At 42.9% G+C, this 72,089-nt stretch overlaps 2 protein-coding genes across 4 annotated transcripts in view; both read right to left on the bottom strand.

The window, feature by feature from the left end:
* Positions 1–287, bottom strand: part of LOC147461562 (DUF2996 family protein) — a 2,357-nt gene extending 2,070 nt beyond the window's left edge. Inside the window, exon 1 of the mRNA XM_086509069.1 lies at positions 1–287. This exon is cut by the window's left edge and continues 86 nt beyond it. Coding sequence (XP_086365195.1) covers positions 1–140 — 140 coding nt within the window. The 5' untranslated portion in view covers positions 141–287.
* Positions 288–17,596: 17,309 nt separating this feature from the next.
* CSK (chloroplast sensor kinase) lies at positions 17,597–57,219 on the bottom strand. Of its 3 annotated transcripts, XM_086509072.1 has the most exons (11): positions 57,032–57,218; positions 37,173–37,265; positions 36,982–37,064; positions 36,692–36,862; positions 36,334–36,615; positions 24,533–24,598; positions 20,747–20,815; positions 20,549–20,641; positions 19,020–19,261; positions 18,649–18,928; positions 17,597–18,345 (listed from the first exon to the last, which is right to left on the bottom strand). In XM_086509072.1, exons 1-11 carry the CDS (start codon positions 57,159–57,161, stop codon positions 18,103–18,105), a joined length of 1,752 nt encoding a protein of 583 aa, XP_086365198.1. In that variant the 5' UTR covers positions 57,162–57,218; the 3' UTR covers positions 17,597–18,102. The 3 variants fall into 3 exon arrangements, with proteins under 3 accessions (XP_086365198.1, XP_086365197.1, XP_086365196.1); XM_086509071.1 differs by having other exon boundaries at positions 19,020–19,258; positions 36,982–37,265; positions 57,032–57,219; XM_086509070.1 differs by having other exon boundaries at positions 36,982–37,265.
* Between the last annotated feature and the right edge of the window lie 14,870 nt (positions 57,220–72,089).

A 72,089-nucleotide genomic window follows, 5' to 3' on the forward strand; every position in this document is an offset into this window, starting at 1 on the left:
TTGAAGTGAGCAAAAGCTTGAAGCTTTCTTTCAAAAGGGGCCCGGAAGGGTCCAACACAAACGGGCTCCAGCTGCAATTGCGACGCTGAAACCGCCTGCAATCTGGCTATGGCCTGATGAATGCAACCGAAGCTGGCCATGGAGAGACGCTGCAGCTCCTCAGAGGTCCTTCACCTTACAAACGTACGCACAGAGCTTCCTTGGGAATCGCCCACACTGCCATTTGTCACCTTGTCCATATGATGCCACCTGAGCCCTGAGGGCGAGCGAGAGAGTGTGCTTTGTTTTTGGGTTTGTGGCTCTCCAGCCTCTTTTATCCAATCCACACCTTTTTCTCGGCACGGGCACCCAATGAAACTCGCTACCAATTAAATCTCCACTATTTGGGAAAAATACAAATCCTTTCAAAACATCTCAAATCCATACTATTATAAAGGTGGAGGGATTCCGGCTCCCTCTACATACGTGAGTCAATGCCTCCTTAATCCGGCCAGCTCCGGCAATGTGCCCGGCACTTAGCGCGCTCAGCGAGAGAGAAAAAACATGTGCGAAGAGAGAGAGAGAGAGAGAGATTGTTTTGGGGGGGGGGGGGGGGGGGGGGGGGGGGGGGGGGGGGGGGGGGGGGGGGGGGGGGGGGGGGGGGGGGGGGGGGGGGGGGGGGGGGGGGGCGTCGGCATTACTACTGCATAATACGGCTAGGTTCAGAAGGCGCGGTGGAAGCTAAAGTTGAAAAAAGCTTACATTGCTTGCTTTGTTCACACAAGGCGCAGGCAAAAGAGAACTCTACTTGTGGTGATAGACTCACACAATCATTGATTGGTTCGAAGAGGGGGCGCGCTGGCTTACATGAGCTGCAATGCTTTCTTTTGGGGGGGGGGGGGTATTTTTATAGGAATGGTAGCCCCGAAAATGTTGAGCTTTGCCCTAGTCCAATAGCCTGGTGGAGGAGCAAACCTCTGGCATTGTCATGTCTGAAGCCAGCCTAAGGGAAGGGTGATTCTAGGAAGAAAGAAAAACCTCATAAAATTGGTTAGTTGCATGTCTAGATAAAGAGGGCATGTACTCTTCTTTTTCTTTACCTTTTCTTTAGCATTGTCTTCTCTTTAGAGTTTCCTTGCACTCCCCTTGCACTATGTTTGTACCAAGTTTTTCTTCCTTTCGCAGCCATTAGAAAATATAGATATGTTATCACCATTAATGTTCTACATTATCACTCAAACGAGAGAGCGAGAGAGAGAGAGAGAGAGAGAGAGAGAGAGAAGAGCGAGAGAGCCAAGGTATAGCTATCCTTCATTCGTACAGCCTCCGCCACAGGCAAACTCAAAACAAACGCAAACCCATTGCATGAGAGAGAGAGAGAGAGAGAGAGAGAGAGAGAGAAGAGAGAGAGATGGATGCAATGGGCATCTCTAAGCACTCCTCCTGACTGGATAGTGAATCGCAAGAGCTATCTGCAATGGTGACAAACACTTTTTGACATTGTCACTTCTAATCAAATACCTCTACACGTCTTCCAAGTGTTCCTATGTTCATCTTGGTGAGCTCTTCACAATTGGCATCACTTTCTTCACAAACTTGACAATAAGGAGCTTCATGTGCCCAAGCTTCTACACTTTGAGCTAGAACAAGTGTCATCTCTTTCATCCTCATCATCTAAAGCTTTGTTTGTCTCTGATATGTTCTATGAACAACTTGTTGGCCAAGTTTTGAGTAAACTAGCCCTCCATTTCTAGGTTTGGCTTTTCAGATAGTTACCAAATTTTCCATCTCAGCTTTGTGAATCTGACGTCTCCATCACCATCTATGATGTCAACCCAAGTAGGATAGATGCTTTTATGCCTTCTTGAATCACCTCTCCTATCTCTGTCTTTGTTACCTTCAATTTTTTCTTCTTCAAGCATTTTCTTTTAACATCAAAATCCTTGGCTTGTTGTGCAAAGTCCTCATCTTTTCTTTCAATCTTGACAATCAATTTTATAATCCATGAGCTCATTATTATGCCTCATCAATCTTTAAATTTGTTCTTCATCATGTTCTTGAATCTCCATCTTAAACTGTTTAAATGGATGCACAACCATATCCTTTTCTTTGCATGCAATGATGACTTTCATTTTGTGCTTGCAGTTGCATCTTGATGGCTTGTTACACTAACATTCTTAAATACTTGATAAGGAATTTATAAGTCAAACGTGCTTCACTAATTTCTCCCTTCAATAGAAATCAACCATGTGGTTGTAGTAGAATTATTGATTAGAACTATTCTTGATGAAACCTTGGCATTGAAATCAAATCTTTACATTGATGACAATCAATGTAGCTAGGTGCACAACTAGTCAGCAAATCATAAGTTGAGCCGGTTTCTTGCCTTGATCAGCTACTTGGATCTTACCATTGGCATGTTCCTCGTCCATGTGAAGCTTGTCTATCAACATCAACGCTCCAACTAGTGCAGCAACACCTTTATCTTGTTGATCACAAAGTGCTCTTTCATTAACTTCTTAGCCTTCATGGGAGATAGACCTTCAGTCTCCACCTTATTATTATGTTATCTTTTTACACTGGCTAGATCCTATAGTCTGTTCTTCATACATGCTCTAGTAAACAAACTTCTGGATAAATCTTACCTTGAACATGCTATGTTTGCATTGGGCTATTTTATCTGTCTTAAAAACCACATGTTCATTCATTGGAATTTCCAAATCTAATGGCACAATTGGATCTTGGGAATTAGTCAAAATATTGGAAAAAAATTCAGTCACACACTGTATTGTTCTTGAGAATTTAGAAGCAAACTTCTAAGTTGTTTTATTGTTAAGCTAGTTGTGTGTGACTCCTTATCTCATTGTCAAGAATGACCGTGCTCAAGGGGAGACACGGTAGGCTTCTAGCCTCTATGTGTGAGAGGAGTAAAGCTAGCTTAAAAAAGAGTGTGAAGATGGTGCTTTATGGTAATAAAATACTAAGTAGAGATGCTGAGAGAGACTTAGAGAAGATTAGAGAGGTAGAGAAGATTTGACAGCCAAGATACATAGGTTAACTTGATTGCAAGAATTTGATAATCCAATCACACCACAACAACCATGTGCATGAAATCATGTCGACATACACCTTGATGGCTCAATCCAAATCCATAAACCAAGTTCAATCCTCCTGTATAGCCCCAATCCATCTTGAAAGCCTCCACCACAAAATCACAAATCTACGTAAGCTTTTGTTTCAATCCCAGAGAATAGAGACATGTAGGAGGATTGAACTAATTGCCTGACTGCCGATTGAGAGAGAGAGAGAGAGAGAGAGAGAGAGAGAGAGAGAGAGAGAGAGAGAGAGAGAGAGAGAGAGAGAGAGAACTCCGTTCGCATTTTTCTTCCTGCTCCTCCTCCTCTTTTTCCCTCAAAAAGCTGCCAAAAAATGATTGATACCCAACAAAACTCGTTCTCCCTTGCAGCTCACCATTTTTTTGAAAATAGCTTAGATTTTTTTTTTCATTTTTAGCATGAAAGCTATGGCCCTAATGGCATTGTGAGTACCTTGCAAGTCCGGACGAAGTTCCCCTACAATGAATTGGTCGTCCCATGAAACCTGAAGCAACAAATTCCAATAATGTCTACCAATGTGGCCGATGGCTACTGTCATCAATTGATAACACAACACCGCCCACAAATAGCCGCATGTATGCACCCATGATGGGGATGATGACCACGCATGCCTAGCTGAAGGAGCACAAGCTCCCCAAGGGAGAGTTTCTCCCAATGAGATACGCTTTTTGTGTTCCCTTTTTTTATTATATACCCCACACGCTCTCCTGCACACATCATATATGGGGTAAATGAGTGCCAAGTGGTGCCCCCCCCCCCCCCCCCCCCCCCCCCCCCCCCCCCCTCCGACACATACACACACACCCCTTCGACCTGCAAATCCACCCCAAAATACACATAAATTGGACCCAAAAAACCATTGGCTCAATCCTAGACTAGAAATTTACCCACTTGGCATCAATTTTGCGATATATTTCTATCAATCCACCACTTATGGCCGTCTTTAATGTACATATCTACCAATGTGCTTCCATTCTCAACATTTTAACAATTCCTAAATTTGCACCACAAAATGAACCTAATAAGTGAATTGTTCCGCAAACCCGATCAATACCACATCTAGCACAATATTTGACAAACATTGCGAGAAAAACGTTGATTGACTTTGATATTCAATACCCAACCATAATCCAAGAAAAAATCAAAACAGTGAATGTACACCAAATTTCAATCCGTTCACACAATGGCAAGACCTTGTTTTCTTCCTCTTTTGTGTCTTCTCAACACACTCACCCAAATACTAGTACTCATAGCACTAGCAATGCATTTGTTGGGTGTTTAAGGACATTGACTTCTGTGAATATGGAAATCCAAACATTTTCTTTAATACTTCTACTAGCATGTTCACTTCTTTGTCGTTGATGAGAGCTACTTAGCAATTTGTTGTGCTGTTGTTTGCAAGTATCTTGGACGTCATAGAATTTCCCCAAATTCTAGACTTTAACAAATCTATGTCCTCTACTTTGAAAAGATATTTATCAAGGCATCGGAGGGATCTATTATTGTTGTTGCTTTGTTTGCATCAACCACATTTGCGAGTCTTGATCTTATTGTTGATATTCCTAAGGGGCCTTGGCTTTCTCTATTGCTTTGCCTTTGGTCTTTCCGAAGCTTGTTGTGACCATATGCATGTGGTAGTGATGTGTGTGGACACACTTAGGAACGTCGGGGTATTTTTTCCCTCATTAGGAGGTTTTTTCCCCCATGCAATGTATATACATCCATCACTCTAGGGCTATCTTATCTTTCCATTGCACACTAAGCAATACTACTCTCTGTTGTGTTCCTTGAGTTTCCTTCACCTTCTCCAAGTTGTTGTTGAAGATGATGAAACAGGAAACAGAAGGAAGACAGCAACTCAGAGTAGGAAGAAGATGGAGAAGGAGAAGACACAGAGCTTGTGTACGAGATCTCTGTAGTCTCTCTCTCTGTATTAGAATAATAATTGTATGTATACAAACTCAGAGCTACAAAGCTTATATGAAACCCTAAGAGATAAGGTGTCCTTTCACACCAGATGTCCAGGGGGAAAAACCCAGTGGGAGAAAAGTACCCCTGGTGAAGCGCGTATACACACTAACACTACTACATGTCTACAAATCCCCCCTGTAGTGATAGTGTGAATCCGTACAAGGTAGCAGATCATCATGTGTATGAGAGTAAGCCCAAAGCTTTTCGGAAAGCTTCAAACTTTTCTCGTGATAACGCCTTCGTAAATAGATCTGCAATGTTATCCTGTGTAGGACAGTAAGTTAGTGTGATCTCCCCTGCATGTAGCCTTTCCCTGACATAGTGGTAGTGAACCTCTATGTGCTTTGTTCTTGCATGAAATACTGGATTCCTTGCAACTGCCATAGCACTCTGACTGTCAGTGAAAATGGTAGTGGGTGCCTGTTGACACTCACAAAGATCTGCCAATAACCTGCGTATCCATACACAATCAACTGTTGCCGTGAAAGCTGCCCTGTACTCAGCTTCACAAGTTGATGTAGCCACTGTGGGTTGCTTCTTGCTTAGCCAAGATATACATGCATTTCCCAAGAAAAAACAATTGCCACTTGTGGAATGTCGTGTGTCAAAATCACCAGCCCAATCTGAATCGCTGTAACCAAGAAGCTGCATAGAACTGTGCTTTCCATACATATCCCCCCTTGGAAAGAACATGGCAAGATTAGGGGTACCTGAAAGGTAACGAAGTATGCGCTTCACAGCCTGCCAATGATGCATACCTGGGCTGTGCATAAATCTGCTTGCTTGTGAAACCCCAAATTGAATGTCTGGACGAGTGTTGCCTGCCAAATATATCAAGCAACCAACCGCTGCTGCATAAGTATGTACATCAAAAGGTTCTCCAGCATCGTGCATGCTCAACTTTGATCCAGTTTCTACGGGTGTAGAGATTGGCTTACAATTTTGCATACCAAACTTGTCCAAAATTTTATGCAAATATTTTGCCTGCAACATGTATATGCCATCTTCTGATTGCACAAACTGAATACCCAAGTAATAATGTAGCAAACCAAGATCAGACATCTCAAAGGTTTTTCTCAAAGCATCTTTAAACGCTTCAATTTCATCTGCACTATTGCCTGTAAGAAGCATATCATCCACATAAAGTGTTAGCATAATGAGAACTCCATCTCTCTTTTTGACATACAAAGTACTTTCTGTTGGACTATTCTGAAATCCTTGGCCAATCAAATAAGTATGTATCTTCTCATACCATGCTCTTGGAGCCTGTTTGAGACCATACAAAGCTTTACGCAATCTACATACCTTTTGCTCTTGACCTTTTACAACAAAACCACTTGGTTGACTTACATAAACTTCTTCCTGCAAATCACCATTCAAAAAAGCAGTTTTGATATCCAACTGATGCACTTTCCAACCATGATGAGCAGCAATTGCAACTAGTGATCTAACTGTGGACGCACGAGAAGTAGGAGCAAAGGTTTCATCATAATCTATGCCTTTCTGTTGCGCATAGCCTCAATTTGTAGACATGTAGTAGTGTTAGTGTGTATACGCGCTTCACCAGGGGCACTTTTCTCCCACTGGGTTTTTCCCCCTGGACATCTGGTGTGAAAGGACACCTTATCTCTTAGGGTTTCATATAAGCTTTGTAGCTCTGAGTTTGTATACATACAATTATTATTCTAATACAGAGAGAGAGACTACAGAGATCTCGTACACAAGCTCTGTGTCTTCTCCTTCTCCATCTTCTTCCTACTCTGAGTTGCTGTCTTCCTTCTGTTTCCTGTTTCATCATCTTCAACAATTGGTATCAGAGCGAGGTGATTTCCAGAGCCTCTACTTGCGTTTTCGCGTCCGCGCGCGCAATCGCAGTTTTCAGGCAGTTTTCGGAAAATTTGTTCGTGGGAGCATCCTCGACGTTCCGGGAGTATTCTGATCAGGCGACCTGGGGTTTTACCCCCCTTTCGAAGCCGTTCGAGCCCTCAGAATTTCGTTCTGAGCAACGTAGCAGAAGTTACTTTTCCGAGGCGTTTAGATCAAGAGGGTGTGCTTTTTGACAGATTTTCTTCAGGTAAACAGTTCTTTTGGGAAGCAGCTTGTCTTAGCTTTGTGCTGAGATTTTGTGTAGAGTTTTGCTTGGATTGGAGAGGAGATTTGTGAATCTCTTGGAGGTTCTTTTGCTCTCTTGTGTGCATCTACAGTATGGCTCAATCTACGGAGAAAGAGATTTTTGGTGCGTTTACATCCGAAGACAAATTGGATGGTACCAACTATTCTCTTTGGTCTTTTATGGCCAAAAATGTTTTGGTTGGTAAAGGATTGTGGGATTATGTATCTGGAGATGAAGTTCGTCCAGGTAGCATTGCACCTGCCACGCCTGGTCGTGGTGCAGCTGTTGGTGCAGGACCCTCACAAGTCACTCCAGAGCAAAAGAGATGGGATACTAAAGATGCACAGGCTATGGCTGTGATTGCCTTAACCATAAAGAGGACAATCACACCACATATCAGATCTTGCAGAACTTCTGAGGATGCTTGGAACACTCTGCAAGCTATGTTTGGAGGAAGAAACGCTGCCAGAATAGAGTTTTTGAAGAAACAACTTGACAAAATACAGATGGACGAAGGTGACGATATTGTCGAGCATCTTACAAAAATCAGGGATCTTAAAGAGCAATTGCTTAGCATTGATGAAGTGATTCCAGAGAAGGACTTGGTTTCCAAAACACTCAATTCACTACCACCATCTTATTTGACTTTTCAGACTTCTTTGACTCTGTCTTTGCGAGCTAATCCTGACCCTCTTCATTTTGAAGAGTTAGTGGCTTTGCTATTGCAGGAGGATCAATCACGTAAGAACAAGTCTTTACAGGTGGATGGTATGGATCATGCTCTTGTTGTACAGAACAAAAACAAGGGTAAAGAGAGTGCTCATCACTCCAAGTCTGGTGCAGGACAGTCTTCAGAGAAGTCTAAAGGTGATTCCGACAAGTCCAAGAAAAAAGGTAAATGTCACTACTGCAAGAAACCTGGCTCTGATACCAATTGTTGAAGATGATGAAACAGGAAACAGAAGGAAGACAGCAACTCAGAGTAGGAAGAAGATGGAGAGAGAGAGAGACTACAGAGATCTCGTACACAAGCTCTGTGTCTTCTCCTTCTCCATCTTCTTCCTACTCTGAGTTGCTGTCTTCCTTCTGTTTCCTGTTTCATCATCTTCAACAGTTGTGTGTGTTTCCCTACAACCCTATTTCCAACAATTGCTAAACAAGCTTGGGATATTTGGTTGGTCTTTATGCAAGTCGCAATGAGGCTAAAATTGCATTGTTGCGTAAAGAGCTGGAATCGAAGATTACGCATGAGGAAGATGACATAGACATTTTCTTTTTTGGTATCGAAGATTTTAATGAGCAAATCATTTCTACAGGCGAAGTCATTTCTGACAGTTCCCTTGTCCACACTGTTCTTGATGCTTTGTCAGATTCTTACCAGACTTTTGCTAGTACTTGGAGATTTATAACCCAAGGAAATCCTGAAGTTGTCAAGTTTGATGTATTATGCACTTTGTTGTTACAAGAGTCGCTTTTGAGAAATAAAAATGCTAAACAACATGCAGTTGAATAGACTTTTGTGGCTACTAAACGAAAAGGTGGTAACAACAATGTAACCATTTCTCATGGTTCTTCTGCAAGTGGTAAATCACATGTTTCCAATGCTTTTGTTGGCAACACCTCGTTTGGGAAATCTGGAGAAAAGGCCAAAAAGAAGATGCGTTGTCATTATTGTAAAGCTAATGATCACTTGATCAAGCAATGTCCTAAGTTGAAGGCAAAAGAGGCTAAGAAGAAAATATAAGGCCACGCAGCTAGGGAGGGTTCCATCCAGGAGAAGAAGCCATGGTGTGCAGGTGCAGAGCAAGAAGGAGGTAATGAGATTGATAAAAAATATTTGATACACAGAACAAAGACACACTATTCTCTATATTGATTTTTTTTAAGGCTACATCTATAGAAGAGTAGTTTCCATGCAAAACTCAATCTTTAACTGATCTTTCCTTGCATGACATAGAGTGTGTACCCACGGGGCACGACTATACCAGACCTACCTTGGGTTTGGAACCCAACAAACCCCCTCTCAAGCCCAAACCAATGACAATGGACTTGATACAGACCATGTTACAGTTCAATTACATGAAACTACGAGTAGAAGCCCCCCCCTTGACAACAACATAGGTGTGTGTGTGTGTGTGTGTGTGTGTGCACTTCCCTCAAACAACTATCAGAGTGAGACAATAAGAACTCAACCAAACAGAAAAATGGGAGGTCTTACCACTTTATTTTCATGGCAGTGTCTATAACCCATACAAATTTTTGACTACATGTCAATATTTGAAAAACAAGGCTTTGGACAAAAAACTTTATGGTTGTGTTGATAGGAGACAAACATAACAAATTTATGACACTTAATAGGGAAAAATAGTTTTTGTACATTGGGTTGTTGATGTACCAAGTGATCGAAGCAAATCTTCATGTTCTGCATTAGTTTCCTTATTGCCAATCGTATTTGATTAAGAATAAAGGCCACTAAACTGATATACATACTCAAAGAGAGAGATGCTACATTTAAATTTACATGCAAAGAACCCATGTAATCTAAAGCGTCTTGGTTCTTTAAGATATCACATGTAGTCGGTCGAAAAAGCCTCGGATCAATCGCATATTAGGGTGCACAAAATCCAAACCATTATAATCGATGAATTGGTTCTTTCCAGTTGTATCAAACGCTTTCTTTGATGTTGTAGGACTTCTTTGAAGTGCTGCAAGAGCTTGTGAATTTTTGATCATTGGATGCCATTAAACTTAGCCAAAATCTGCCAATATTAGCCTTTTGAAATGCACTGCAAAACATTTGTCAGTTACCTTGCTTGCTTGCCCTATTTATAGGCGCTTTGAGATGCTTTTGTGGTGATACTCCTGAAGACAGTGTTTTGGACGCCTTGCAAAACAGCTCACAGGAAGTATAGCATTTCAAGATTCTTGTACAAATAGGAACTAACTACTTCAATGTCGTTTTAAAACGCAGGTCTGCTTGCCACCTTTGACTTCATGTAGAGAAAGAACCACGCAGCAAAACTGCCAATTCCAGTAGCGTTTTGGAATGCTTGCATAGAATTGTTTGTTGTTGTGGATGGGCCACCCCACACTACTGCACCACCTTTTGAGATGTTAAGCAACCTAAGCTTGCCAACGACCAGCGATTTGTGCTCTAAGGCAGTGTTTTAGAACGTCATTGAGATGCCGCCTGGATTTGTGTAGGAGGAGGATGACAGCCATGACCTGCTGCAACGAGCGCCTTTCAAGATGCCTAGGATTTGACAGAACCTAAGTCTCTGATACCACTTGTAAGGCCACGAAGCTAGGGAGTGTGCCACCGAGGAGAAGAAGCCATGGCGTGCATGTGCAAATCAAGAAGAAGGTAACGAGAGAGAGAGAAAAGAGATTCAATACACATAACAAAGACACACTATTCTCTATATTGATTTTTTGTTTTAAGGCTACATATAAGAGTAGTTTCCATGCAAAACTCAATCTTTAATTGAGATTTTCTTGCATGCCATAGAGTGTGTACCCATGGGATACGACTTTACCAGACCTACCTTGGGCTTGGAACCCAACAAAAAGAGGCTAGTTCCACTACAAGTGCAGCTATTGTAGGTTCTTCTATGAAAGGAGATTGTGATGTTGATGTAGATGCAAAAGGAGCTTTTAGTGCAGAGTGCGCTTATGGTCCTTCTCACCATGATTCATGTATGTCAATTGCTGCAAATTCTCATGTATAGTCCTTTGACAGTGGTGCTACAAAGCACATCACCTCTCATCGTGACTTCTTCACCTCTCTCGAGGTTTTCTCTCATGGGAATACAATCACTTGTATTAACAATGCCTCTTATTAGGTCAAGAGAGTTAGAAAGATTGTGTTGACTGCTATGAATGGTAGTTATTTCACAGTTGTTGATGTAGTTCATGTACTTGGGATGAAGAAGAAGCTTTTGTTTGTATCTGCACTTGCTAGACTTGGTCGTGTTGTCAAATTTGTGGATGACAGATGTACAATTCATTATCTCAGTTTTGGTGACGAAATTGTTGCATCCGACATTTAATGTGGTGGGCTGTGCAAGCTCACTTTGTATGACGAGTGTGGGCAAAATTTTTCAAATGCATTTGTGGATTCAAAAATGTTTCAGATGCAAAACTTTGGCATGCACGTTTTGGGCATCTGAATTTTTCTAGTTTGCTACATTTGTAGAAATCTTATACGGTTGCTTCTTTGTCGCCTCTTGAAGAACCTGTGAAACATGTTTGTGAAGGCTATATTTTGGGTAAGCTGCAGCGGTCAAAGTTTCCAAAGGATGGTTCAATACAGGCTCCATCCAGGTTGCAGCTTGTGCATAGTGATGTTTGTGGGCCCATGCAAACTCCGTCCAGCCATGCATGGGTGTATCCACTTAAAGCTAAGTCTAAAGTGTTTATGTGCTTTAAGCAATTTCTGGCTATGGGTGAAAATGTCTCTAAATATGGTATGGGAACCCTCCGTTCAGATCGAGGGGGGAGGAGGGGGGAGTATATGTCTCATGAGTTTAATGCATTTCTGGCTAGTCGTGGGATAAAACACCAATGTACAGTGCCATATACACCTTATCAAAATGGTGTTGTTGAAAGGAAAAAAAGTCACTTACAGAGATGGCATGATGTATGATCAAGAGTCAAGCTTTGCCACATTTGTTTTGGCTTGAGGCCATCATGTGTGCTACTTATGTACTTAACAGGTGTCCTACAAAAGCTTTGCAGTCTATGAATCCTTATAAAGCATGGCACGATACAAAGCCAACTATTGATCACATGTGTGTTTTTTGTTGTTTGGCTTATGCTTTGGTGCCACAAATGCAGCGCAAAAAATTGGATGATAAGGCTGCTAAATGCATTTTTGGTAGTTACAGTACTGAAAGCAAAGGTTACAGGTTATACCATCCACAAACTAGCTTATGTGATGTTGAGGAATCTCTGTCTTTTGATGAAGCACAAAATTCTGAAAATGGGTTGGCTACCATGCAATCAGAATATGATACACTTATAGAAAATGACACATGGACTTTATGTAATTTGCCTCTTGGCAAAAAGGCCATTGGTACAAAGTGGGTTTACAATTTGAAATGTAAGCCAGATGGTGTGATTGATCACTATAAGGCTCGACCTGTTGTAAAAGGTTATGCACAACAAAAAGACATAGATTATGAGGATATTTTTTCTCCCGCTTATCCTATGACTACTGTGAATTTTCTATGTGCGTTGGCAGCTCATTTTGGATGGGATGTACATCAATCAGATATTGTTACTCTTTTCTTGAATGGTTATATATTTGAGAAAGTTTATATAACACAGCCTCACGGTTTTGTCATTAAAGGGCAGGAAGGTAAATGTGCAAATATAAGAAAGCTTTGTATGGGTAGAAGCAGTCTCTTCGTGCTTGGTATGAGAAAGCTAACACTCATTTGGGTAAACGAGGCTTTTGTAACATTCCCAACAGAAAGGACTTTGTATGTAAAGCGTGAGGGTGATGTATTTCTCATTGTTTTCCTATATGTGGATGATTAGCTGATTGTTGGTCCGAATTATATTGCTGAATTTAAGGTTAATTTGAATGCTACTTTCAAGATGAAATATTTGGGGTTGTTACATCATTACTTGGGCATACAATTTAGCAATGTGATGGTGGTATTACCTTGTGTCAAACACGTTACATAGAGACATTGCTATGTAAGTTTGGACTTGAGGACTACAAACCTATTGCCATTGTCATGAAAACAGGTTTGGAGTTGATTCTTCATGATGTTGGTGATCATGTCGATGTCTCTCTTCACCAAATTGTTGTAGTTTGTGTATGCAATACGAGGCCCGATGTTCATGCAGTCTCACAGGTCAGCAAATTTATGCATAGCCCAGTGTCTAAGCATTGGCACGCTATCAAGAGGATTTTTTGCTCCTTGAGTGGCACTTTGCATCTTAGCTTGTTTTATCTTAAGAGAGGATCATTGCCGCCAGATTTACATGCTTTTTTCGGACTCGGATTGGGATAGTTTTTATGACACGTGAGTGTCCACAAGTGGTTTTTATTTCATGCTCGACAGCTCATGCATATCATGGTTGAGCAAGAAGCAATCTATTGTGGCCCCACTTCGAGTTGTGAGGCTGAGTACATGGCAGTCTTCACAGCTACGGTTGAGTGTGTATGGCTCAGACGCCTTATGATTTATTTGGGTGTTGGACAAGACATTGCCAACATCATCTACACTGACAGTCAGAGTGCATTGACAATTGCGAGGAACCCAGTTTTTCATGCTCGCACAAAGCACATTGAGGTGCATTACCACTATGTCAAAGAGAGATACTCTCAACAAGAGAGATCAGCTTGGCTAATGTGCCAAGTTAGGACAAGCTTGTAGATCTTTTCACAAAGGCATTGTCTCGTGAGAAGTTCAAAACTTTTTGCAAAGCTTTGGGCTTACTCCCCTTTGTGGACTGATGATGTCCTCAGGGCATGGCACTTCGCTATATTCTATGTGTCAGCTCTTGTTCACCGCATCACTCTCAAGGGGGATTTGTTACCATATACATGTGGTAGTGATGTGGGTGAACACACTTAAGATCACCAGGGCATTTTTTCCCACACTAGGAGGTTTTTTCCCCGTGCATTGGATATACAGCCATCACTCTAGGGCTATCTTATCTTTCCATTTCACACTAAGCAATATTACTCTTTGTTGTGTGCCTTGAGATTCCTTCATCTTCTCCAACCTCTGTGTGTTTCCCTGCAACCCTATTTTCAACAATTTCTAGTTTGCTAGTTAGTGGGAGAGGATGAATGCATATAGGAAGAGCTTATGGTAGAGGAAGTAGATTTAGAGGTTTTTGAAGGCAAAGTGCCAAGGAGCTTGTGCAAATGAGGGAAAGGCTTTGAATGAATCAATTGAGAGGCATGTAGCCAAAATTGGGAAGAGTTAATGCTTTGCATGTTCTTCAAGAAGCAGTGGAATGTTTGCACATTTGAGTCAACCACTAATAATTAGTTCTTTCTTTTCACGTTTTTCACAAATTGTTTTAAATTATGACTCATATTAATCTAGGACACACTAGTTTATCATCTAAAATATCCTCTTATATTTTAGTATGAATCGGTTCATTCGTTTGGTTGGACTAGCAATGATCCCTACTCTCACTGATCAGGTCTTCTAAATTGGTATGAGACGCTTTAATGCTCATCGTAGTATGAGCCTAATCTATCGTAGTGTCAGGTCTAGAACCCCTCTTTTTTTTTCTTTTTTTTTCGACACATCAGAGGGCCCACAGGGGGAGGTGCTTATCCCTTCCAAATATTAGCCATGTTACATGGTCGAGCAAGAGCCGCATACCGTCAGACAAGAGCCACGTGTAGGCATCACCATGGCCACCTAATTGATGCACCACATGCTGGGAACGATGGAGAGAACTTGTAGCAACCAGCTAGGAACCTCTTCCTCATGTGACCCACTCCAAGAGGAGGATGCACTAGAGTGTCCAAAGGCAAGAGAACTAGCAACGTGAACACCAAGTGAGCACAAGATGTCCCTCTAGAGTGTGACCCAACGGGGGATTTGAACCCACAACCCGTAGGTTGAGAAGCCAAAGCCTTACTATTTTACATGCACTTCCTCCTCACTCCTAGAAGAGTCTTCAATTAGAGTCCTTGGTTCTACTTTATCCCCTTGTTGGTCTTCCTTCAACAATCATTTTGTATTGTAAAGCTTGATTTTTTCTCCTTAACACACACCAAGAAGCATCATCCAGATAAGTCCTTCAGCCTACCTGCCCCATCCAAGAATTTCAAATCAACCTCATAATATCTCGACCAAGCTATCTTTAGGCTAGACTTATTTAGACCAAGTCTAGACTAGGCTTGATCACCCTTCTTGAACTCTTTGCACTTTAGCTTCGTTGTCATGCAATTTCTTTCTCTATTATTGAACAAGCTCTTTCTCCTAAGTAGCCTTTTGTATGCTCTTGACTAGGGCTAAGTAGTCATCAAAGCTTCTCTTCATATTAACATATGTTCTAAAGCCATTCTCAAACTAGAAACCATGAACTCAAGTGGGACGATAGCTTTAGTCCCATAGGCCATTGTCAAAGGTGTCATGCCTATTATCACAAGTGGAATGCAACAATAACAATGTAGCTTACATCATCAAAAAAAAATTGAAAGTTCTCATTCGAGTCATTTGCACACAAAATTACATGTCTTTAGCACCACTAGTGCATTCAAAACGCCCAAAAACCTTGAAAAGGAATGTCTATACATGTCAATCTAACACTTGAAAAGGATTAAATGGACAAAAGCCTCTCAAAGAAAAAGATCCAAATTACACACATAAGGTATTCAATGGTTATTGGAATGCCCCTCTACTCACTGCTTGACAAAACTTCAATTTATGCTTGTTTCATTGTATCTCTAAGTGTCAAGGATATTACTTATCAAATTTTGTGAAGACATTAAACTCCAAGTGGGAGTTGTGCCAAATGACACACTCCAACAGCTTGTATTTAAGATTATTTAGGAGAGTTTTTTTCCTTTGAATGATTATTTGGGTGTAAGAATAATCCTTACAAATTAAAAATATAGAAATTTTGAAACATTAAAAGTATTTTTAATGACATCGTCATTTTTCAAAATTTGAAATGTAGAAAGCCACGATGTCCGATTTACATTTAAAACTTTGAACAATCTTTAATGACATCATCATTTTTCAAAATTTGAAATGTAGAAAGACACGATGTCAGATTTACATTTAAAACTGCCGTAGTACTACATACTACTCGTGGGTTCCTATTATATTTGCGCAGAATCTTCTGAGATCCGTTTCGTTCATCATCTCTGCACACAGGCGCGTGCAACAAAAGTTCTCCAAACGGTATCGCACTCGACCCTGCACGAGTCAGGGCAACTGAGCTAACCAACATATCATGTTGGCTTCGGTAACTGCATGGGACTTCTATTTATTAAAAAAAACTCCCACAGCTTGCTCTTGTCGACGCCGCCCTCTTGCTGTCAGTTGCCATCCAATTCCCCTTGCTTCGCGCGATTGTAACTGCTGCCATCCAATTCGCCTTGCTTCGCGCGACTGCTCTGACACTTTCAATCATCGCATCCAAAGTGATTCGGCTCCTACTTTCTTTTTTAAAAACTGTAGGCACATACTACTTTTGCACTTTTGCAATAAGAGATGGTGTGTTTTAATCGTGCGTGAGTGTTTGTTTCTTCGCCGCTCCACCAATAAAATAGAGTAAATTTCAACTCTTATGCTCACCTATTAAAGCATGGGCAACACACTTACATGGATCAACTCTTCCAACTTCAGCATAAACCTATTACCTATAACCGTTAGAACATAGTTTTATTAAGATTTGAAAGCTTTGGGTTCGATACTTTGCTCATTTAATGGCTTGGTTGCCTAACTCTAACTATGCCAAAGGCTTCTCTTTTGAACCATGGTGACTTTACTTAGATTGTGAGATGACTTGTGAATAACTGACTGCACACTCTATTAAGCTACCTATTAAGTGCTTGTATCTCTTTCAAACCACCCAAGGGCTATGATAAGGTGCCAATAAACTCCTCAAACTTTGACAATTTCTCACCCAAGTGCTCGTGCATTATGTATCCAAGCAAGTCTGGAGATCCCTCAGAAAGTGCAAATGGTGCCAATTTTGAGCAAAATTCAGGACAGAGCTCCGAAGAAAATATTTGTAAAGAACTGGTCCAACCAAGCCACATGGGCATAAACTCAACAAATTGTAGGGACTGGAAAAAGATCCAAGATATAGCTCCGGAAGAGAGTAAAAAGTGCCCTTGGCCACCTAAGGAAGAGAGAGGATGACAATTGCCTATGAAAGATAGGCACGGCCCAACAAAAATATATCCAAGACCCCATAGTTCCACAATGAACACAAGGCCAACCAACAATATCATCCATAGCAACCAGGGAACCAAGGTACCTATTAGTCTATGCCAAGAATTCTGCCGAAGGACGTCAAAAGGTCGAACCATCCAGGCTGTCGAGCGGAATGCATTTAAGTTAGGGAACAGGGTCGGTGCAAAAACAGCCGGTTAACACATTATCTTGAAATCTTTAAACTTTACATAACCACATGATAAGACTTGGGAGGTTATTGCTCAAAGGGAGCTTGAGCTTGAGAACTCGTGAATGAAGACAATGGGGGGAGGGAACTCCCTTTTATAGCAAGTGGGCGATGGCCACAAGTGGCTCCTTCACAGGCAATGCACTTAGAGGACTACCAGCTCCAATACCTATCTAGAAACTCAGTTGTGAGAGAGAGAGAGAGAGAGAGAGAGAGAGAGAGAGAGAGGCCAAAGTCGGCCTATGAGACAAATCAAATATACATGTGTGTGTCCTCCATCTCGGGGGGGGGAGAGGGAGGGGGGGGCAACACGCAAACCGTTTATTACAATAGTGTTGTACAGATAGATCCAAAGTGGTTCCTGACCATAGATTTGTATCGATTACAAAAACCCAGAAATAGTTCAGGGTATTTTGGGATTTACAACCTCCGTACAAATAATAGCAAGCTTGAAGTCAAGTCAGTATGCAAGGCTATGGAATAGTGTGATCCAAAAATAACCTGGATACACACCCAATTGCAAACAATACAGCTTCCACCTTCAGCTTCAGGTCATGAAGAATACCTCAACTTCCACCGTGTTGCTTTGTAGGACCATATTTACAGCAGGAAGAACTGCACCCAAATCCGCACACTCCACGTAATTGAGTCAGCTGTACATTCTTCTCATTGATTTACTGCACAACGAAAGTTAAGGCACAGATGGCCTCAGAACATTCATGACTTCCTCATTCTATACCAGAGAGCAATACCAGCTTTGTATTCACAAAGGAAACAAAAATCATTCCACATGCTGCAGCCCGATTATTATGAGAGCTCATCCTTCGAAGGAGGCAAAGGCAGCCATATTTCCAAGCGTGTGCCACCCATACCATTGAGCGATTTGGGTAGAAACGGTGATGTTATTCGTAAAACACCGCCAAACTGTTCTAAGATATCTTGAGCTATGCTAAGTTCTGCACCAACACTTAGAACAAAAGGTGTCTCAATTCTTTCTTGGCCACCAACCTGTAGACCTGAGCCCAATGGGGCAAGTGCTTGGGCTTGGGACTGCATCACAACAATGGACAGACTTCATTAGTTTGAAGACCTGCGTCAACGCAGAAATGTAAGATGTTTGGGTGCAATAGTGAAAATTGTGCATGTAGAAAGTGCATGCAAGTGTGCAATGCATGTCTAGATGTCCACATACGAGTGTTCTTCCACTATGGTAGGTCAAGGTGCATCGCTGCTTGCATGCCTGAAACAGGCATGCATCTGTGGATATGGAAACAAGACAGAAATTTCTCTCTTGCGCATGCGTGCATGTGCACCTTCTGAGTATAAGCTACAAAAGAGACTTCAGCTACTTGCCAATAAGCTAAAGTCGGGTCCATTGTCATCGATTGTAACAAGAACCCCTCCTCCTGGTGCTCGCATCACTTCTACTTTCACCCACCCACCTGGTAAAATGTGCTGCAAAGAGCTGTCTAAGAGGTTACTAAATGCTTGGCGTAATGAAGATTCATCAATTGCAGCAAAATATGGCCCATCAGCTGGATTCTGTTTGAGCTCTACTGCCTGTCCTTTCCTTCGGGCAAGAAGCGCACCACTATTTACCAAATCGATCAAAACGACTGAAACGTCACACGATCTGCAGAAAAAACAGAAGGACATGCTTATAGCTCTGACAGTAGCCTTCAAAAAAAAAAAGTCCAGACAAGATCAATGAGCCAAAAACTTACTCAATCTCTGTATGCATGAGTGGTGCAAGAGCAACAGGAGGCATGGGAGCCTCTCTGTCTCTTTCACTTGAATGGCCCACAGAGATCATTGAATTCAGATGAAATCGCTCATGTTTGAAAGAAAAAGCATCATCGTGCACCGCAAGACTTCTATTTTCAACTGCTCTTGTTGATAGATCACCACACTGTGAATTTGAGTCATCATTTCTACTCCCCTGATTATTAAGCATATTTGATGGCTTCTATACAAAAAAGGCCACATTTAGATCTTTCAGCTCCGCAAACCTCACACAGTGACTGTACAGAAACATTTTGCACCCCTACACATCTTTTCCTTTTGAGCTCATTGATCCCCCCCCCCCCCCAAAAAAAAAAAGGACAAAAAAAGATCACTTTGCATATTGCCTCACTCTGCCACTCCCAATCCTTCCTGCTTTGTTACCATATCCCCTTCACTTCGGCTATATTGAGAGAATAATAATTCTCATTTCAGTACGAGTTAACGCTAATAATTTCCCACGTTATTCCCTTGCATGTGCTGGACATAGTGCCCCAACACACACCCCCCCCAACCCCCCACGCCCCTATCCCCCTTCCACAAAAAAAAAAAGCAGGCAGGAGAGACCTGAAAAAATAATCAGGATTTCTCAAGTCGGTTAAGCATCAAGCCAACAAGCACTTCAAACACCAGAGAGTTTCCATGTAGCCTATTTCCTAAAATTAGGGAAAAATTTAGTACTGTCGATGCACCCATACAACAAATTTTTTCTTTTACATTCAGAAGTCACCAACCCTTCATCAGCATATGCTTCTGCATCCGTTGGTTACGAGTCTTCTTTTCAGTAATTGAATCTAACAGTATCTTCTCAATGGGAAATTACATATAGTAGCTTTATATTTCACCATGCCATCATGTCATGATAATTTTGTTGGTGCAATCCTGCCAGAAGCTACTCATGGACAATTACATACCATGATTAATTTTATCCTCGCTACAGTGTCACATTCGTTCAGATTAAGCAGAAACTTTTCTCTGAGGATAGTATGCAGACTTGATCAGCTATATGTGCTTCTGCTGTATGAAATCGTAAGTATCAGAGCACAATCTTAGAATTTCTTAGACTTAAGGGAAAGAATGTTATCTTTTGGAAGCAGCTTTAAAGGAACGACCACCATGCAATCACTATTCTTCTTCCAAAACATACTACAGGCCTCTTGGGTCTGCACTCATAAATTATTGAGGTGATGATAACCAAGGAGAAAAGTAACAACAAAAACTTCCAAGGACACATGGAGCCTAGCAAAACCAAATGCAATGATAGCAAAACCTGCAGATAAATCAAAACTTCCTAGTCTACCCCTCCACAACATCGATGGCCCTATTTTCACTTGAGAAACTAAGGAAAATGATGATATCAATCTTTCACATACATGTATAACAGTCCACCGCTGTAAGCAGAGAGCTAAAGCATACATGAATCATACACACCAACAAAAGAATCTAGAGAAGGAGAAGGTTGGGTACCTGCCTCATTAAGGTAAATAACTTCTTGAAACTGTTGTACCACATCCTTCATCTGCTCCCCTTGTACTAGAATGTCCTCCAAGATGTCAGTGGCAATCTGTGGTGCATACATGGTGAGAGCTAGCATGCCAAGTCCTCAAACAATCCAAGCAGACCATAACTAATGCTTGAAAGTAAAGCCTCATAAATCAGACTTCAGTACCTCACCCTTCTTCATTTGTGGTTGCAGCATCTTGCCAAGAGTCCTTATAGCTGCCAATGGCCCCCGGATCTATAAAGAAAGAATTGGGAAGAGTATGATGAGAAGAAACCTTGAATCAAAATCAAAGACTAATCAGCTGTTCAGTTTCTAAATCTGAGCTAGTTGTTTGCTAGTTAGTTGTCAACGTTTCACATGTGGGAAAATTTGTGTGCACATTATGCGCACATGTTTTCTGACGTGACCAAGCTCGCCCTTGTTCCCTGAACTGAGTAAGAGGGAAGAGGGAAGCCCAATACAGCATCAAAGACGCACTGAGAAGCAACCATTGCAAAGAAGATTAAAGGATGGGGCAGAAGACGCTGAAGAGGATAACCAAAACTGCTGCCACAGAAGGTGCCCATCCAGGAGAAAAAGGTAAAACACCAGTGAAGTGCTATGTAGAGACCCGAAGGAACCATGAGGCAACCACCAGATAGCCATTAGAAAGCACAACCGAAAGAGGAGACCAAGCCAGCAAAGCAACCATCAGCAAGGGAAGAAAGCACCACCAATAAAAGTTATGGAGGAAGCGAGCACGCATCAGGTCAATCACCAGGTAGCCAAACCTGCAGGGCCAGGATGACTAAGAGAGGAAGCAGCAAAGTGAGAAAACCACCGGTCCAAAAGCATGACTGGAGGCTCTCACCCATCCAAACCCATCAAGTTGCCTTCGTACGCTGCTACGTCCGGTGCACAAATTGAGTAGTTAAAGATGGTTAAAAATCTTTACAAGAGGAGGGATGGTAGGAGGGATAATTTACAAGATTTACGATAAAGAGGAATGGAGAGCAGATAGCAATGCGAATCAGAGGAGGGTTGATTGAACAAGGTAGATGGGCTCTACAGAGAATGTGCCTCACAACCTGTAATATGACAAATAACATGAAATCGGCCCAATAAAGCCGCTTAAAAAGAGCCCCAATCGGTGGACACGGAGAGGTCCACAGGAAGCACACCCTAGGCCAGGCTGCACTGGCATAAATAACCATACAAAGAGAACTACTTCACAAATAGCCAGACAACAGCACTCTCTATGAGAGATACCGGTGTCATACAAAGTTCCATCCAGGAGGTGATAAGCTCTAATACCCTCCAGGCCATCACAGATGTGACTACTGGGAAACTTTGGTGTACTTCATCACAAAATTTGGTAGTTCATTGAAACTTAAATGTGAGAGCTCATCAAACAAGAGCTCTCAAGCTCTCCATATGCAAGACAAAATGAACCTGTTAACCAACCATAGGAATCACACATGCGACCATGCTGGGCATGACCTACCATGTTTTACATCTTCCTCAACTTGTCACATTCCCACTCCCAACCGTACACATGATATCATATATGTGTGTACACAATTTCTGAAAAAACTGCTGTTTTAGAATCATTGGGCCACTGTCCACAAATGGTATCATCTAGAGTGTGTGGAATCGCTGTCCTCAGGCCTTGTAAAAAAAAGGGAGCTAATTGAGCCTATGAAAATGTCAGCTGGAGAAAAAGAGACCTTAGCAATATTAGACTTCAATAATTGTCACTGAAAAAAGTCCCATGGCTCAGATAAAACCTACTACCACCCCAAGCCATCAGCCAAGTAAAGTTGTCAGACCTTTAACTGTGACTTTCTTTCATCATGTGGACCTTTCGTGTAGAGAGAAAGAAAGAGCTCAAATGGTTGTTTGTTTCATTTACAAATTGGTTTAAATTCTAGAAGTTCCTGCAACAAAGAACTCAAGTTTTTTGTGGAGGGAACTTAATCAACGCTACTATCTAAAAGCAGTGTAGCAGGGAATGGGTGGAACGCAGCCCAAACGTCCAAAACGGCGTTCCGGACAAGTCCCGTTCTCGAAACGGAGTCGGGAATGGAACGTCGTTCCGGAACGAGGTGTGGAACGGGCAAAAGTAGGCATTTGGGGGCAAAAAGGTAGGCATTTGAAAGTTGTTTGGGGATATATTTGGGGCACTGTGAGGGCAGGTTTGGGGGCAGTTTTGATGGCCTCTCCTCTTGGGTTCTTTTTGGGGGGGGAAGGAACCACTACTTTCTATGTTCATAGAAAGAGGAGGAAGGCGATGAAGATGGAGAAGAGGTTGACCTCTTTCTCTCCTTTTTCTTCCTTTGATTCCTCTCTTCCCTTTTGAGTTACGATGAGGAGGAGTATGCGGCGATCTTTTCCTCTTCGGAAGAGTTGGAGATCTTCGTTCTTGCCATCTTTGTGGAGCAGCATCTTCCGAAGTGTCTGGCGATTCACTTCATTCTCTTTCCTTTGGTGGTGCCCTCTCCTCTTGAATGGAGGTGCATCCTCAAATGGACGTTGAGGCCCTTCATACGTATCCTCCTCTTCTCTCACCAGAGAGATTTGATTTGGGACTAAGCTGAATGGAGGTAATCAAGCCTTACTCTAGTCGACCGTTCCAGCCCCCCTTCCTCCTCCCCATTCCCGTTCCCCGTTCCCCGTTCCCGCTCCGGGTAACTATATACCTAGATGAATCCAGGATAAGCCCAGATTCACCCTTAGAGGAAAGTGCAAGGTATAGACCCATGGTAGTCACCCATAAGACAATATAACCATCAGCTCCATCATGCATAGTATTTACTAAATACCACGACATCCCCACTAACGTCATCAGTGCAAAATAGTGGGTGTAGAACTAGGTACTAACATATGCTCCCAAACACAACACACACCACACGCACACACATGAGCATACATCGACACAAAGTTCAGCGTACTGAGTTTCTGTCATGACTCCGGAGATCAAGGGCAGACTCAGCCGTAATGAAGCCTAGCACTAAATCGAAAAAATTAGCACAAAAATGAGGAGTTGATAGGGCATACGCACCACAAAAGATAGTAAGAATTAGCACAATATCAACTGGTCGTAACTCGGACGAAAACTTCACAATGTGAAGTTTGCATGTCCGCTATATGACTAAAAAATATACCTAGATGAATCCAGGATAAGCCCAGATTCACCCCTTAAGAGGAAAGTGCAAGGTATAGACCCATGGTAATCACCCACAAGACATACAACCATCAGCTCCATCATGCATAGCATTGACTAAATACCACGGCATCCCCACTAACGTCGTCAGTGCCCAATAGTGGGTGTAGAACTAGGTACTAACATACGCTCCCAAACACCACACGCGCACACACATGAGCATACATCAACACAAAGTTCAGCGTACTGAGTTTCTGTCACGACTCCGGAGATCAAGGGCAGACTCAGCCATAATGAAGCCTAGCACTAAAAAAAGCATTAAATCGAAAAAATTAGCACAAAAATGAGGTAGTTGATAGGGGATACGCACCACAAAAGATAGTAAGAATCAGCACAATATCAAAACTGGTCGTAACTCGGACGAAAACTTCACAATGTGAAGTCTGCATGTCCGCTATACGACTAAAAAATATACCTAGATGAATCCAGGATAAGCCCAGATTCACCCTTAGAGGAAAGTGCAAGGTATAGACCCATGGTAGTCACCCACAAGACAATATAACCATCAGCTCCATCATGCATAGTATTAACTAAATACCACGACATCCCCACTAACGTCATCAGTGCCCAATAGTGGGTGTAGAACTAGGTACTAACATATGCTCCGGGTAGCTATGTCTAAAAGGCCTTGTCATTGTTTCTTGACAACCTTGGCCCTAACAGCATTGCACGTTGGATTTCATAACATAATTGCAGCAGAATATGTGATTGGGAGGAGAACTGAAATCCTCCAAAAAGACAAAATTTACCTGCTCTAAAAGTTCTCCAACTCGAACTCCTCTTTGCCATGAACTATGCTGTAGCAATAACGTCCTCTGCAAGAACACATAAAGGATGATTTAGACAATTTGACTGTTCCCTACCTTGCAGAAAAAATCATATCTTCAGACAGCATGTGTTCCTGAAACCGAAGCACAACCATCTTGTGTACAAAGATGCTGTGCAAGCGCATTGACGATCCCAAGAATAAAATATGGCTCTGGTCAACATTTTTTTTTTCTTGTGGTTTCCAGCCTTTTCAGAGTATTTAAGGCCTGCACCTAGCACCTAAAATTTGTAAGTGTTGTTCCTTCGCAGGTATCTTGTGTACACAATAGTGCATATCACATGTGCACTATTGTGTATCACATACGTCAACACACACGCACATGCTGCACAAGCGGGCACACATGCACACACAGACACTAGCCCTCTTATGCACAAGTGCAATACCATGACCTAACATGCACGACAATACATGCCTGAATCAGTAAGGAGAACACCCAGCGCCCCTAACCTTTATCCACGTTTCTTTTCAATGAAGTTTTCATTACAATGCAAAAACTGGTGTCTGTACATAAACTCCCCTTGGAAAAAAAACATCGATATTACACAGAGGACATGTATGAGTTTATGCACTGACTTCATTTTCCACCTCATTATGTATTTGTTGAAAAGATAAATGTGAAGCTCGTCCTCGTATCATGATTCATCAGGTACAAAGATTCTGAAGTCGTTACAGATTTCTTTTTAATTTCCAAGCATACAGATACATTTAATCTTGGTATGCTCAAACTCCTCTTTTTGTTCAGTAACCATAGGCCAAGGACCTCCATTGTGCAATAGGGTCGTATCCCTTCCTCATAAGTATGCCCAATGCCGTTTCCCTTTGAAAACTTGAGGTTCAAATCACACCAGATGCAGCATTATGTATCGGTCCCCCATAGCATAGCTAGCATACTTTATTTTGAAATTTGAGTAATGGAATGAGACTTAAAATGCTTATACCTGCAAGTTACTCTGAAATTTTTGTTTTGTTTTCCTTTTGCACGGGGCATTGTTTAGTCCAAACAGTATTGGCCTAACATCACAGAACGCCCTAAACTGAATGCGAACAAGACTTCATGAGGTAAACCTTCACAACCTTGCACATTTCCATACTTTATTACTAGGTAACTAACGGGACACCCATTGTCGTATCATCAAGTACAATGATTCTAAAGAGGCATAAATTTCCACTCCTTGTAACAGGATACTCACAGCTAATACACAAAACAAGGACCTGAACGGGGAGCGGGAACATAAAACAAGGAACAGAGACCTGAAAATGTCTCAAGATAACCATTCCAGCTTTCTTTTTAATCTTCGAGCATTTGTGGCCATGCATGTAGGTAATGTTTCTCTATGCCACGCTTCGTGACTGACTAATTCTTGATATTTAGGATGTTATTTCTCAATTTCCTAACACTAGTTAAAATGACAAGTTGTACCTGTTTGAAGGGTTGTCTCTTCAAAGGACACAACGGTACCATCTAAACAGTCATAACTACTTGTAAAAGACACATCGTTCCATAGAAACCCAACGGTAGCCCCCTCCATGTCGGTCATGCGGAGAGCTTTGTACAAGCGCAAGATCGCAATGACAAGACCCTTAACTTCTTGCCAAAACTCCTCCCGCAAGCAAAGCCGTTGGATGGCTTTTGGAAGCGACGGACACTCCATTCATCCATTCCTTGAACCCATTCAGAGACCATGGTCTTTTGTATTTGTTTTGCACATCATAGAGACGCTCAAGAATAGGCACATAGAGGCAAAGCGGGTGGCCAATGGCTTCTTCAACTCAAGGTCGGAATAGGAGGGGTAAATTGCGAGCACCCTCACTTTCCTGTTGATGAAATTGATGATGGACAGTGCTTGGTTGGATATCTTTCACCCAAAGTAGCTCCCCTATGTCCTCAAAGAGAAGGTCAAGGCAATGACAGGCACATGAAACCCATACTATGGATGGAAATTCCTTCTCTAGCCTCTTAGTCATTGCCTTGCAATTTGAAGCATTGTCAGTAATCACTTGCACGACATGCTCCGCACCAACCTACACAAGAAGCATTTGTAACAAAGAGAGTTAAAACTTAAAAACATAGGACTCATTGGCAATGGCTCAAGACATAAAAGGCTCGGTTTATGGTTTTACCTAAAGAATGGCTTTACGGATGTGCTTGTAAATGAATGCCTTGGTCCCTTTCTTCCCTCTCGAACCCAAATCCACCGCGCCCACAAGAAGTACGTGCCAAGAGGACAAGACACAAGAATGTTGATGATGCCCTTCTTCTTGCAGTCGCTCCATCCATCAGAGAGAATAGAGCATCCATACTTTACCCAACCGGCACGTACGGGCTCAAGTGACTTGTCAATCCTTGCCCTCTCTTCATCTAGCTTCTTTGTTCTTGTGTCTTGGTATGACACACTTGTCCACCCCTCGCATGGACCAACCGTGGCAATCGCTATGATCATCCTCTTCCATCGCTCTAACAGAAGAATGTTGAAGGAGAGATTGCATTCAATCACCGTGCGGGTAATCTCTATTTCCGTGATTCTTTGTCTCTCCTTGAGGAAAGACAAGGGGCCGGAGCATCCCACCGATTTAGCTAGAGAGGCTTGCTTTGCCATCTTCAGAGGTTGGCCACCATCCTTCGACGACGCCTTGGACTTCTTGGACCTCTTGGAGATGGCACCACTATCACATGAGGCCGCGATGGCACCGGTAGCCATGGACATAGTTGGAGAGGCCTCTTCCTCCGAATTGGAGCTATCAACATCCGGCAGCACTATCTCATCCAAGGTGACTCTACCCTTGAATGTCTTCAATGAAGGTACTTTCTCTTGCATTCCTCAAGGATATCTTCAGGGATATTGGGACATGGGCCCGCTTGTCCTCCCATCTTTGTCAAGTGGATGATGAGACAGGTGATGGAGGAGGTCATGCCTTCTGGGCAATATTTGCACCACCACTTGCAAGCATTTTACTTGCCCCCCACCCGCTCAAAATAGCGGAAATGCTTCTCAAAGGCTTCACGAAGAGGAAGAGAGAGAGTGAAGGGTAGGGTGGGGAGGGGGAGAGAGATGGAGACGTGAATTATGAGAGCTTCAATGGGAGCTTGAGAGGGAGAGACCCAAGGGAGAGAAGATGAAGAGGCAAGACTCCTAGTCTCTAGAGCTTGTCACTTGAGAGCTAGAACATGGGAGCATTGAGAGCTTGAGACATTAAGAGCTTGTGAGTGTTGGAGAACATTACGGAGAGGCATTGCTTAAATAGGAAGTGGCTAGACCATGAGAGAGGGAGAGCATGGATGATGACTCGTGATGAGAGAGGGAGAGCATGAGAGAAGTGGCAATGCCATCCAATGTCATTAGAATTTAGGTCACATGGATCATGGGCTTCATGTCACAGGTGGAAGGGGGAGCATCCAAAGCTCAAGGAGCCCTAGCACATAGCATCCAATGTGGCTAAACAAGCTTGAATTTGTGCTCCAAAACGGCCCCAAAAGGTGTCCTCAACGGTCGCTAGTCAACAGTCAAAAACTGCTGACGGCTACAAAAAAATGATTGTACCGAACGTACGCAATGGACGGAATTGGAAGCGACCTACGAACGGAACGAGACATTTCATACGTCGAACGAAAACTACCCTTGCTGGTAGACTTTTCGTCAAGAGATCTACAAGATTGTCATCTGTATGTACCTTGACAATCTCAATAGCTTTATCGTCAAGTACACTGATAGAATGATACTTCACTTCTATGTGCTTTGTCTTGGCATGAAAAACAAGATTCCTCGCAAGCATAATAGCACTTTGACTAGCACAATGAAACACATGAATGTTTGTATCGATGCGAAGTTCTCCCACCAAATGCATGAGCCATAAAGATTCTTTGCAAGCTTCTGTGGCAGCCACATACTCAGCCTCAGTGGTGGATAAGGCAACGCACTTCTGCAATCTAGATATCCAAGAGACTGCACCGCCTGTGAAAGTAAACAAGTATCTAGAAATAGATTTCCTGCAATCTGGATGTCCAACAAAATTTACATCTATAAAGCCAAACAAAAACTTCTCGAGCTTCCCAAAGCAAATGCTCAAGTCCAAGTCCTTCATGCCCTTCAAGTATCTTAAATACATTTGACTGCTTCCCAATGCTTTTTGCCAGGATTACTCGTGTATCTACTCACCACTCCCATTACAAATGCAATGTCTGGACGTGTGGCGACCATAGCATACATCAAACTGCCGATGCTTATGGAATCTTGGCCATTTCAGCCTGCATATCATCCGATTTTGGGCTGTCATTTGCACTAAGTTTCACATATGGAGGCAACGAAGTGCCTATCGCCTTTCCCCCCTCCATATTGAAACATTGCAAAACTTTATGGATGTAATCTTTCTGAGATAGATAAAGAAGACCTTTGTGTCTATCTCAAAAGATACGCATACCAAGAATGTGATCGGCATCACCAAGATCCTTCATGTAAAAGCATTCAAGCAAGCTTTGTTGTAGTGCATCCAACTCCTTGACATTTTTACCCGCAATATGCATGTCATCTACATACAAAATCAGCAAGAGGAGACTTCCATCGCTTGCCTTTTTTGTGCATAAGCAGTGATCTGCATTTGATCTTTTGTAACCTTGAGACCTCATGAATGTATCAAACTTGTGATACCATGCACGCAGTGACTGTTTCAAGCCATACAAGCTTTTAATGAGCTTATATACCTTCGTTTCTTTCCCTTTGACTATGAAACCTTTGGGTTGCATCATAAATATGGTTTCTAGCAAGTATGCATGTAGAAACGCTGTTTTTACATCCATTTGCCTTAATTCCATATTTTCAAAAGCAATCAAGCCTAAAACAATGCGTAAAGTAGCATGTTTTACGACAAGTGAAAAGATTTCATTAAAGTCAACGTCATGCTTTTGCTTGTACCCCTTTGCAACCAAACGTGCTTTGAACTTGGGAGAAGCATTTGACGTGACTTTCTTTTTGTAAACCCATTTGCATGGCAAAGCTTTTTGCCCCTTTGGTAGATCTACCAAATCCCATGTATGGTTCTTCTCCAAGGATTGCATCTCAAAGAGCGTTCCTTTGTACCATTTCTTACTGTCATCCCTCTGCATAGCCTCTTTGTAGCAAGAGGGTTCACCACAATCGGTAAGCATTACATAGTCCATAGACGGAACATATATATCAGGAGGTTTAGTCTCCCAAGTAGATCTACGTACCCAATGGTCCATGGCAGGTGTTTCAGCCTGTACATCGTCAAAGACAGCAGGCTGTTCAGCCGCGGGTGCATCGCATCAACGGGCTGATTTCCTCCATGATCCTGTTCCTCAACTTGTGGTGCATCAATGGCAACTTCATTTGGCTGATTTTCAGCACCTATTTGCTGATTTTCAGCATCATTTTCAATATTAATATGTTGCTGAACATTGGGCATTCTTGGCTGTCCATAAGGTACATCTTCCCTAAAAGCAACCCGTTTGATTTCCTCAACTTCAGTGGGCTGTTTGTGTATGCAATTCTCATTGAAGATCACATTATTGCTGCGTATTATCTTCCTAAATGCGGGATCCCATAATCTATACCCCATTTCACCTTCTTCACCATATCCTAGGAAAATACATTTGCTAGACTTTGGATCAAGTTTGCTACGCAATTCACTCCGGATGTGAACATATGATTCGTAGTCAAACACTCTCACATGTGCATATGACGGTGGCTTGCCAGACCATACCTCCTCGAGCACGCTTCCACCCAAAGTCTTATTTGGTGATTGATTAATCAAGTGAACAATTGTTTGCACAGCTTCTGCCCAAAACCCATGGTGTAACGCAACATGTGACAGCATACTCCGAACCTTCTCTACAATGGTCCGGTTTAGTCTTTCTGCAACTCCATTTTCGGAGGGGTTAAAAGGAGATGTAAGCTCTCTTTTAATACCCTTTGTGTCACAAAAGTCCTTGAAATCTTTTGACACATACTCCCCCCCATTGTCTGAGCGCAACGACTTAAGTTTCTTGCGAGTCTGATTCTTTCCATATGCAAGGAACTTCTTAAACGTATCCAATACATCACTTTTCAACCGGATTGGATACACCCACACCTTGTGAGTCGCATCATCAATGAAGGAAACAAAATACTTATTTCCTCCTAATGACAATTGAGGCATTTCACATACATCAGAGTGTACTAACTCTAACTGTAAAGACTTAGTAGAAAGAGATTTAATGTGCGGTGTTTGAGCGTGCTTACCATAAATACAGTGCTCACAGTGAGTAAAATCAGCATACCTCAAACACGGCAAATAACCACAACAAGAAAGAGTTTGCATTCCCCGTTTACTCATCTGTCCCAATGCCACAAAGAAACACTCGGCTGCTCAGTTACGGTGACAAAACATGGTCACTCACATTGGATACAAATAAAGGATATAAGGGGTCACTTTTAGAACCTTTACCAAAAATCCTAGAACCCTTACATATTTTCCATTTTCTATCACCAAAAGTGGTGTGATAGCCAACATCATCCACTTGACCTGTACTTATCAAACTCTTCTTCGATTGTCACTGAGACGGGCACCACGTGCCAATAGAAAAGAATAGACTGAACAGACTTTTAGCACTTCAATAACAAACTGAACTGAAAGAGAGAGAGCACACGCAACACGGAGTGGCGGAATTCCACCCCAGAGAGTACTCGCCCCAAACCTTGGCGCCCCTTTCGGTATTTCTTTATATTACTTGAACTCGGTACAATGCCGGTACTCGCGCTCTGCACCTTCTCACCGAAGCATGCCAGAGACTGCCAGAGACTGGCCCTCTACACATATTTAAAGGCCATTGGCCTTGAAAAGCAGTTTCATGAAAAGCATTGAAGTTCTAAAAGCACCTGGCCTTCCAAAAGCAGCCAGCCAAAACATGAAATTCCGTACAGCTGCCACGTCAACATTCAGCAGCGCAAATCACGGAATTCCGTATAGGCTTCCACATGGCACTGTCAGCGCAAATCGTGGGCGTCCGTACAGGCTACCACGTCATCATCTTTTACGCATCTCTTTATGTGTGTGTAAGCGGGTCCTGCTTTATTTTAATCTCTTTAGGTTCCCTAGGCCCCATCGGACGGGGTCCCATAAGTTGGTAAGACTTCCTTCTTCTTTAAAATAGGCCACTAGGCAAGACTTTGCAAGTTGGTAAAACTTCTTCTGCTTCTTCACTTAGGGTTTAGGCCCCTCATTCGGGATCTGCAAGTCGGTCCGTTCTTCAGTGGCTTGACACGTCAGCAATTTGTGACATCCCTCCTTGAAAGAAAGTAATCGTCTGCGATTACAATATATCTGCAAAACAACTCAAGTTAGCTCAAAAATTTCCGAGGGTCATTCCGAGGGACAATCAGTTTTCTCATTCCAAATCGGAGCTCTTGATTTTTGGGTCGTTGGCTTCCCAGAAGAATCTCATCCAATAAGGAGTCTCATTCCAGATCGGAACTCTTGATATCCTGGGTCGTTGACCTCCCTAAAGTATCTCATCAAATAAGGAATATTCAGTGGTTGGCACATCACAATACAACACGAATGCTCACATATGCATGTTACAAGACATAGAAACATAAAGCCGCCGATGAACACTCCCCCCGCAAATAACCATCCAGGTCCGGGCCATGAGATGTTCAACGACTCCTTCATTGCTCCTTGTGCAAATAACCTAAAAAGGTTCGGGCCATGAGATATGGAAGCCTTTTACAACCAAACACCCCCCAGACCGCAGCCTGCATCACTTGGAGGTGTTGACAGTAACCACTGCTCAGAATTCTTAATACTCCCCCCGTAAATAGCCATACAGGTCCACGCCATGAGTAAAAACAACACTTTTCAATCATTCAATACTCCCCCCGCAAATAACCACAAGGGTCCAGGCCATGAGTGTGAACAAGCATTCTCAAACATCATTTCTCACTACTCCACCCGAAGGCCCTTGGCCTTGAAAAGCAATTACATGAAAAGCTTGAAACTCAAAAGCATTTGACCCAAAAGCTGCCAGCACAAAACGGGGAATTCCGTACACTTCCACGTCAGCACATGTCAACGCAAAAGCGAAAATCCCATACACTACCACGTCATCATGTCAGCGCAAATTGTGGAAATCTGTTCGTATAGCTGCCACGTCATCAGCTCGCCATGCAAGGGATCGTGAGTGTGTGCGTGTGCGTGTGTGTGTGTGCGCGCGCGCGGTTTTGCTTTATTTTAATGCCTTAAGGTCCCTTGGGCCCCATCGGACGAGGTCCCATAAGTTGGTGGGAACTCTTCTTTAAAAATAGGACACTCGGCAAGACTTTGCAAGTGGGTAAAACTTCTTCTGCTGCCTCTGCTTCTTCACTTAGGGTTTAGGCTTCTCAACAGAGACCTGCAAGTTGGCTTCGTTCTTCAGTGGCTTGACACGTCGGCAATTTGTGACAAGTGGCCCCTAGGCTCTTATAAACTTACAAGGGAGGCCCAAAGCAAAGCCCCAAAAGCATCAAATCCAAAAGCACTTAATCCTAAAAGCATACACATCCAAAAACTCGCGCCAAAAATTGCCAACTACTGCTAGCGTAAAAAGTGAGAATTCGTACAACAGTGCCACGTCATCAATCAACACAATTTGCGGAATAGTCCAAACAACCTGCCACGTCAGCATGTCAATGCAATTTACGGGATTCCATATCAGCAGTGCAATGTTTCATGCCTCTATGCAAGTGTGTGTGTGTGTCTCTTTTTCTTTATTGATTTAGGCCCCTTGGCAGAACTTTATAAGTTGGTAGAGTTAGGATTATTTAATTCCTAGCCCCTTGGACCACTCGACAGAACTTTATGAGTTGGGGTTTTCTTCCGTTTTCTTTTGCTCTTCCTATTTTTAGGCCTCTTGGCTGGTTCCTGCAAAACTCCCAGTCAAGTTAGTTCAAGACCCAAAGCTCACTCAGATATCCTAGCACCAAGTAGATGCAATTCAGATGCAAATACCACATATAGAGAATTGATCATGACAGAAAGGATTCCAGCTTGACCAAGAAATTGGCATGGGCCACCTTCCTACAAAGAGTAAGTCTAGGGTGGGCCAAACAAACGCATTGGCCCAATGCGTCTATGACCTCGACATAGAAACCCTAACCCTAAAACCCATCACATGCCGTCTTCTAAAATCAAAGCAATCGTCATCAATTGCAAGTTACAAAAATGTTCACACTTCTAACATTCATGCAACTTAAAATCACAATTGATCATTCAATCATGCATTCTTGTGTCATGATGGCCGTGCACACACATAAAAGCTAGCTGCAGACACCTCGGATGCATAGGTTCAAAGCTCAGCTTGATTCCTTGCCCTCTGAAAAACGAAACACCTTCCTGTTATAGCATGGGCAGAGCACCGCAAGATCACACTACCAAAGGAGGAAATCCACCTACCCCTTCTACTCAGAGGCAACCTGAAGAGACACATGCCCAGTACGTGGTACGACAATTCGTCTATTTAGCCAAACAACAAAAACAGAGAACAATGGATGACAAAATTGACTTAGAGGCTTTGCACAGCTATTTGGGCACTTTGAATCCTCCTGCTAACCCTGTTATGCCACCCCAACCCTCTCAAATTTACTCTTCCCTTCTGCCTGACCCTTCTTGAAATCGGTCGATTACCTCTTCACAATAGAACTCCGGTGTAAGGTGCAGCGGAAGTGAATGTTGAACTTTGGTCAAGATGAGTGCTCCGAACTGTGCTCAAGGGTTCCTTTTACTTACGGAAGGGAGAACCTTCCGTTCTTTTAATGAGAGTGCAAATGATCACAAACAAAGTGAATGACACTGTGAATGAAGGTGCTAAGACTGAGAGAGAGAGAGAGAGAGAGAGAGAGAGAGAGAGAGAGAGAGAGAAGAATAAGACACCAGAATGTTGTCAAACCCTCCTCCAAGAGCCCCCCTCCCTATGGTGAGAGAGGTCTATGCTATTGATTGCACAAATCTGGTACAATGGTATAGATGTAATGGACTTGCAGACGATGTCGACGACAATAATGACGGCGACGAGACGGGCTGAAAACTGAAAACGCTAGGGGCTGAAATCTGCAAATCTGCTGAATTCTGACACTATGTCGATGAGGACGGCGATGGCGACAACGCGACAATGATGCACTGGAAACGCAGATGCTGAAATCTGCAAACAGCGGGCTGAAACTGAAAACGCTGGCTGATCTGGCCGTGCGGCGATGATCTGCTGCGGGAAGGTGAGATCTACGAGGTTTGGGGCTGTACTTGCGGAGTCCAAGTGCTGAAAATAGAAACCGCTGAAGTGCTTGGACTGAATTGTTGCCGGGAACTGCAAAACGCTAGGTGGTGCTGCAAACTAGAAACGCTAGGTGGCTGTAGCAAAAACACTATGCTGATCTGCAATCTGCAATCTGAAACGCTAGTTGCTGTAGTCTGAAAACACTGGCTGATCTAGGAACTCCACAAACGCCAGTTTGGTCTTGATGGCTGAAAACGCTAGGGAGTTCTGCGGGTCTTGCTGAGAAGGTGCACTGCAAGTGTAGCTACTTCTTCTGCCTCTTCTGCCAGAAAGTGTTAGCGCTAGGTTTCTTTTATAGAGCTTAGCAAATTTTCCCTACCCAGTTTCCCAACAAAGTCACTTATTAATAATAAGTGAAAAATGGACTAAAGGGAAAATGGGTTCTGTGCATAAAATGCTCATGATGGCTACTGACTGTAATGCTGATGATCATGTTGTGTGCAACCAGAGGATATGCAACTACTCTAGGTGCCTGGACATGCACGGCCTGCACACACGCTCACAAAGGTGCCAGAACATTCCTAAGCTTGACCTAAACCCTTGACCTGAAGTAGCTTGTCCACATGCATATAGGGTTAGATGTGTACGTGACATCTAGAGATGCCTCTTAGTTTCTGGGAGGCATGGCTTTAGGAAAATGACTACATGTAGCTTCCAAAGCACCACTACCATTGCCTCTTGCACTTCCACCCTATGTCCCACCACCACCTACCACACCCTTCTATTCAACACCATCCCCATTATGAGTATTACTCAGGACCTCCGGTGGTAGATTCTGGTCCAAAACCCTTAAGGATAGTGGTGCTACAATTAAATTTTTCACCTTCTCGGGCATCCAAGATTCTCACAACGCTCTCAAGTTCCTACAGCAATTCGATGAATTGTTCAGTAACATAAATTTTATAGAAGAATCCTAGTTTCTACGAGTCATCTCTTTTCTTAAAGATAGTGTCTTGACATGGTGGGCTGCCCTAACCAAGAAACCTGACAGTCCAAAAACCTGGCATGACATAAAACTCGCTTTCTACCCAAGCTTCCTTGATGAGACCTTTGAAGTAGACATAATTGCAACCTATTCTGGCCTCACAATGTATCCCTTGGACACTCTTCCAATATACAACCAAAGATTTTGGAACGCTTTGATGTCTCTTCTGATTGCTCCTACAACATAAAGATTTTCTCCTTTGTTGTCTGGATCAACTTCATTATTTGCAATGTTCTGATTGTCTAGATAAATGTTGTTTTGTCCTCTCCCTCTACAACAAATGGTGTTTTCAGCTCATCTCATCTTACCAAAAAACTCAATGCCGCTTTTGCAAAGGGAATGTTATACACTTCAAGTGGCAAACATCCTAGATAACCTTAACAGCATACATATCCGGTAAAACTGAGACCTAAAGAACAACCTATCAAAAGAAGAAAACCTGATCCATGACACAAGCGATTGCTAAAGCCTGAGCTATCTTTGTTCCTTCAAATTTTTGTTCTGAAGTAAAATACAAGGGAGCAGGAGTGTCGCCTTTTCTCTCCTCAGCTCCTTGCTCTCCTTTATGTGGAGGCCATTCTGGTGTTGTTGCTCTCAATTTGTTGCCCTTAAGAACTGACTCAACTTCTGGAGCCACCCATTCGACAACAAGAACTCCAACCAAAAACATGTCTTTCACCATTGGGAGAACAAGAGCATTGAAGTCTGGCAGCTCTACAACCTGCATTCGAATTTTCATGAGTATGTTGGGGAAACAATACTTTCTTTCTAGAAAGAAAACACTAATTTCTACCCACTTCTTTTGCTACCAATGCTGACTCCGCTGAGCGCAGAACATTAGCTGTCCCATAATTACCAACAATCACTAGACTTTCATTCTCTTCTCCTATGGTCCACTCGGGGTGAGCAACCACCCGCCTAAGCTGCAAATCTGGTGTTCCATAGCTCTCAACTGGTCGTATATAAATCTGCAGGCAAAATCAAATTGCATTGTAAAAAAGTAGAAAATTCAGTGACGCCTAGTGCTACCCTAAAATTAAATTTCACAGTACAATTCTACAAAAGAGGTCATGACTTGGTGTATTACCGTGAGTTTTGCCTTATGTCCGAATAGACTGTCACAAATTGCAAGCTGCTGCTGGCACAGCTCTAGAAAGTCAGTACTTGGACCTGAAAACACTCCTCTTGGCTTATTTTCTAATCTCTGTAAAAATTTTATGCTTGAAGGTGACACTGAATTGATAGCTGCAGCAATGGCCGATGCAGAAGTCAAACGACCTTCATTTTGCTGTACTTGTTGTAGACAATCCTGAGGCGGAGCCCAAGCGAACACACAAGGGAAGCACTTGCATTTTGATAGCGATATAACCTCTGTACAGCCAAATCACTCCTTAACAAAGAAAATTATATTCAAGGTGGGTGATTTCATATGTAAAGAGAGTTGTCGATTTTTTAATTGACTGAACGACCTGAGAGAGTGACATAACAATGCAATAATCTTGGTATATCAGTAAAGGTTACCACAAAGTGGTTCAACTATGGCAACAAACACAATCAAAATGAGCAAGAAATACTTTTTGATCCATCTGAAATCTTACTAATTCAGATGTCAACAAAAAAAGACCTCTGCAGCATGTTACAAAAGTGATGACGTGGCAACCCCAAACCAAGGGAGGAAGAGAGAAGGTATTGCTGTGATGACTTGGTGCCCTGTGAGTGAAACGTGGCAGCCTGTACGGGAATTCCTGGAAATCATGGCATGTCTTTAGGGATGATGAGTGGCACTTTGGCCGTGAGTTCTAAGATGCTTTTTGGTGCTAAACTAAGCAGTTGCTTTTGGAAAGAGTCCCAACTTTTTGTATCAGATGCTTTTTGGTCAGTGGCCTTTAAATGAGAGCCTTGGAGGAGGCTCTTCTCAGTCTAGCAGCACAGGAAAGCACAATACATACGCTCGAGGATCGCGTGAAGGCCCAAGATGAGGAAATCGCACTACTCAAGAAAGAGCTTGAAGAGGTGCGATCGCAGAATGTCCTCGAAGAGGAAGAGCTTCAACCCTCAGTAATTGAAGAGCTTAACACGATTAAGGAACAAGTGCGGGCCATCAAAGAAGGTGGGGAGCAACAAAAAGAAATGACGACCTCGTGGGTAGATGTCATCACAAAACTTCCTCAAGAAGAGACCGACTCTAAAGAAGACTGCCATCTTTCTTGGAGATGACCTCACCCTCTCGCAAATTGCTCATATGCAAGAAGTAATGCCGGAAATTAGAGCAGCAAGGGAAAAGGGGAAAATTGCTTTTTACAGAGATGGAAAGGTGGTGATATTGGAGCGACGTCCCGCATGACGGTGCGAGACCTATGGGACCACACCAAAGATGGCAACCTGGAATTGTAATGGGCCATTTCGTCTTGATGTAGGGGCCTTTGAGGATAGCTTCACAGGGAGAGACATCATCTTCTACTTTGAGACGCATCAAGCCCCTCGGCAATCCATGCCACAGGTGAGCGGATATAGGTGGGAGCCAGCCTATAGACGAGACCAAATCGGAGCATCGACGACAAGGCTCAGGGGGAGTGGCAGTTCTATTCAGGGAGGAGTTGCAGCCATTGATATGTATAGCACGCAAGGATGAGCATGCTAGGTACATGTGGGTGAGGCTCAGGGCAGGGACGGGCAGATACCTCTACATTGCTAACTGTTACTTTCCTCCTAGTACGCAGTATATGCATCACCTAGGGGACAATCCCCCTTTGCTATTTTGGATAATGACATATGGGAGTTTTCTAAGGATGGTGACATTATCATACTAGGGGATTTCAATGCTAGGACTGACCACCACCAGACAATATTTTATGATACTTCGGAGGAAATGCTTAGGGAGCTGGACGTTACAGAGATGGGTCTATCCAGATTATCACAAGATGAGGAATACACGGAATATGGCAGATACGTGATAGATATGGGAACCGCACATAGATTGGCCATTTTGAATGGCCTACAAAGATTTTCCACAGCTGGAGGTTTTACTTGCTTTCCACACCGACATGGTGCCAGCATAGTGAATTATGTTATGGCCCAGCCAGGTCTCATTGTCACGTGACACATCCAACCCTATGTGTCCATGGACAAGCTACAGCATGATCAGGGTTCAATTAGTCCAGTCAAGTCTAGATTAGCAGTGATCTGGCACTTTTGTGAGTCTATCCGTAGACCGTGCATGCCCAGTCACTTAGATTAGATGCATATCCTTTGGTTGCATATAGCATGATCATCAGTATTCCCTTCAGAGTCCATCAGATTCAGTAAGGGGAATTTTCCAGTGCATTTAGCCTATTTTCCCTATTTTTGGTATTTTTCACTTATTATTTTTAAGTGACTTCCCAACAAAAGTAGGTAGGGCAATTTTGCTAAGTTAATATATAAGCAAACCCAAGTTAGCACTAAATGGCAGAAGAGGCAGCAAGAGTTGCCCGTTCAACAGGCAACTTCTCAACAGAACCCATAGAACACCCCCAACCTTGGCGCTACCTCCCCCTGTGGCTAGCGTTTTTGGTTTCCCAGCAGTCCTTCCCCAAGATCCGGCGTACCAGCATTGCATGTGTCGCCATCAACACAGAGCCCTAGCGTTTTCATCTGTGCATCATCGCCAACACTCCAAAACCATCAGAAATTCACTAACGACAGCAAGGACAGTAGCATTTTTGGTTTTCAGCCAATCCGCAGCAGAGGCAGCCCAGCGTTTTGTATTTTCAGCCAATTAGCATCAGAACAGCAGCGTTTTCAGCATTAGACACAGTAGCAGATTCAGCCCTTGAAGATTGCAAAAGACCCTCATTTTCAACCCTCGAAAACGCAGCCAAAACAGTCATTTTCAGCCACCGAAACAGTCCCAAAATTCAGCAGATAGAAGACCACAGATTTCAGCCCTAAGGTCGTCGTCATCACCGTCGTCGTCATCGGCATAGTCCCAAATTGCATCAGTCCATTGCATACGCATTGTACCACTTTGTGCAATCAAAAGTAGACCACTCTCGCCGACGAGAGTGGGGCCTTCGGAGGAAGGTTTTACAACGTCTCATGCACTTGCACGCACAGTGTCCATTCACTTTGTTCGTGATCATAGCACTCTCCATAAAGACGGAAGGCTCTCCCTTCCATAAGAACTAAAAGGAACCTTGAGCACAGTTCGGAGCACTCATCTTGAGCAAAGCGCAAACAATCATTCCGTTGCACCTAACATTGGTATCAGAGCTTTGGCAGTGTTCTGTATCACTCAAGGAAAGAACCACAAGAATTTTTTTTGCTTGTGGAGGTCGCACGAACCCAAGTTCGCTTGGGCGTGTCGATTCCTAATCGTGTTTTGTTGAAGAGTGACAGGAATCCCAAGAAAGAAGGGTTTGTCCAGCCTCCCCTTGTGTCTCTTTTCACTCATTGAGAGCGGACCGTGCACTTAGCGGCCGGCCAATCGACGTGAGGTGGGAAAAAGCAACCTTGGTGTGAGTGCAAGGCCGCCAAGGGGTGCGCCCGCAAAAAGGAGTAGAACTCCGGTGAAGAGAAGATCCTTCTCAAACGCGATTTGCAAGCGAAAGAAAACCTCAAGAACTTCAAGACCCCCAAGAACCCAAGTTCCTCGTGAACTTAAGAACCCAAGACCACAAGAACCCACGACTTCAGAATGATCATCACTCGAAGCGGAATGGATGCTTCGCTTGGAGGTGATGAGCATGAGAGAGGCGAAGAAGAATTTTCCCCACCGGGAGGTTTTTCCGACCCTCCCCCTTTCCCATCTACGACAAGGATTGAGCTAACTCCTATGGAGGAGTTGGACCAAGAAAGAAAAGCAGAAATAGAGCGTGAACACAAAGAAAGAATGGCAGCGATAGAGCGTAACTACACAGAAAGAATGGCAACCATAGATCGCGAGAACAAAGCAATAAGGCAAGAGATGTTGCGACTCTTTTCTCGAATACAAGCACAGATGCAACAGGATCGGGAAAAGGAGACTCTCTTAGTCTCTTCTTCTCCAAAGCATGATACACAGGATTTTGCATGATTGTGTGAAGCATGATGATGATTTGAATGATAATGATTTGCATGATGGTTTGGATGATAAAGACAAGCATGATGATTTGCAAGATCAAGATGTGATTTTTCACAAAGCATGATGAGTTGCATGAAGATGACGTGATTGTTCACAAGGATGATGTGTTAGTGGATGCTTTTTCTAGCAAAGCTAACCTCATTGTAGATTCGATCAATCACAAAGAACCGATCTTGGCTTTCGAGTCGAGGTCCAAAGAACCCCCACAGGACGATTCGATCATTCAGGAAGAACCGAGCTTGGCTCTCGAGCCTAGGTCTAACGCACCCTCACAGGAAGTATTATGTGTTCGCATGATTGATACGCACGCATTGTTCGAGTGTTCCATTCGTGATCGTTTCCTGTATTTTAGTCAGCATCTTTATGTGATCCCTTTTCCTAGGCATGACATATTGTATGTTGAGCACGTTTCTCTCATGGATGAGCACGAATGTATAGACAGTCACGGATTATCTTTCACCGCCTAGTGCGACGAAAGAAAAGGGCTTATTTATCCCAGCTAGAGCAAGATTTGTATCAGTTATTTATAAGTCAGGACTCAAGCGAAGCATGGAGGCTATTCAACGAACATTCACCACCACCAACGGTCACCTCCACTGAGACATGGGGGGAATATGCTACATCTCTCTACACAGCATCAGAACAACCACCTCTGTCGGACCCAATAGAGACATGCCCGGAGACATGTTCTTTCTTTACTGTCGAGAGGGTAAGGAAAGCTATTGACAGGATGAAGACAAGGAGAGCACATGATCATGATGGTCTGGTAGCAGACCACTTCATCCATGCCAAAGATATGCTCGCAGAGCTCCTGGCTATGATGTTTAATCGAGCCATGTATGAAGGCTTCCCTGAGACTTGGAGTATGTCCACGATTGTGCCTATTTTCAAGTCAGGAGATCCCATGATTCCCGGGAATTATCGCACCATCATGGTTGGTCACACATTAGCTAGGCTGTATGCATCCATTCTTGAACAGAAGCTGAGTAGATGGGCAGAGCGAGAGGGCATAAGAGCACCAGGGCAAGCAGGTTTCAGGAGAGGTTTCTCCACTCTTGACCAGATTCTGACACTCAACGCTATTATTGAGGAGGGTAGACACCATGGCAAGAGGATCTATTGTAGCTTTGTGGATTTCCGCAAAGCTTTCGACACAGTGCCGAGAGCCAGACTTATACGCAGATTACAAGACATGGGTGTGCCTATAGAGCTGATTTGGGGGATTCTGGCTCTATACAGGACAGTGATGGGGCGGGTACACACCACTGAGGGAATGTCGGACATGGTCCTCTCCACTATCGGAGTAAAGCAGGGCTGCCCCCTATCCCCGACTCTTTTTGGGATATATGTGGATGAGTTTTCGGACTATGTAGAGCGTCAGGGGGACAGGGGGGCTCAGCTAGCAGGGACATGGATTCCGTTGTTACTATATGCTAATCATATTGTGCTGATTTCTGACTCTCCAGAGGGGATGCAGCGTCATTTGGATGCTCTACATACATTTGCTCGTGACAGTGGATTGTCTGTCAATCTCGGGAAAACCAAGGTTATGGTGTTCAACACCACACCACAGTGGGTCAAGAGGTCGGCACCCACATTTATGTATGGCCAGGAGACTGTGGAGTACACAGATGCATATACTTATCTTGGGGTAGTCTTCGGTGGACCGGTGTTTTCACTAAGGAGAGCATCAGAGACTAGACTAACGAGAGCATATGCAGCTTTGGGAGGACTGGAGAGGATGTGTTCGTAGGTTCAGTTTCAGGAACCGCGAACAAAGCTTTGGCTTTTTGACACTCTAGTGACTCCAGCTATGCTCTATGGAGTTCAAGTATGGGGACCCTCAGTAGGCCACCATGGGAGATCTGGCAACATAGATGGATGGAGATGTATGGAGAGGCCTCTAGTCTCTATGATCGCTCCGATGATTCGGGCTAAGGCCTCAATACCACATGAGATTATCCGAGCCGCCCCCCCCCCCCTCGTGGGGAGGCATTGACGAGATCAGTTTCCTTTATGCACGGTCTATGGGATCTCCCCAGGGACAGATACGATCGGCTTGCCCTGGATTCATCTCGACAACTAGCTCTACAAGGCGATACAGCATGTTGGTATGGACAGATGAGAGCAAGGTTTCAGTCGCATGGTCTCAACATGGATAGATTACCTCCGCTTCAATACTCCCTGGATGCACCCTCCCTGTCTCTCACACAGACAAAGATCACCAGACTCATACGTCAGGATCTGATTCAGCTAAATACCAGGAGCACATGGATACAGCCGACACAGGAGTTAGGCACGAAGATGGCCTTCTACAGAGAGCAACTTCTCCAACTCACGGAGGATGGCATACATGGACACACACTTATCTCATGGGATAAGATGCCCTATTGGACAGATACGCACATCCTCACATCAACTCCAAATCGAGACGGGCCGATTTCGAGGGGTGCCGGCAAGAGCTAGGATATGTCACCTATGTAACTTAGAGCCAGAGACAGAGATGCACTACACATGTCATTGCCCGGCATACTATGAGATATGCGGCCACTTCCACTGCATGTTCAGAGAAGGGTTCGGACCTTTTTCTAGAGTCATGAGATACAAGGATCGGAGGTGTCTCGGATTGTTCCTACTAGAGCTGCGCAGACTTAGGGAGAGCTTGCTGAGGACATCAGAAGAAAGACAGTCTCAGAGACGAATCACAGATTTCTATATACCAGCCAGAGGAGAGCCAACGGAGCAGTCAGTACAGCAGATCTCAGAGCCTACTCATACTAGAGGTACACTGCTTGATCGAGCCACAGAGCTTGGCAAATCCAGACGGCCACGACCTCGGGGGGTCTCCCACTACCAACGAAGCCTGCAACAGAAGATACAGATTACTCTAGCTCAACATGCAAGACGCCCAACCAGAGTACTCACCATGGAGGAGGTCGATGAGATCAGACAGCGACCGATGAGAGATTTCATCTGAACCCACAAACCCCCCCACCCCCCTATTTCCTTTCTCCTTAGTGTCTTAGTGTCTTAGTGTTAGTTCTTTGTAACTTTGTAACTTCCGTACTCAGACATGTTATCAGATTCACCAGTTGTAACTTTTTGGTCTCATAGGTCATTTTGGCCTTTTGAAGACGTTAATTTAACATTTCATTTCATTTCATCTCTCTCTCTCTCTCTCTCTCTCTCTCTCTCTCTCTCTCTCTCTCTCTCTCTTCCACACACGCGCACTCTCACATGGTATCAGAGCTTCAGGTTCTCCATGGTCAAGGCGCATCACCCGCATCAGGGTACTTCTTCCAAGGGATCACATCAGCCAGCGTTTCTGCAAATGGAGCACAAATCTGCCAGCGTTTTGCAAAAAGCCAGGCAAGCAATGAAATCTGGAGAGTTTTTATCGCGGAGATTCACCTCCTCCACCTGCATTTTTGCAGATCAGGCCAGCGTTTTTGCTTCTGGCTACCAGCGCTACCTCTGTTGGGCAATTTCGTCGCCGGAACACCCTCCCTCTACCTGCGTTTTTGGCCAGATCTGGCGTTTTGGGCAATCAGCAGCGTTTTCAGCAGAGGGGGGCAGTGCTCAGCTTGGCCCACATGGATCTTTCTTTCCCAAACGGCTTCGCATCCGGTGCGTTGCCGTCAAGATTCCTCTGATTCTACTACAGTTTTCAGCCATAAACACCTGCTGTTTTTTCTCTGCTTTCAGCCCACCAGGGGCTGTGACATTGATTCCCCACCCTCCCTACAGCCTCTGCATCGCTCCACACCCCGCCCGGAGCGTACGAGCACGCTGAAAATCGCTGGACAGCAGCGTTTTCATCACCTCGTAGTTGCGTTTTTGGTGGACAGCAGCCTCTTGGCTTGTGTTTTTCACAGATAACGTTGCTACCTCCTGCCAGGACACCATCCGATGGTGGTCCATGCGGTCTCTCAGTGACTGCTGCACTACATGGTAGTTTCGATATGAGCTTGATCATCCACAGGCGTACGATCCTTGGGAGATCCATTCATTCCAGCCATCATTCGGCGGTTGCGCACTCCAGAAGGGGTGGTGACTTGTGGTTTGTTATGGACAAACCTATGCACTCATCAGAGGAGTTCACACGAGATATGGCCATGCTCATGGCATATGGGATTCTGACATTCCCAGAGAAGAAACCACCATCTTTGGTAAGCACACTTACCACTTGACCTCGACACGTCAGATCACTTGCTTACACAGGAGCATCTACATGGAGTTGAAGAGAGGATGTTGGATCTCTTCTTGGACAGGTTCATTGCTTGGATCTACAAACTGGAGTGGAACTTCAGTGCTTTGGACTCTCTTGGAGAGTTTACCCGCAAGATGCGGGAGATCAGGCATCCCACAACTACATCCGGAGTCACCCGGAGCTTGGCTTGGATGGTAGTGCAGTTGCTCTTCTACACTCCTGATCATTTGGATTGCTACCTTCAGAGTTGCTTACACTCACCCTCGGTAACCTTACCGCAGACTTATCCCCCGACCTGGGCAGTAGGCCGCTCCCAGCTCATTCACATTGAGAGCCACATCGAGATGCGGTTTGGTGGCGTTGGTGGCGCGGATTTTGTTTTGGTTTGACACCGGAGGATTGGAGGCAAGAGATACAGGCAAGACGGCGCAGACATCTTGGTCTGGCCACTTCACTTCACAGCGCAGATTGCTCAGTTTGGCTTCCCTACTTCATACACGATGATTACGGTGCAGACAGCTTGGTCTGACTACACCTCTTCTCAGAGGATCTTCACAGTGCAGACTCTTGATTCTGGCTTTCCCCTCATCTTGGATTACCCTACCTACTAACAGGACACCATCCAATGGTGGTCCGTGCGGTCTATCTGCGACTGCTGCAGCTTACCGTAGTTTCTACAATGCAGACTGTTTAGTCTGGCTTTCCTTGATTCCGAGGACGTTTACGACACAGATTTCTACATCTAGCCTTCTTGGAGTTTTACACAGCTTAGCCACTTGGCCATAATGGGTTACAGGTTCATGCACTGACAAGCTTCCGATCATTCTCATGACAGTTCCTGGGCTTATCCATTTTCTGCAGACAATTTGACTACAGACACCACAGATCCTATTGGGCAAGACCCTTGCAGGTCTATTGGCACTTCTTTTACAACAAGGAGTTGTTTTCACACTCAATTCGGGACCTTCATGCAGTACCTTCACACTGCATCAGCGGAGTACAGCAGTTTGCTACACTCCTCGTGACAGCACTTTACCATGGAGATCTCTCGGAGGTTGCGACACCCCAGACTGCTACTACACTCGCGGCGTTCGCCGGAGTATTGTCTTTCAGTGGACATTGCAGCAAACATCTCCATCATTTGCCTCACATCTTCGGCTTCATGCGGTTTGTTCAGCATCAGGTGCTGAGAGGGGGTGTTAGATTTACACCACTCTGCTGCATCACACGGGTCTAGGGCACTTCCTTGTACGGCTAGCATCTCCGGGCTGGCCACCAATTATCCATAGTCTAGGTTGTACCTTGTCCGGCCGCCCGAGTTTGGGGCCAGCCGCCCACTTGAGCTGGGCACCCACCTTGGGCACTCCTATATATGGGGCCAGGGGGTACCCATTTCATATAGATCATACGTTGTATTGACATGTCTTATGCTCTGGTAGTCAGGGGGTTGATCGCCCCCTCTTCCCCACGCCAATGTTTTGTGCTCTAAGAAGCATGCCCACGTAGCGCAAGTGAAGTGCGCACGTGACATGTTGTTGGAGTGTCCATGGTAGCTTCTTCATCGACTTGGTCTCACCATTGTCACAAACTACTGACGTGTCAAAGCCTAAAGAATGGAGCCAACTTACAGATGCCGGCAGAGGGGCCTACACCCTAAGAAGAACAAGTAGCAGCAGAAGAAGAAGTCCTACCAACTAATGGGGACCCTGTCCGATGGGGCCCCAAGTGACATAAAAGGAAATAAAGCAAGACCCACACACACACAAGAAATTACGTAGCTGCTAATGACGTGGCACATTTCGAAAAATTGCGATGCCGGATGACCTGGCAGGCTATACGGATTTTCGTAAATTACGTTGGCAGCTTTTTGGCATTGCTTTTGGACTAGGAGCTTTTGAGTTAAAAGGCTTTTCATGGAAAACTGCTTTTGGGGCCTAGGGCCTTTAAATATGAGACTAGGGCTCATTCTTTGGCATGCTTCCTGGAGAAGGTGCAGAGTCTAGAGTACCGGCTTGTACTGAGTTGATGCAATATAAAGAAATACTGAAAGGGGCCCCAAGGTTTGGGGCCAATACTCTCTGGGGTGGAATTCCGCCACTCCGTGTCGCGTGTCGTCTCTCTCTCTCTCAGTTCAGTTGTTATTGAAGTGTTAAATGTCTGTTCAGTCTGTTCTTTTCTATTGGCACGTGGTGCCCGTCTTGTGACAGTGGTATCAGAGCATCACGCGTGTGCTTTTCTGAAAGCATACCGGTCCTGCAAAAGAGCAGACAGAGCTATTGGAATTTTACTTGAAGTATCTTTGGGTCCCGACCCCGGACTTATTAGCTACTCCCACCCTTACTTCATCGCACATCAGGCACGCTCTCGTCTTCATCGCTCTGTCTTACAGGACATAAGCCATAAAGAACCCAAGACATGAATTCAACAGAATATTTGCAGTTTCTACTCAATGAACTCCACAACATTCTTTTGAGGCATCCTAAGCAGAATCTTCCGATGCTGCAAAGTTTTCAACAATTTTTGAACTACATGTTACCCGTTCTGATGCCCCAGGTGGTACCTCCTCCTCCGGCATCAGAAAGTACAAGAGCTTCCAACTGGCAACCTTCTCAACCGTCTTTCCGATCGGGGGAGTTTTCACGAATATGGTGCAGCCATCTGACCCTAATCCAATGCAACCGCCTTTGCCACCACCATTGCTCCTACCTCCACCGCCACCAGGCTGCAATGGTTGGAGCCCATATGGATACCCTTATTATCCATACCCGGGATATGCGCCTAACCAACCCAAAGATTTCAAAGATGGCGGCACGACAGTCAAATTTTTCACTTTTTCCGGGGTGAAAGATCGCAAGAAAGCATTGCACTTCCTACAGCAATTCGACAACATCTATGCTTTAGGAAACTATATAGAAGAATCCAAGATTTCTCGAGCAACGGGATTTCTTAAAGATAATGCTATGCAATGGTGGAGTTCAATCGTGACACAACCGCATGCTCCAAGGACCTGGAAAGCTTTCAAGATAGTTTTTGCATGTAGTTACATGACTTCTATGTTTGAAGTCCGGATTTTGGCAAAGTGGGGCAACTTTGAAAATGCTTGCCACCAAAACCATGGACGAATATAACCAAGGTTTCTCGACGTGTACCTTCCGGTGTCCTTCTTTAGATCTGTTCCCTTGGAGGCCCAATGCGAGCGATACACCATCGGACTACCATCACCATTGCAGAAATATTGTCTATCCAAGCAAGTCTCTACCATGCAAGAACTTATGGATCATGCCGCGGTCGGCTACAAACTGATGAAAGAAAAGCTAGAGTTTACTACAGAAGAATCTCCAGCCACTAACCACAACTCTCGGCAACAACGAACAAATTCTCGAGTCTCGCGAAAATCAACCGCAAAGGCCTCGTTTGACGCCTCAACAACGAGACACCTTACTACAAGAAGGCCGATGCTTTGGATGCTTTCAAACAAGGCATAATCATTCTAATTGTCCCAAACAAACTGATAGACCAGAGGAGCCAACGCCCGCACCAACGGTCGACAGAACCCCAGCGCCACCTCCTGCTAAAAGAGCTAGACCCGCTATTGGACTAGTTCCTAATATTTATGGCATACGCCTTGAGAGTACAAATGAATTGTGTCGAGCATATGGCAAAGTCAATGGCTTCAAAGCCCTTATTTTCTTTGACCCCCGGAGCTACAGAAGACTTCATCCATCCAGAATTCTTAAAGCAGATGCACTTTGATTATGATGCAGAGGGTAGAGAAATTGAAGCTGAGCTAGCCACAGGGCAAACTCAGAAAGTGGTACCGCTCATTGGTGTTGTTCCAGTGACTATTCAAGGTTATCATGGAAAAGCTGATTTCCACATCATGATGTTGGGCAATTGCGACGTTCTCTTGGGCATGCCTTGGCACGACAAGAATGATGAGACTCTCCAGGTTCGGAACCGAACCATCACCATGATGCAGAAGGACAAGCCAGTTGTTCTCAAAGTTCGACAAAACCTCGAATAAACTCTCTCTACTTGTTTTTCTTTATAGCTAGAAAGTATTGTTGGAAAATTTGTTTGAAATTTGTTTGAAATGGATGGTATCTGTTTTGAACTTGTTTTGGTGCCGATTTGAAATGTTTGACTCTGGTTTTAATACCGGTTTCAATGATTGGTGATTTTTACTCCCGGGTGAGTAGTAAGAAATGATGATTGAAAAGTGTTGTTTTTGACTCATGGCCCGGACTTGGATGGTTATGCGGGAGGAGTATTAAGAAGTATGAGCAGTGGGTACTCTCAACACCTCCAAACGACGCAAGCTGCAGCCTGGGGGCCGTTTGGTTGTAAAAGGCCTCTATATCTCCTGGCCCATACCTTTTTAGGTTATGCGGGAGTAATGAGGAAGTCGTTGAATATTGTCACAAACGGGGCATAACAATATAAAATATACTCAGATAAATAGAATTTATCACTTAATACTGAAGCCAGAGGATATAGAGAGAGAGAGAAGATCGACACAGTACTGGGGACCAAAAGATGGGCTGGTCCCCCCCCTTAAAGAGAATCCTTTAAAGAGATCGACACAGTACTGGGGACCAAAAGATGGGCTGGTCCCCCCCCTTAAAGAGAATCCTTTATTAGGCGGACGGTTCCAATCCGAAGATTTCCTTGTGCACGGCGGCACTTCCTTCCACCAGCAGCAGTGTTTTCCCGACGCCCATTACAATCTATTCCTTTCAGAATCATAAAAAATGATTCACCTTGCAAGCATCAATGACGCCTTGCAAAATCTCAGGCAGATAGGATTCTAGCCATAGCATTTTCTGAACGTCCGTTCAAACCCGGTTCACAATAGAGCGAACCCTCTTTGATTCTCAGGGATATTCTCCCATATGTAATTCTTACCATTTTGAAACGGTTGGCGAATTATATTCTTACGAGCAGAATAGTTCGAATTTATTCTAGCAACGTGTAAATACTACTTGACCTGCTCATGGAGAAACATATACCGCAACCAAAAGTTGCTACTGTAATGGTAAAAGCACATAGCGTACTCAATGATCAACGACCATCAGAAAACCTCTTCTCCGTAGAGAAACTCAAATTCCTTCTAACGAACACATCTCAAATAGAGATTCTCGTGTCGAAATATCCTTGGCGCAAAAAGGCACTCAAGAGAGTATAACAAACTCCCGTCCAGTTCCTTAGCATAGGTCTGCATCTTCGTGTGTTATCCATGTACTCAAAAGTGTACAAAATTCTTAAGCTGTGTTAAAGTTTCGGTGAACCTGGGAAATTACCTTCCCTTCGTAAGATCCTTAGAGCGAAGACGCTCAACTTGATGATCACTTGGCTCGATCTTAGAGCAAAACCCGCTCATCAAACAATCTAGGATTTTAATCCTTGGATTCCTCAAGCACAGGCCGTAGTCGTCGCTTGTTCCTTCCCTCGTAAAGAGAGTGTTCATTCACTTGTGCAAAAAGCACTACCATATCTTCCCTTACCGGGTAGGGGGTGTGGGCTTAAAGAGTACTCAAGCTTCACGAAATCTTTTCTTTGCTTGAAAACTCAGAATGGTTCCTTCATAATTTCCTACCCGCAATAGTAGGTAATTTGTTGGAGAACTACCAGATACCAGATCAATCATGGACGGTTGGACCTTCCGGATGGTTAAGCAAAGCAGTTCATCGTATAAACAATGTTCTGACTCAACCTTACTCTCATAAACACTCGAGAGTGATTGTCCTGGTTAGACACAACCATATCTCGTGCATAAAAGCAATACGCATTTTATGAGTTCCTCAAAGATTTAACTTTGATCAAAGACATACCCTCTCACTTAAAGTTTGAGGGTCAAAAACTCAGGAGTTAGATTGAATTCCCTTACTCCAAACTTTCTCCGGATAGCAATGTATCCTTCGAGGAGAGGTAACAAAAACTCGTTGTTTCTGTGTTCAATGGTTCTCGTCCCACTGCGGGGATTGTCTTCTATGTACACTAAGGTGTACACTTTCAGCTTTGTATTGCTGACTCCACCATCTGCTGCAAAGTATCTTGCAGATGCATTTACAAAATTCGCGCAAAAGTCCTTTGTTGAATTTGTTCATCTTTCCTTCCTCAGAGAGGATCAAGAATGGAGCTACCTTGGCAAGAGTGAACCACTACTTGCTTTGACTCGCTCGTGTTCCTATTGGGCAAACCAATCCCAATCTTCTTGAATGCCTTCTTCAAAGCATAGAGGAAAAAAATTTGTCCGAAAATTCAGCCTTGAATTGAATCCAAGTCTTGTTGTAAGTTCCTTGCAAAGCTTTGGTATACCACCAAGTACTTGCAATCCCCCTTGAGGTGTTTGGTCATATGCCTCACCTTCGACGCTTTTCAGAAATTGCCGCTTGCAAAGGCAACTTCAAACTATCGAATGAAAGCGTTAGCTTTTGGGACATCTTCCCATCCGTCAAAAGTATCAAACTTGACAGGAGTGTTCTGAGGTCTAAAGACCTTCTTCATATCCTTCCCGGAATGACGGGATTTCATGGCTATAGTTCTGGATTGACGTTCATGGATATTTTCTGGATTCTAAAGGATCTTGAGCATTCCGCTCCTTGGATTCTCTAGGTTCTTGAGCATCATGCTCTTGTCGCCTTCTCAGAGAATCCCAAGTCTTGTGTCGACTTCTTGCAGAGAGAAAAAAAAAATTCCCAACTTTGCGAGCTTTTCCTGCAGGACTTATGTTTCCGCCTGCTTACTTCTCTCTTGGCTTGTCATGGCTTCTTCCCGTATCTTCCCAGAGTCGTCCTCCTTTACAGAGAAAGAGAGGAGACCATGCTCTGATACCACTGTCACAAACGAGAGCGCATAACAATATAAAATATACTCGGATAAATAGAATTTATCACTTAATACTGAAGCAAGAGGATATAGAGAGAAATAGATAGAGAGAGAGAGAAGATCGACACAATACTGGGGACCAGAAGATGGGCTGGTCCCCCCCCTTAAAGAGAATCCTTTATTAGGGAGAATCTTTTTACAAGCACAAGAACCGGAGAAAACCCCTCCGTTCTAATTCTCTGACTTGATGGTCGTTCCTTCCCGTAAAGGAAATCCGAGAGACCAGCTCTCAATCCTTTTTCCGTCTGTACTCGGAGTTGAGACTCCGCAGACAATTTCCGAATTCCATTTCTGGAATTCCAAAGCGTAGGCCGAAGCCTTCTCGCTTCTCCTTCGTGATGAAGTACTTGCAAACACACACGCAAACAGGCGACAACAATTCGTACGGCGAATCCACAATAGATACCTGTCGCTCTTTCGCGGGAAAAACGACTTCCGTGCTTCGTAGTCTCGCGATCTCTCGCGTCTTCTGGCGGAAGAGTCTTCTCTTGCTGGCCTTGGCAACTCCTTTTCAGTGAGGGCATGTGGTGCTTTTATAGCTCCTTGACCATGGCACGAATAGCTGCTCGTGTAGAGATCGCGACCATTTTTTATTTTTTTTTTCTGTTCTACCCGAAATAGGGAGAGAGAATTCACTGGCTGGTTTTGTTGCTTTATTTTCTAAGTGGCTGCCCACTTATTAAGTGGACCGCCGGCATATTTTAAAATTGGTCTGAACCTGCCCAAAAACTCAATAAAACCTTATAAGTTTAAAACAATGCTTTTCACAACACTTCCCAGGCGTCCCTGGATGCAACCACATGCACAAATGCAATGCAGACATAGATTCCTCGCGGGAAAGCGTTTGCTTTTCCTGGAAAACTCGTTAAAATTTTTCGCTTTTTAAGAAAAGCTTCTCAGAACCCATCTTTATTCTTGTACTTGCGTCTTTACGCGTATTCCTCTTTTCCAGTTCGGATTTCCTCTCGACTATGGATATCCCCTTTCTGATGCACCCGTCACCCACCTTGTGACGCATCAGGAATACCCATCACCTAGTCCTTTCCTACCAAACTTACGGTACAATCCCCTTCACGATGCTCTGTCACCCATCCTATGACGCAAAAGAGATGTCCGTTCCCGAATGGTCGGATACTTCTTCCAGATGCTCCCTGTCACCCATCCGATGTGACGCATCAGAAGTACCCGTTCCTGGTGGCCTTACAGATATTCCCGTTCACAGCGCTCCCGTCATTACTTTGAATGACGCACTAGGAATACTCTGTGCTCGGATGTCTCTAGTGAGACTTAAAATTCCAATAATTTATTTAGAATTATTTTTCTTGGTGTTCCAAGTGAGAAAACCCTTCTCACTTATAAATCCAATAATTCAATTTGAATTATTTTCCTGTTTGATAAAGCCAATTTAGCAACAAATATCTCCAGGCCCGGACCTTGTTAGATTATGCGGGAAAAGTGTTCATTGACGGTTTTATGTTTCTATGTCTTGTAACAGCATATGTGAGCATTTGTGTTGCATTGTGATGTGCCAACCACTGAATATTCCTAATTGGATGAGATTTACCTGGGTATGTAATTTTAGTGCATCAAGACACCCGTGGAAGATCAGTACGGTCTGGGTTGACGGCTAATTTTACTACGCCAGAATATCAAGAGTTTCGATCTGGACGAAAGCAGAAGCTAACTCCTTGATCAAACGAGCCGAAAGGAGAAGCTAACTCCTTAACAAAAAGAGCAAACTGATTGTCCCTCGGAATGACCCTCAGAAAAAAAAATTGAGCTAACTTGAGTTGTTTTGCAGATATGCTGTAATCGCGGGTGATTACTCTCTTTCAAGAAGGGGAGATGTCACAAACTACTGACATGTCAAAGCCTAAAGAATGGAGCCAACTTACAAATGCCAGCCGAGGGGCCTAAACCCTAAGAAGAATAGGTAGCAGAAGAAGAAGTCCTACCAACTTATGCAGACCCCGTCCGATGGGGCCCCAAGTGACATAAAAGGAAATAAAGCAAGACACACACACACAAGAAATTGCGTAGCTGCTAATGACGTGGCAGATTTCCAAAAATTGCACTGGCTGATGACGTGGTAGGCTGTACGGATTTCCGTAAATTACGCTAGTAGCTTTTTGGCATTGCTTTTGGACCAGGAGCTTTTGAGTTAAAAGGCTTTTCATGAAAAACTGTTTTTGGGGCCTAGGGCCTTTAAATATGAGGCTAGGGCTCATTCTTTGGCATGCTTCTTGGAGAAGGTGCACAATATGGAGTACCGGCTTGTACTAAGTTGATGCAATATAAAGAAATACCGAAAGGGGCGCCAAGGTTTGTAGCCAATACTCTCTGGGGTGGATTCCGCCACTCCGTGTCGCATGTCGTCTCTCTCTCTCTCTCAGTTCAGTTGTTATTGAAGTGCTAAATGTCTGTTCAGTCTGTTCTTTTCTATTGGCACCTGGTGCCCGTCTTGTGACACCATTATGTCCACTATGAGTTGCAGAGGGGGTGTTAAATTTATGGCATCTCAAGTGAATGGCCCAATGTGATCCCAACATTTATTTTGGCTTTAGGTATTTATTTTCCTTATTTGTCATATCTTGGGTAGGGCTATTTGCTAAGGTGAGTATATAAGCACACCTAGCCCCCATTGTAAAAAATACTAATTCATTGCCAGAATTGATTGGTTCAGAACTCTCTCTCTCTCTCTCTCTCTCTCTCTCTCTCTCTCTCTCTCTCTCTCTCTCTCTCTCTCTCTCTCTCTATCCATCCATCTATTCCAGCGCCCCACTACACCTGCTATTGTTGGGAGAAAAGCACCGGCTCCTAGGCTATTCCTGCCACCTCCCATAACCTATGAAAACAACAAGGACCCCCCCACTTTAGCAAGTTGTGCCAGCACTAGTGCAAGGAAGCTCTGCCGTGACGAAGTTGCAAGTGATCGCGACAAGTTGGTGTACAGAGGTTGCTTTTCCGTGCTAGGAGCGTTATAAGATCTGCGATTCTTTGCTATCGTGTTTGGTTTTTGTAGGTACTCTATCTCGGAGAAGGAGCGAGGAGGCTTGGCCTATACCAAAGGATTCCAGAAACAGAATCCGGAACAGTCTACGGAGCTCCAACGCTTTGAGTACAGACCGGAAGGTATCTGAGTTGAGAGCTAACCTCTCAGGTTCCCTAGCGGGAAGGAAACAACCATCAAGATCTAGAACGGAGGGGTTACTCCGTTCTTGTGCATGTAAAAAGATTCTCCCTAAATAAAGATTCTCTTTAAAGGGGGGACCAACCCATTGTTTGGTCCCCAATACTATGTCGATCTTCTCCCTTCTCTCTTTTGATTTTATTTATTTTCTGCTAATAAATTGCTCATGTGCACTCCCATTTGTGATAGTCCCTATATAGAAAGAGGGGTGTCCTCATTCTGGCGGCGAGTCAAAGCCTTGTAGTTTGTGCCCCGCAAGGCTTGTGCCACTCACTCTCCATCTTCTCTCTCTAGCCTTTTTCTCTCTCCTCTTCTCCTCCCCCTCCCCCCCATATTCCCTTGTCACCACATGTTCCGTTGCACTTTGACAGTTTCCTCAAGTTGGAAAGCTTGCCCAGTTTGTTGAATGTAACCGGCAAGCCATTGACAAGGAGGTAAAATCACTTCACCGAAATGAACCGAAACAGCAAACCCTTTAACATGAAAAAGATGTGCAACCATGCATTGGTCTGCCAAAAGTGGCCCTCTAGGCTCCCTTTTAAAGCCCCCTGGCCTAAAAGCAATAGATAACAAAAGTTGGCACTAGCCCAAAAGCAACAGTTAAAAATAATGAAAGCCCAATTATTGCTTTCATACTGCATAACCAAATGTCACGTTATATCAACTGTATAGCTGGCCATAAATTACGCCGCAATTCACAGGTCTGCAACATCATCACAGCAATCTCTGCCTCTCCCCTCTCTTCTGCCAGTAGATGTGCCACATCATCACTTTGCGAGATTGACCATCCTCAAAAGAAGCAACCAGACGCATCCTATAAGATAGCCCCCAGCTTGCTAAACCTCCAAAGGAAGCAATTGGGAAGCTTCGCCCCCAGCTTGCTGAACCTCCTCAATGGAAGCAAGTGGGGAGCTTCCTAAAAGCTAGCCCCAATTGACTGAACCTCCTCAAGGAAACATGTGGGATACTTCTTCTCAAAGGGCTGATTCATACAGGTGTGGAGCTTTCATCAACTATAAACACAGCCCATTATACTAATAAAATCATCAACTATACACATAGTCCATTTGCCAATAGACACTCTACCATGAGCAACCAACCAACATGAAATACATCACCAAGCAGCTACTCGAGGCTAGACATGTTTACCAACACAATAAAACCCATGAGACTTCAAGGAGTAAACCCTGAAGTTAGTGGACTCTAGAATCATCAGAAAAGCTTATGCATTATAAGAAATTGTCTTGTAGTTCATTACATTTTCTCATGTTTGGTTTGAGCAGCATTCTTACTACAAGGCTTATAGCTTTACTTTGTGCTTTCTTCGCTATACCAGGACATTAAGCTACAAAACTGCATGCACATTTAGGAAGGTAAGAAGTAATATTTGAAGTCGTCGAGCTCAGCATGAGTTTGCCATTGGCAAGGAAGCAATATATCAATTAAAAGACAAGAAAATTATCTCGAGCCACAAGAATGGCTATGCTGGCTCAGAGAATTTGACATTGTTGATAAAAATCAAGCAGGAGGGAATCAAACTCTGGACCACCTTTCGAGCTTAAGAAAAATTGATGTGGTTCGGAGCTAATAGTTAATCACGTTAGTTCCATTTTTCACGTTCTTCCCCAAATTACGAGTATTTTCAGTAAGGTGAGCAAATCCCTCTACAAATTTCCATGAAACAAGGTAAAACTTGCAGATATGTCCAGTCTCTCTAATGTGAGGTACTCGCTGGAAGAAGAACTTACGGTTGGAGATAGAAAACTTGTGTGATTCAGAGCGCCATAGCTGAAAAGGCAAGGTCTGATGTTGCTGCTCCAATCGTGCGCAAGTATGGCAGGGGTACAAAGATGATGGTGAAACCATCGAGGGCACCATTCCGCTTCAGCCGTTTCGCTCGAAGTTCATTTTCGTACTGGGCTACATAGGACTATCATGTGGATGAAAATGAATTCCAAAGTGGGACAAATTTGATTGACTATTTTCGTTTTACTTTTTTTGGCTAGATTCTAGTAGGTGTAGTGTAATCCCACCTCGAAATTTCAAATTTAAAGGTCAGAAAACCTACGAAGTTCGAAGAAATTTAGTGTAACATACTGCAAAACCTTCAAATTTAGTCAACTTACCTCTAAAATTTCTCGTGTAGGTTTGCCAAGTTTTTGGAAAAAAAAAGTTTTTCTTGAGCGAAAAATCGGCAAGCCAGTGAGGCCTATAACCAGCTTGCCAATAAAAGGCAAGTTTACCCCTCTCGACATTAAAATTATTTTCATGCCATGTATTTTATTCTCTGTCATGTTGTTAGTCACGCCACCCGAGGTCTCCATGGTGGACAAAATTGATTGACATGTAGATCAAAACTCGACATCAGCAGCAGGAGCGTGCCTTGTAGTGGATTTGAAGTGGCGCTAATGCATTGGCACGTGCATGCCTAATGTGTAAAGCACCCTTGGTGTCTACAAGTTTCTGAAGGTTATTGGGTAGAGACTGTGAGACCGAAATCTTGGATTAATGTGAATGACTTTGTGAAACCCTTTCAAGGCTATGTGATATACTAAAAACTAGTACTACATGGTATTCATTGACAATGTAGACAAACTTTCACGCATGTTTGTGTGTGTCTTGTTGTATTAAACTTATACTTATACCCAAAAGACATAAAAGTTCAAAAGACAATTGGCTTTAGACAAAGGACAGAGATTAGCACAAAAATGACTCAGTCTTAGCTTCATTTTTGTACATCAAAGTGAGAATGAAGTATCATTTCAGTGCATTTATATATGAGATAGTAACAAAAATATGGTTCTAAAGTGGAGGAAGTGAGGTTCTCTAGTGTCGAGCTGCAGCTAAGCCAAAAAGATCCTAAGTAAAGATAGAATTCTCACCTACATCCATAAAAACAAGACAACATACTCATTAGCCTTGAATACGTATTACAGGTGTCAACGAACCTATCAGTTGTTATCCATGTTCTACTTAAAAACCTTTTTAACTTAAATCTACTGTCCTTTTTAGAGAATCAAATATTGTAAAAGTGAGTAGATAGACCAAAAGAAGCTTATGTTTTCATTATGATCAGAAGGCCACCACCCCTTTTGATCCAAGTATCAAAAAATTCTTAAATATTTCATAAAAATTTGAAGTATTCAAGATGTAGTTTCTTGAATTTACAAATCCCAAATTATAAAGAATTGTTATTCCACATGTTTTAAATATAATCAAAAGGCCACCACCCCTTTTGATCCAAGTGTCAAAAAAGATCCCTTTAATATTTCATGATGTAATCAAAACATTATGTAACCTTTTGAATAATAAACCAAATAAGTTATGCACCTTTCTTTTACAACCTAAATATGTATTTTTTACTATTATGTGGATCAAAAGGTCATCATCCCCTTTTGATTCAAGTGGTATAAACATTATCAATTACTAAAGTTTGTTTTGAGTAGACATTCATTATGGTCTTACAGATTATCTATCACTTCCTCTTGAAGCCATATGTTATAATGTCCAGATGGCAGTACAAAACCAGCAAGTACCCACCAAAAGAATGGAATCTAGTCAATCAACTTAAAAAGACAATTAGCCGATCTTAGTCAATTAGGATAAAGGTTTATCTTAACTTGTTATAAACCTAGCACTAGCCAGAAATCGCAAAAATTATCTCTAAAGTAGGCTCAAACCCGTGAACGGAAGCCTTGAGTTAGAAGGTTTATTAGTAAGAAAGCAACCTATCCACAATATTATCACCCATGGGAGTAAGTGTACCCAAAAAGCTAGATCCTAAATAACCTCATGGTAGAGCCTATCAAACATTTATAGTCTTACTCTAATGTAAAATCGCAAAGTGTAAAATTCCATAAGTAACCTAATGGTATAATATTAGAAAGGTTTCCTCAAAGCTAATGTTGATCTCCATCAACCCATCAGATAAGTGAGAGTCAGTCTTCATAATCCTAGCCAGGAAGAGACCTTATCAGAAGGGATATAAGAGAGGTCAGCTAATAACCAACATCAAGCATCATGTCATAGCCAAGAAAAATGCAGCAGCCCATAGCCTTGTATATAGCTGAAGTCAATTATTCAAAACAATTCAAGATTTCATTCTTATGACAAAGAAGCTCATTCCATAATAACTAGAATGTAAATCAGAGACCAGTTGAAAAAGTATGTCCCAACCATGTCAAAGAAAAAATCACTAGTAATTTAAACAATTTCCAAATTTATCTATGATTAGAGCATTAGGTCATAGTTTAAATACAAAACCCATAGTGCATGAGTGATTAGTACAAGCCAAAGTCCCAACTCTAAGTGATGAATCCAACTACTCTAATCAATTGGGTCCAGTTTAATTGTTGGGACTGAAGTAGTTTATACATTCCAAAAGCCCATCTGATGTGGTTTTGTTCACACCAAAAAATGGTTAAAGATTTATTGCTACAAACCTAGTACAAGCCAAGGTTTTTCCAAACTCCGACATACAAGTAAATTCAAACCCTGGCATTAGAGCTAGAGTTATTAGTTAAGCACGCAGGTGAATCAAGCAAGTAGGTGAACCCAAATTCTAGCATTAAACGATCTTTAGGGGGAGTATATCAGGCAAAGTACGTATAATTTTCAAAAGGTAAGACCATGACTAAATAATCTTTAATCTATGTTTTATAGTACTTAAAAAATCAAGCTCGTGTAATGTAGGATAAAGGTTTGGGGTCAAGATCAGTTGCACTAAGCCATTTTAGTTATCCATGTTAGAAGTAGTGGAAGAAGGTAGTTCAAGCGATGCCCACACTTACCCAGGCACCATACTCAATGTTAAGGTAGTAGGCCCATTGAGTATGGGTGTACTGCCTCATCAAGTTGATGAGAGTAGAATAGTCAAGTTTAAAGCTAAAGAGATGTATCATATGAAAAAATCCACGAGTCTCATCGGAGTTATAAGTGATAATGTCAATAGAGAAGATTGTACTTCCTCTTGAAGCCATATGTTATAATGTCCAGATGGCAGTACCAAACCAGCAAGTACCCACCAAAAGAATGGAATCTAGTCAATCAGCTTAAAGAGACAATTAGCCGATCTTAGTCAATTACGATAAAGGTTTATCTTAACTTGTTACAAACCTAGCAGTAGCCAGAGTTCGCAAAAATTATCTCTAAAGTAGGCTCAAACCCGTGAACTGAAGCCTTGAGTTGGAAGGTTTATTAGTAAGAAAGCAACCTATCCACAATATTATCACCCATGGGAGTAAGTGTACCCAAAAATCCAGATCCTAAACAACCTCACAATAGAGCCTATCAAACATTTATAGTCTTACTCTAATGTAAAATGGAAAAATGTAAAATGCCATATGAAGAATTTTGTAATCAGAATATAGTATTATATCCCAGCATCGATTTGTAGAGACTAGAGCAATTCAAGCCGGGAATTCAAGTTTAGCCAATGCATATCCCGCCAGTAACAAGCAAGCTCATCAATCAGTTGTTAGAAACCCTAGTAAGAAGATATTATTATAACTTAGATGAAATCTGAACCACATCAAATTGGGGATGTAAAAAGCAACATCAACATAGCTTTTAGGATCAATAGAACCAGCAAAGGGTTAGTATACTACATGAGAACCACGTCCTTATGGATCAACAAAAAATTCTTGTACAATTTATGAGAAATTTATCAAATAATATTAGAAAGGTTTCCTCAAAGCTAATGTTGATCTGCATCAACCCATCAGATAAGTGAGAGTCAACCTTCATAATCCTAGCCAGGAAGAGATCTTATTAGAATGTAAATAAAAGAACTAATCGATATTCCTAGTAGCAAAAGGTCATAAAGAGACATCAGTGCTAAGACCATTCGAAAAAGTATGTCCCAACCATGTCAAAGCGAAAATAACTAGTAATTTAAACAATTTCCAATTTTATCTATGATCAGAGCATCAAGTCATATTTTAGAAACAAAACCGAGTCTCATCGGAGCTAGAAGTGAGAATGTCCAATAGAGAAGATTGTACTCTAGTTGGAGTTCTATGGATAGTCATCAAACAAACCTTCCATACAAAAATGTTCCTCAAATCGTAAGAATCAAAATAATTACACATTGGTAAGTGATTTTGGATTAACCTGCAACCTAAAACCAGCCGAGTCAAAGACTACAGTAGCCGTGAGCAAGAATCCAATCCCTAGACAAGGAACGATCACCTAAAACATGTCAACCTAACAAGGAATTATAGACAGTGGGTCGATCGAAGCATATACACAGAACTTTTTCAAAGCCAGCGTTCTGGTCTCCCAGCTTTTTGGGAGAACCTTGTGTTTAGGACGTGTGTGTTGTTGTATTAAACTTATACTTATGCACAAAAGAACATAAAAGTTCAAAAGGCAGCTTCTTTGGACAAAGGACAGAGATTAGCAGAACAATGATTGAGTCTTAGCTTCATTTTTGTACATCAAAGTGAGAATGAAGTATCATTCTAGTGCATTTATACATGAGATAGTTTTTTAAAAAAGGTTATAAAGTGGAGAAAGCCAGGTTATTTAGTGCCGAACAACAACTAAGCCAAAAAGATCCTAAGTAAAGATAGAATTTTCACCTACATCCATATAAACAAGACAACGAATTCGTTAGCTTTGAATACGTATTACATGTGTCAACAAACCTATCAGTTGTGTCCTACTTAACCTCTTTAACTTAAACCTGCTATCCTTTTTAAAGAATCAAATATTGCAAAAGTGAGTAGATAGACCAAAAGAAGCTTATTTCAACATGTTTTCATTATGATCGGATGTAACCTTTTGAATAATAAACTAGATAAGTTATGCACCTTTCTTACAGCCTAAACATGTATTTTTTAATGTTATGTGGATTAGAAGGCCATCACTTCCTTCTGATTGAAGTGGTATAACCATTATCAATTACTAAAGTTTGTTTTGTGTAGACATTCATTATGGTCTTACAGATTATCTATCACTTCCTCTTGAAGCCATATGTTATAATGTTCAAATTTCAGTAAAGTACCCACCAAAATAATAGAATCTAACCAATCAGCTTAAAGAGGCAAGTAGAAAATCTTAATCCTGGGTTCTGAAAAGCTAACTTGCATCAGGATGCCAAAAGAAAATTGCATTTTTTGCAAGATTTGTATTGCGAGTTTGATGTTTGAGTTATGTCCGATATAGTCCCAATATGTTGCCTAAGAAGTTTGAAGTCAGTCAGAGTTGATTTGCTCAAGGATTGGCATGTGAATAGATGAGCGACCAAAAAATGAGGATCAGAGATTTGGGTAGATTGAGTGCACATAGAATGTTATAGTGGAGTGTGCTCTTGGCGTGCCTCCATGCCCTAGTCGAGTCACTTTGCTTCCCATGATTCACATTACATCTTGGTTTCGTCTCTTTCAGAGATGTGATAAGGGTTGCCCGGTGTGGACCCCCAGACATTGGTGCCATTGTTGGGGAACGAGTACCTAGACTAGAGTGAATTGAGTTTGACAGAGTGACCTTAGGTAGACTCTAGGTCAGATAGGTTAGAAAAGGAGTCAACGTTTCCATGGTCTTTGTTTTGTGAGGGATCGTGGCGAGTGACTCACCACAAAAGTGTTAAATAAGTAAGAATCAACGTTTTAGATATGGTTGGAGCTTAGTGCAAGACTTCAATGATGGGTAGAGTGACAGCTTGGACTAGGCGAGAAAAACGTAAGAAAATGGAAAAAAAATCAGAGTTCAGTTAGGGAGTGTAGGTTAAGTACTTTTTGTTTTAGAAGTAGAGTAAGTAAACAAGCCTGACAAGTAATCTCTGCATCTCACTGGTGGATCTACATGTCACTCAAGAGATCTTGTTGCCAAAGGTGAGGAAAGCTTGAAGAGTGATAGTGCATTCAAGTAAGTGGAAGCTACTGGGCATGATTTGTGTGAAAAATAGTGTGTGATTATGCAACCATCCTCAAAATTCTCAAAAATCTCTAAGTCAACATTTGCGAGAGAAAATCATGATTTTTTAATGCAAGTGAGGCTAGAGGACAAGAAAGTACATGATACTTCATCAACGTCTTTGACTAATGTGGTTAAGGTCTTGTGTGAAGTTTGGTACAAACTGAATATCAAAAAGTGAGTATGGAGCCAAAACCTTACCTTTTAGGTCAAAAAAAGTGTTGGAATAGGGCTTGGGACCACTTCACTGGTCCAATTGGGGTGAAAATTGGCACAAGTGCTCTTGAAGAAGGGTAGAACACTTTGGAATTGACCAAGACTTGAAAAAATGGCCCAAAGAAGGAGTCAAAGAAAAAAAGCAATTTTTGCATCAACTTTTGTGAGGAAAGGAATTTTTGGATAAATTTGATACCATGGGTTATTCTCAAGGTGTGATTTACACTCATAAGGTCCAAATTGGAAATTTTCATTTTTTTCACTTAGGGTGGGAGAAAATCTCGATTTCTCACAAGACCCTTGCCACACTAAGTTTGAGATTCCTATATTTGCACTATAGAAAGTCCCCAAGGTAAGTAGCACATCTACACAACCAAATCTAGAAATTGCCCTCTTGTGCGTGTGAATAAGCCAAATTCCATTCGGAAGGCAATCCCAAAGGAGGTGAAAGGACTTCTGAGACCATCAAAAGGGTCAAATTTTTGAATCTCTTGCAAATTTCAGTTGTTTGGACTGGGTAGTAAGTCTTGGAAGCAGTTGGAGAGAAAAATTACCCCAGAAGGCCATTGGCAGGAGAAAATCGCGATTCCATAGAGTGATAGAATCAACATTTTTCAACAAAAGTTGGTTCCACCTTCTAAGGCAAGACCTATAGGGCATTACTAGGTCTAGAGATCATTGAAATTGTGTATGAAACCTTGTAATTGACCCATTTTGGGTGAACATTAGTTTCCAATTATCTTAACTCCATACATGTTCAAGTTAACTTAAAGTACAGAGATGTACGAAGAACACCCGTAGAGGAGTTTGATTTTACAATTGCTATAGAGTCTAAAGTACCTATGTATTTGAACTCTAAAGCTCACCTGTGGATGTGTAGAGCCTCTAATCGTGATAATTATATCAAAGACAAGAGCAAGAAAGCGAGACCATTTGAAGATCCGGATTACGTACCTAAGCCATTCCCTAAAGAGAGAATGGAGCCCCTAGAGTGGACTCAGATCTTGGCCACCTTAGATGTGTGTGTCAATGAAATCACACCCACCATGTTTTGATACAAGAATTTCTTATACTTAGTTTCCATATGCATGATTAGAGTAAATCCAAGCAGAAATCACCGAGAGACCACATAAACTAGTGCTGTGCAAAGAGTCAACACCAAAGTATAGTGTTTGTGTATCCAAGATGAGGTCTCAATTGGAGATCTTACTATGGAAAGTGATTCAAGCTGCACCTTGGAGCAAAACGAGGACTCTAGTGATTATGTTACTATGACACCCTTGATGCTCAAAGATATGAGGAGCTAAGTGCAGATGATGAGAAATCAAAGGATCATGAAAGTGATCTTGAAAGAAAACTTGAAAATTCTTTGATTTTCCAAATCAAAAACCCAGAAGGCAACGACAATTTAGGGAGAGAAAGTGAGAGAGTTGACTCTCTCACTTTCCTCTCCTGTGTAGCTCTTCCTTCATCCCCTTCCCCCTTCTCCTTCCCTCCCTTGCACACTCCAAACAAGCACCAACAAGTGGTATCAGAGCACGGGTTTCTCATGCGGCATTTGCTTCCCGAAAAGCTAAGGCTCAATCCTTGGGAGTGGGTCTACAAAATCCGTCAAGCAAGGCATTGCAAATTCTTATAGATCTAGAACGTGCAGGCTGGGAATAGCAAAGCTTTGGTGTGAGCATTTGAAGCACCAAGGAGTAGCACAAAGTACAAACATCACTACACTAAGCAAGGCTGAGCAGAATCGAGACCATTTGGTAGAAGCAAAGCAGACCCGGGCTCGCAAGTCGAACACACACACACACACACACACACTCCCCTTTTTCCGACCTTTGACCCTGTTCTCACACACCCCAACTCTCTGCGAGAGAACTTGATTAAAGCAGTGCTGAGATGAGTGAGAGCTTGAGAGAGAGAGAGAGAGAGAGAGAGAGAGAGAGAGAGAGAGAGAGAGAGAGACCACAATTGCGTGTATTTGAGCATATATGGCTCTGATATCAACATCGACTCAGTTTCTCGGCATCGAGCCTACTTACTTTTGGCTTTTTGACATTGAGTCTATTTGCTCTCAATTTTTGACTTCGACACCACTCTCGGGCAGAGAGAGAGAGAGAGAGAGAGAGAGAGAGAGAGAGAGAGAGAGAGAGAGAGAGAGAGAGAGAGAGAGAGAGAGAGAGAGAGAGAGAGAGAGAGAGAGAGAGAGAGCATCGATGACGGCTTTGAGCATCGTCTACGGCTATTCGACTAGCCACTCCCGTCCGACAGCGGGAGACGACATTGACATCGGCGATTAGAGCCATTTCGACACCGACTCTCACGCTTCGGCACTGCCTCGACATCCTTACACATTGCGGCGGATTTCTCAATATCCGACCCGACACCGATTTCACACTGACGACATTCTTGCCACACGCCATAGAGGAGTGACACTTGGCATCATTACCGAGCGCATCGATCGCGCTGTACGTAACGGTTTTTTGGCTATGACACCTTTGACGGCTATTCGACTAGCGTATTTCTACCCGGCGGTGGAAATTTGCACATAGCGACACCGATATGCAGGTTACAGGTTACAAAGGACTTTTCAGCCGGTTTACACACAGATTCTCTAGGTTTCCAAACACAGCGCTTTCACAGGCAATTTGGCAGTCATTTTGACAAGAGATTCTTTGCGGACAGACGCGTTGACAGATGCATTTTTGTGTCAGCACACCTAGTGCTACTGAGCTCTTTTGAGAGCAAATATCCCCACAGGGATCACTTTTACTGCATGCAACAATTCTTGGTGCCTGTTTGAGCGCAGTTCACTCATGTACGTCGAGTTGCGGACACTGCCCACTATACTACTATGGAGCCATTTTTGGCTATTTTGGCAGTTTTTCCTGGCCGTTTCTGAGACTCGGATCGGAAGAGCCCTTTCTGAGACTGTGGCTATTCCATTTGTGTCTGCATTAGCCATTGGAGGGTTGATAGAGTGAGGTTTTCTTTGAGCTAGGGTGTGCTCGAATGTTGAGACACTTTTGGTGATACATGTAGCTGGAGTTCCCCATTTTCGGTACCCTCGCCATAGGATATGTATCTGGACGGTTTCATATGCTTTTGACACCAAGTTGGCGGTCACACAGCAATGGTTTTGTGCAATAGATGCCTAGCTAGTGCAGTTGGCACATTTATGCGTATTTTGAGTTGAGTTTTGACTCCTCATACAAAGAAGACTTTGCCGGATCTCCTTCCCGCGAGTCATGACTTTCATTGTTGGCACCTTTTGACCCTATTTCGGTTGAGATTGAACTCCCGATATACAAAGGTTACTTTGCCCAAATTTCTACATCTTCTCGCCATAGTTTGACACCTCTCAAACCCTCTTGTCAGCGATGGCTTCTTCTTCAAAAAAGGAGGAGTATTTCATTTGCAAGTTCGATGTCAGCAACTTCACCATGTGGAAAGAGCGCATGAAGGATGTTTTGACAAACAAAGGCCTATGAGAATCGTTGAAAGAGTGTGCAGAGGATGATGACTATACGCAAGCTCAGTGGGAGCTTTTGGATGCGAGAGCCATGGCTACGATACGTCTACATCTAGTTGAGTCAGTGTTCTTCACTATCATAGGGAAGACAACAACCAAGGAACTTTGGGATAGCTTATGTTTAGCATGGGAGAGCAAAAGTGCATCCAACAAAGTTTTTCTCATGAAAATTTTTATGAAGCTCAACATGAAAGAAGGTAGCACAGTTTCTGGTCACTTAAATGAGTTCAACTCCTTGTTCAGTCAGTTGACATCTCAGGGCTTTAAGGAGTTTGACGATGAACTCAATTCTATATTCTTGTTATGCTCTCTACCCAGTTCATGGGATGTAACAAGTGTAACCTTCCATTACAAGAAATACACAGAGCAAGTGCTGCTAGAGATGGCATGATCCAGATTTCCCATTTTCACTAGGGTTGAAGATGCAAAAACCTAGCTCCAAGACTACGGATTGTTCGTGTTGGAAAGCGGTTTATCTAGAGAAGATGGTGCAGTACAGGTGTTCCTGCTCCTGGTTTGTGGTAAAGCGAGGCTATGGTTCGATGGCCTACGTGATGAAGAAAAGGCAGATTGTGAAGCCCTAGAGGCGGATTTTCGAAGAAGATACGTAGCGGATGCGTAACTCGACCAAGTGAAGCAAAAGCTGGACAGGCTGAAGCAAAGCTTGAAAGGTGATTTTCAAGCATTCGAGTGGGAGTTCAAAGCCCTTTGGGGGTGGTTAATCAAGGTAATTGCTATAGAAAATTCCAAATTTTTAAAGTTGAGTAAATTCATGGATTGCCTGCATGAGGAAGTGTGCGACAAGGTCGAGTTAGATGGCCCAGTGTCGTACGAAGAAGCGGTAGCTCTAGCGAAAGGGCGTACCAAAAAGATTCTAAAGAAGCACGGAGCTAGACGGAGTTTGTCAAGTGCGATGTTGTCAAGGTAGTGTGATGCAGTGGCAGTTGAGCCACAGGTGGTGCAAGAGAAGTGCAAGTGCGAGAAGAGCCAAGGGTTCTTTGGCTACAGAGAGACAGGGTAGTTCCTATGCCAAGGATGCCGGCTATAGAAGCTCCAAAGTGGAGGATGTGCAGGTGGTTCTAGAGTGGACAAACGATGTGCCATCAAGTTTGAGTGTGGCTCTAAATCTGTTGTTTTGAGTGCATTAATGACTGTTTTTTGACATTCTGACCATAGATGAGTGTTTCTAGACCCTAGGGTGACCTTTCTGGTATGTTTTGTTGCAGTTTCCAGAACCTTAGTCATGATGGATCGTGATTTTGGTACCTCCTCGAGTTGAGATGAAACTTGATAGGTTAGTGTCCCTAAGTGTCTTAGACCTCCTCCTAAATTTTTGTAGCATTTGAATTAGGTCGATGACTGAGTGTGGTGACACAGGACATAGGCAAGTTACCAGATCCTAGACTGATATATTTGCATGCGCTAGAGATATTGTCGTTCCGTAGGTTCACTTCTTGAGGTTGACACCCTCAAAGAGTCTCCGTGTCCCATCCAAGTTTCTTCCTTAAGTATTGACATTATGTTAGTGCCAGAAAGCTTTGCTATAAATGTCTTCCTGGCGACCCGCTTACATTGGTGCCGTTTGTCGGGGATAGAAATCCTTAGGTAGTGAGTGACCGAGTTATAGATTTTTACTTAGAGACTTTGATTTTGATTCCCACTTCAGTTACACTTTAGCAATAAGGCAGCTAGACACAAGCATTTCATTCTTTGATTTTCTCATTACTTTCAAAGTGTTGTATCGTATTCCGTTTTGACTTTATTTTGTACCGTTCTGTTTGTTTTTATTTGATGTTTTAGATGGGAGTGAAGATCCATCTGATAGACAAACTCGTGGGGGAAACTAAGAAAACAAACCATCTTGAGAAACACAAAGTGCAATCTGTTCCAGTGAACAAGATAGGTGATTATTGAACAAGGCGAAGAAGGAAACACCACCTTACCTGTGCAATATAAGAGAGTAACCACCATTGCGATACTTGACAGTGGAGCCGAAATAGCCATCGCTGCAAAAGGGATCTGGGAGAAACAAGGAAGGCCAACTCTCAGAAAAATGTGCATGAAATTGCAATTAGCTGATGGGTATGTGGAAAGACCCTTGGGAATGTTGGAACAAGTGATAGTATCCTCATGTGGGATAGAATATGAATAGATGGCAACAATTTTGAAGTTATTTTGGGATGACCTTTTATGCGTCAACTCAAAATGGTTCGTCTGGGGCTATGACCATCTCTATGCACTGCATAAGCGAGTGTCCGCAACTCAATGTACCAAGGACCATAGTTACAAGGACGTAAATCAAACACCAATAGAAGACTTTATTGTCACTATGGACGACAAAACACAGTTGCCTGCTTGGCTAGTGAAGGATGCTCACATTTGAATGTGTGGGGCATTAGAATGCGGAGGTCTTAGAAAGGAAGATTGCATCCTAGAGCGTTCAGTAGATGACGACTACTACATGAAGGAACCATTTCAAGAAGAGTTGTTTGAACCTTGGATGGAAAAAATTATTGGCGACTCTTGACATATGCGTAAATTAGTTGACCAATACCACGTTTTGTGACAAAGATGGTTATGATATCAAACCCTTTCTAATGGTATCCTCTATCCATGAAATCGAGAACATTTCTGAAACAACTGAGATTGAACAAACAAGCAATTGCAAACAAATTGTGGACCAAGTTTCCATACGGACCTTTCATAAGAGGACAAGGATGAATACCATGATTCAAGGAGCGATGAATTAGGAAACGAAGTGGAAGATGAACTCTCAAGTGGTTCTGAAAACAAAAATGCAAAAGAACAAACGGAGTCATTTTTCTACAAGTTTCCTAACCAAAAAATGTAGAGACAACAGCGATATCAAATGAGACAAACTAAGAAACAACAAAATAAAATTGAGAAACCTATGCCAAAATTGATGACCAGAACACAATATCTCATGCTCGTAGGAGCAGATGATTGCGTCCGAGACAAAAATCACATGAAAACCCTTGAAATTGACTAGTTTTCGGGCAAACTCAAAGAAACGAAGCAAAAAACGACCAAAAGACAAGACCAAAAAGACACCAACAATGTCAAAAACTGAATGCAAAAATGAATATTAGAAGTTAAAAGGGACATTGAAGGAGGTTTGGACGTGAGCAGATGATTGTGTCCGACATGAAAACCCTTGAAATTGACTAGTTTTCGGGCAAACTCAAAGAAACGAAGCAAAAAACAACCAAAAGACAAGACCAAAAAGACACCAACGATGTCAAAAATTGAATGCAAAAATGAATATTAGAAGTTAAAAGGGACATTGGAGGAGGTTTGGACTACGAAAATGGAAAGTGAGGAAGACTCTAACTCAAAAAACTTTGATGCACCCTATCATTACAAAAAATACACGATTCAAGACTAACGTATAGTGGTGGAAAAACCAATGCAAGAGCCTAATGAATCGAGAACATCATATGATGGACCTAAAATGCAAAGAAGATTGATTTGGTGGAACCAAGGGAGGTACCGAGACTAACTTACATAGCCACAAATCTTACCAAGGAAGAGGAACAGCTGTTGATAGCTACCCTCAAACAATATAAAGATGTGTTTGCCTGGTCCTACAAAGATCTAAAAGGGATAGATCCTAATATTTTCCAACAGACGGTTCCCCTAAAGAGCGATGCTAAACCGCGTCGACAATGTCCATACACTTACAATGAAAACTTTGCAAAGAAAATTAAGGAAGAGATAGACAAACTAAAAGAGGTAGAGTTGATCTATGAGACAGAACACCCGGAGTGGGTGTCACCAATTGTAGTGGTGCCTAAAAAGAATGATAAATTATGAGTGTGCATAAATCTCAAATAGATTGTCATAATAATCAATATCTAATTCTCCTAAATGATTTTCTCATATTAAACTGATCATTTAATGTGGGGAAGTGCCAAGGGAGAAAAAGCTAGAATATTGGTTAAGTTAGCAGACCGGCCACAGTAGGGATCCAAAGGAGGGAAAATAGGGATCCAAAGGGGGGGCCATCTGCAAAAGAGCCATGTAAAACAATGGGCCAAAAAGACCCTAAGGTTCAGCCCATTAAGACTTCCAAAATGCTAAGGTTCCAAAATTCAAAGGTTGTGTCCAAAGGTCAACCCTAGGGAAAATTGGATGCTTAGTGTGTGCCCAAAAAGTCTTTCTACATCCCTACATGGGAGGGGGCGAGCCCCAAAGCTAGGGGATGAGAGAGAAAGCCACACACACACAGAGGCTCCCTTTACACAAAGGGAATGAGGGACACATGTCAGCTCCCTAGGCCAGATGCCCACAAGGTGTGCCCAATTCCTATTGGAAGACCCTTGAAGTGGACCAATGAGAATTAAGCTAGAGTAAATCTAGTTTAATTAATTTAAAAACATTTAATAAAAGAAACCAATGAGAAATAAGTCTCCTAGAAGACTATTGGGCAGTCTCCCAAAGGGTCCAATGAGCATTCAGGAGCCCCATGGCTTGCTTGATTCCTATTGGCCAGGAGGCAAAGGGGTCCAATGAGAGTTTAGTTTAATTATTTAATTACCTAAAGCTCTCACAAAAGGGGAAAGGGGGACACATGTCAGAAGGCTATCACTTATGCTGCTTAATTCCTATTGGCTTGACCTGGGGAGGTCCAATGAGGCAAAAGCCAGACCTGATTAGCAGCTAGGGCTCGCCCAAGAGAGAGGGGGGGCTGATTTTTGCTTGGCATTGACACACACACTCTCACACTTGACCATGTGTGAAGGGAAAAATACTCTATCTCCTCCCAAGCTTTAATGGAGAGCTCATCACCTACTCCAAGCTTGTGAGATAGAAGCCTACATCAACACTCTCTTGGCATGTGGATGCAAATCCAACCAAGAGCCAAGCTTCAATGCATGCTCATCTTCTCTACCAAGCTAATTACTAAGCTAAGCTATGCTAATATGAGTGATTATGTGAGGAGATGTACTTCTTTCTCGTAAGATACTTCTTTTTCCTCTCAATCTACTCTCATACCCTGCTAGCTCTCACCATCTTCGAAGGTGTGTGAGGTCTTGGGTCTGAGAACGGGGATAATTCAAGTTGTGTTTGATTAAGTGTTTTGCTTGGTGTATGAAGCTTCCATCTTCATTGCACTAGCTAGT

This window comes from Adiantum capillus-veneris, chromosome 3 (assembly GCF_014529385.1).
Source record: "Adiantum capillus-veneris isolate H3 chromosome 3, ASM1452938v2, whole genome shotgun sequence".
Taxonomy (NCBI): Eukaryota; Viridiplantae; Streptophyta; class Polypodiopsida; order Polypodiales; family Pteridaceae; genus Adiantum; species Adiantum capillus-veneris.

Excerpts from the sequence above, each read along its gene's own strand:
- CSK (XM_086509070.1), bottom strand. The coding sequence starts at position 57,161 with ATGGTGCCCTCGATGGTTTCACCATCATCTTTGTACCCCTGCCATACT. Across the intron at positions 37,266-57,031 it reads CAAGTTTTCTATCTCCAACC|AGGTTATATCGCTATCAAAA; the intron begins GTAAGTTCTTCT and ends TTGGCTGTACAG. Across the intron at positions 36,616-36,691 it reads CAGCATTGGTAGCAAAAGAA|GTTGTAGAGCTGCCAGACTT; the intron begins GTGGGTAGAAAT and ends ATTCGAATGCAG.